This window comes from Crinia signifera, chromosome 6, assembly GCF_055691185.1.
Source record: "Crinia signifera chromosome 6, ASM5569118v1, whole genome shotgun sequence".
In the NCBI taxonomy this organism is placed as follows: Eukaryota; Metazoa; Chordata; class Amphibia; order Anura; family Myobatrachidae; genus Crinia; species Crinia signifera.
Window position 1 is genome coordinate 174,880,170 of NC_139222.1, and position 56,519 is coordinate 174,936,688.

At 44.4% G+C, this 56,519-nt stretch overlaps 1 protein-coding gene across 1 annotated transcript; it reads right to left on the minus strand.

Annotated features, from left to right (window-relative positions):
* Positions 1-6,003: 6,003 nt before the first annotated feature.
* Positions 6,004-36,950, minus strand: NOL11 (nucleolar protein 11). Its single transcript, XM_083148187.1, has 18 exons — positions 36,757-36,950; positions 35,052-35,165; positions 32,971-33,027; positions 32,448-32,596; positions 26,237-26,294; positions 26,007-26,148; positions 25,516-25,695; positions 23,773-23,849; positions 21,583-21,706; positions 20,909-20,991; positions 19,239-19,310; positions 18,968-19,152; positions 17,479-17,604; positions 17,164-17,400; positions 15,304-15,382; positions 13,230-13,322; positions 10,751-10,858; positions 6,004-6,286 (listed from the first exon to the last, which is right to left on the minus strand). The coding sequence occupies exons 1-18, from the start codon at positions 36,904-36,906 to the stop codon at positions 6,170-6,172; spliced, it is 2,151 nt and encodes a 716-aa protein (XP_083004313.1). The 5' UTR covers positions 36,907-36,950; the 3' UTR covers positions 6,004-6,169.
* Between the last annotated feature and the right edge of the window lie 19,569 nt (positions 36,951-56,519).

Here is a 56,519-nt window from a genome sequence, read left to right on the forward strand (position 1 = left end):
GCTCCTGGGTCGGTTAGAAGGTGGTTAGATAAATGCCATGGCCCAGGGGGAGGGCCTATTCTCGGAACATTCCCAGCTAAGTTGAATTGCAGAATGGTCAGACCATGTCAAGGGCAGGATAAAAGCCTTTTTGATCTGTTGGAGAGTCCATTTGTCTGAAAGAGCTAAATCTATGCAAGAATAAGAATGGTGGACCTGTGAGAAAAATGTATAATCTCTCATGGATGGGTGCCTCGCTCTCCAGACATCATAAAGATCATAAGATCATATTCTGAGAGAATACTCTAAAGAGGTGGGATTGGTCACGTGTGTGTGGTGGGGGTGTCGTGTGTTGCAGGGGCCGGTGGATCTGTCCATTGTCGAGTCTACTACGATGTTAGTCGCCCAGAGCCCTGCCCACCGGAGTAAAGCAGTTTCCAAAATTTCCGGATAAATTGGCACTGCTTAGAGTTCGGGGCATAGACAGTAGCTATTGTAACTGGATTGTTCTGCAGTTTCCCTAGTATAATCAAATATCTACCATCGGGATCTGAAATAAAAGTTTATCCAAAACAAAGTCACAGGCATTTGACACCAGAACAGCAACTCCTGCTTTTTTTACTAGGTCCATTCGAGGTATAACAGTGGGGGTATTTAGCATTTGAAAATTGTGGTGGAGCCGTCTTAATAAAATGAGTCTCCTGTATTGTTACCATATGCTCCCCTGATTTGGTAAAGTAGCATAGTGCCAGTTTTCTCTTGTTTGGTGAATTTAAACTTTTAAAATTCATACATAGTACCTGTATCATGGCAATATTTTATATATTGAAGCTATAAACTGTGATTGGAGTGGTATGTTGGAGGTGTCTATAGTACTCACAAGTGTTGGGGTGAGTAGGAATGGGGAGGGGGAATAACAAAAATAACAAACATACAAAATAACACCATGACTGTCACTGGAGGCCACCAAGTAGGGTGGCACATTGGGGTATGCGCGGCAGTCATACCCCTCCATCGCTGCATATGGGAAAGAAGAAGCAGAACACCAGAGGGGAGTAGAGGAAATTGTTAAATACTAAGGTGAGTGTCCCGGCCTAATGAATACAACTCAAACACACTAGTGTTGCACTGGTGGCCGGGTGAAGCAGGGTTGAGTGTAGAGGGGTGAAGGTTACTAATCGGTCAACTCGGTAACTGCAGAGGGAGCCTTTCAACGCTATGAGGCAAGTATGCCATCTTTGGGAGCTAAAAGCAGCTCACATCTTGAAGCCTATGGTGTATCGTGTATAAGCTAGTCTATGAACTGGTGTATACAAATCTCAACATGGTACACACCAAAACATCATATGTTGTTGGTTTAACATTTTAATCAACAGTAGATGTAATATATCTAACGATAATGCAGTAATACTTGCTAATTTCTGGAGGCTTACACAGCCATTGTCCCAGGAAGTGACAGTCAATAGCGGGGGGAGGAGTCAACCGTGGACCACTCAGAGGGTATTCGGAGGCTGCGAGATGTTGTAGGAGGAATGTTCTCTAGATTCCACGCTGCTATTATCTTGACACCTTCATCCGGCGTAGAAATAACTGTAGTGTATCCATTGCGTCGGATGACTAGTTTAGTCGGAAAGCCCCATCTATATTGGATCTCTGCTTCTCAAAGTATTTTCATCACTGGGTGGAAGGACCTTCTCAAGGTAAACGTTGTAACAGAGAGGTTGCCAAACAGTTGCAAATCGCCCAGAATAGTGGTAGCAGTTTTTGAAGGTCTGGCGGCTTGTAAAAATTTTTCTTTAATGTGGTGATAATGTAGTCATGTCAGAGTGTCTCTGGGAGCATCATCCGGCGCATTTTTCGCTTTGGGTAGACTGTGAATCCGGTCCAGCAGGAAGTCTGTTATAATGACCTCTGGTAACAGTTTCATGAATAAGTCCGTAGCATATTGCTCGAGGTCCGCATTGGAGACTGATTCAGGGATACCATGAATTTAGGAACGTATTCTTTTAATTGCTCCATAGAATCTTCTCTTCAATTTGTCTTCTGCTAAACACTTGTCTAGCAGGACACTTAAAGCCGAAAACCGGACTTCATTGTAGCTACTGCCAATCCTAAATTAAAACCTTCATACAAGAATTGTAAGACTTGAGTAGTTGGTATCAACTCAATCTTTTACTCAACCAGTATTTATCATAGGTCTTCACCATACTCTGTAGTATGCGTGTTAAGACCGTTCCTTCTTTGCCTTCAATAACATCTCCACGACTTGCACACCTTGTTGTCTTAGCATTTGCGGCTCAATTTTCAAACCTTGAGGCATAACAATCCCAGGTCTGGATGATAGATCAGGCCTTGATGAAGATCGATTCTGGTCGGTAACGTCCATTGGTCTCTTAACTGCCATTCTCATTACATTTGTGTACCAGGCTCTTCTCGGCCAGAAAGGAAGAACCACCAACGCTATTACTTGATCCTCCCTTATCTTTTTCAACACTTTGGCAATCATTGGAAATGGTGGGAAGACATACCCCAGGGAGAACTGCCACTTTATTGAAAAGGCATCTATTGCCAGAGATTTGTGATAACTTTAGTAGAAGTCTGGCACCTTCTTGTTGGTATTAGTCGCCAGGTTACCACATTTAAGTGGCTAGTAGCCTTGAGAAAGCTGTTTAGTGAAACACGTGTAGGAAGATTGTTTACTGGAATATGTATTAGCATTATTTAACCCTTTGTAGTGATCAGTTAAAATGGCAGTACTGCATACCTATTAAGGGTGCAGGCAGATTTGGGGAGACGGATAGGTAGCAGCATTATAGAAAACAAACTGCACCTATAGAGTCAGGTTATCTGTCTAAAATAGCCTGCTAAGCTAATTATTGTTATATCAGCCTGAATAAGATTTGACTATACTAGTGATGTGAATATTTCCAGCTAGTTAACCACCACTAGGGGGCAGCTGAGTACTGTTGAATCACATCTGATTCATACAAATAAATTCACATTAATAATCACTATATATTCAGGAGCTGAAATCTCCCCATTCTGAATATCACTAGACATTCAAGCCAATTAAAGTTACAAGTGAAACTATCCCTACAAGGGTGTGCTATAATAAATACAATATTTTCCAGTAACATATCGTTGTGGTTTTAAAATACATCCTTTTACTTTTCGAGCACTATATATGTGTGTATGTTATATGTGGTTTTGTGTGTGTCCGTAATTTTAACTTCTTTATTTCACTACTATTTTCCTCAAATTATTAAAAGGGAATTTGAAAGTAAATTTATTAAAAGCTAAGTTTTACCTTAATTGTATCAGTGTGCGTCCCACAAAACAGTCTCTTATCTTTTTCTTTGTATAAAATGGTATTAGTCGCCATCAGGTCTATCTCTGGAACTCCAAATTTGTTCACAATCTGGCTGAAGACATCTGCATTCATTTCCCACTCTCCTGGTAATTCTTTTCGACTTCGATAATCTGCAATCGCGTTCTGTATTAATGGTACATGAACTATTGATGATATTGATTGCAGATTCTTCTCTGCCCATACCATGATCTACTGTGCCACCAGAAACAACTTTCTGCTTTTGGTTCCTCCTTGGTGGTTTATGTGTGCAACCACTGTAGTATTGTCCGACATTACTCGGAGATGCCACCATTGCTCTCCATACTGCTTCCATCTCTCTCATATTGGATGACATCATAATCTCTTTTCACGACCAATTTCCTTGGACTGGTAACTCTGACATGAGCTCCCCAACCGGATAAACTGGCGTCTGTTGTAAGGATCAATAACTTTGGTAGCACCAGACTCGTCACCTTGGTCTGAAGACCTTTGACCACCATTGAAGGTACCTTCTCGTCTTCCAGTCCAACTGAATAGATACCTCGTTGCCATCTCCTTATAAACGGTAGAAGTCGCCATCCTCATATGCCACTGAGCCCAAGGGATTATTCGAATGGTAGATGCCATCATACCTAATAATCAGACCCCGAGGTCTAACAAACTTTTCATCTGTTTGTATTTCTATCACTGTCTTCCGGATATTTAGACATATCTCTGGTGACAGCGCAATTGTGAATTTTTGAGTGTTTATTATTATTATTCCCAGAAATTGAATCTTCTGAGTAGGTATTAACTGGCTCTTTTCTGCATTTATTAACCGACCATGAGCCTGAAGGTAACTCGTGGTCAATTTTATGCTTACTTGAACTTCCTTTGCTGAGTCTCCTGCTATTAATAAATCCTCTAGATATGGCCAAATTTGTACTTTTTCTCGAGCAATCAGAGTAACCAGCACTTTTGTAAATACCCTGGGAGAAGTCTTGAGTCCAAATGGCAGACATCAGAACTGGTAATGTATCCCTAATAGAGAAAACCTCAGGAATCTTCTGTTTTCCTCCTCTATAGGAATGTGATAATATGCAACCTTCAGATCTATAGATGCAAGGAATTCTGCTTTCTTTATTCCCGTCACAATTGGTGTCATTGTCTCCATCCGAAATCTTTTTTTTTTTTTAATCAGCAAATTTAGATCTCTAAAGTCGAGGATCATTCTGTATCCCTGGTACTCTTCTCCATCAAGAAGAGGTTTGAGTAAAATCCTGTTTTGTACTGGTTCCACTGCTCCTGACTAACAACTGTTGGATTTTTAACATCAATAGCTGGTCTCTTTTCTTGTGTCTTCGGAACTCTTGATTCTAAAAATCTGTTCCTGGGGGATTTTTTAAATTCTATTCTGTAGCCTTCTCTTATAATTCTGGTTACCCATATGTCGTTTACCGACCTTTCCCAAACTTCTGCCAAAGCTGTAAGACGAGCTCCAATCATCATTTGCTCAGCATAGTCATTGTTTTGTGCCTCTTCTGTTAGACTGCCGAAATGATTGAAGCGAGACACCTGTATTACCTCTTCTGTAATAATTACGACCTGGCCTATAGGTCTTGGCTTCTCTGTATTGTGCTTTAGAAGAATAGGGTATAGGAAATAGGTTCCTCTTATCTTGTGGTATGCTCACCTATGTTCCACCAGAGATTCTCTGGATCATAGCATCCAATTGTTGACCGAATAGGAATGACCCCTCAAACAGCAAAGTGGTTAATCTATTCTTGGAATGAGCATCTGCACTCCAGACTTTTAGCCATAATGCCCTTCTCGCCGTTACTCCCGCTGCCATAGATCTTGCCAAAAACGTGACAGTATCTAATGAAGCCTCACATATATATATTTTCAATAGCCTTTTGCATAATTTGTATATTTTTTAACAGATACTGCTTAGATATTTTATCTTCCACATTATTTTACAACTCTGAACCCCATAAGATTAGAGCTCTCGCCGCTGAACCTACAGCTACTCCAGACTTCAAAGATACTGCTGAAGATATATGTAACTTTTTTAGAGCACTTTCCAGTTTTCAATCCATCGGATCTTTGAGCGCTGCCCCATCTTCCAGGGATATGGTTGTTTTAGATGTTAATTCTGCCACTGCCGCATCTACTTTAGGGATTTCACACCAACCCAGGAATTGTTCATCCTTAAAAAGGGAACATTTTTTAAATTCTTGGAAGTCTCACTTGTCTTTTATCCATATTTCATTACTTTATGAACCAGGAAACACCTTCCCTTCTTAGCCCTATATTCAAAAAATACATCAGGTTCCTCCGATACCTCTTCTTTCTACTTCATCGCCTGGGTAATAATAAAACTTTGGTAGTGTTCAGTGTCACAACATGGATAAAGAGCGAGCAGGCATGTCTCTCCCAACAAACAGCTTTAACAATAGGCAGCAGAAAGATTATGACCCAGCTTTTTACATGGTATATGCATTATGAGACAAGGTGCACCAATGTGTCAAGATTAACCCTCAGACACCTTTAATAGCAGTCACGTAACCTTTACTAGATACAGTAAGTCTCTCTCCTGGCTTTCTTAATCAAAACCTGTATGTCAGCCATGAGTTTCCTTATGCGAGCACTATTCCCCCCCCCCCCATAAAAAAAGAAAAACAGCGCAAGGCAAATAAATTAAGAAATTAGATTTTTTAACCATTACAAAGATTTGTGGTTACATTGTACATTTCGCTCTTCTGATCACATTACAGGAGGCTAGGAAATGGTGTTAATGTTTTCCATATGTCAAGAATAAGAGCTTCTGAAAAAATACAAAACATAGCAATGTCCATTAAATTAAAATAGTTCCAGAACTTCGATGGAGTATCTGCCAATGTTTTTTGAAGGTCTTTGTAATCTCTGTAATTCTGATAAACTTCCTTCAATCTTGTTGAGCTCAGAGTAAAACTTCATCTAGGCAAAAAACAAAAAAAAAACAATGAGCAGGACCCTGCGACATAAGAACAGGCTAGGCAAGGCTACACAAATTAATTTAACTAGTACCTTGTGTATTGTATTTTAAATATAAACCTACTCTATATAATTTACCATGTTCAGAGTAGCGTCACATAAGTGTTTATGATTTGAAAACACTGCAGATTCCTTACAGAATTATTCATGTGTGACTGGAGACAGGCTGAGCACACACAAACACTGGCCACACAGTCATAAGCATCTCAACTGCTTCTCCACTTGTGGCTTATAGGACGTAACTAGGAACTTACACACAGACTAAGTTTGGAAAGGATGTATCAGTTAAAGCACAGGCTATTCACAGTTGTACATATGCAGAATTATGTCAGTTTTCAGACTGCACCAAAGACAGGGCCACGGGCAGGGAAATGAAGCTTACAGGCATGGATCAGCAGCAGCGATACACTAATGCGGGGTACACACCAGGACGGCCCGCTCATGATGCACACAGTGAGCAGGTCGTCAGTGTTTCTTCCGATCTGCTCACAATGACGCAGGGGGCACAACCCGCTCACGATGTGCATCGTGAGCCGATCCGATGGAGACCTGCACCCAGTAGCATGGTCTTTTCCAGATCCAACCTACCAGGATCTGAATAACGACTTACCGACCCGTGGGAACACACCAGGACAGAAAAGGGCCCAATCACCACACAATCTACATCCAATCAGTCAGAATTGGATCTAGATTGATGGGATCAGACCCTTGTCATCCTGGTGTGTACCCAGCATTAGTTCTATGCAGGTAATACTGGAGCAATTACGTTCAACTCCGCATAGTAAAAAAAAAAAAACTCCTGTTTCCATCTCTCCCACCCCTTCTTCATAGGAGATAATATAACAGTACATATGACAAGTCAGGACAAACGACAGTCAGTTCCATTTGTGATATATTCATTTCATACTTGGTCCAATGCAGTGTTATATTATACCCCTATTAATCTATTTTGTCCACTATGTCACACTGACTTACTATTACATTTTTAGATCTATGCATTTCCATTTTAGGGTGGGAAATCAATTAGCCATGTTAAACTACCATGGCTAATTGATCCCCAGGGAGAAAATTTAAATCAACCCAAAAGCCGGCACTATTGGGGATTTTGTTTCACCTGCCCAGAGGCAAGGATAAACTTAATCTGTGAGAAGTGCCCTTTTCTATGGCTGCAGTATATTAGGTAAAACCAACTTCTTCACAGTCTTGACAAATGTGCAATTATATTTTTTATAGCTTATACATATACATGCATGAGCACAGATGACTTAATAAAGTACCTCAGCTATTCTGACCATCTGTGCTTAAGGCTGGATACCACTGAAACCTGGACTATAAAAGGTGCATAATCACTGGCCGATGAATCAGCCATTCAATGGAACGGCTGATATATTTTGCTGGTCTGTTAGCCAGTGTGTACCAGTGATATTTATTTCATTTATAGTTTCCTATATTGCGCTGCATATTGTTAGACTTCACAATCGGAGTATGACTAAAGGACGTTATCAGACATATTGCAGCGGTGGCGTAGCACAGCTGATATATCCTAAGATACATATTGGCAGGGGCGTGGGTTGGCCGTGAATGGAGTAGACAGCAGATTAATTGTGCTCCCTCCACATATCTTAAAACCCATCTTGTTCTGCTGCCGCTGAGGACCCTGACCTCTTTAACAGGTGTGTGTTATCCTACATACCACCCTGCTTCACCACTGGTGTCCCCCCTGGAACATTTGGCTGCCGGATTGAAGGGATCAACAGCTGCGGCCTGCAGCTACGCTGAGCCCCGGACGCCGCCGACCTCCTGCTGTATTACAGTGGTTTTGCCCTGGCGACTCTTTCACGGGTGTTGCAGCGGGCCAGAGATACAGGCATCATTTGCTTTCTGTAGAATTGAGCGGGAAGTGGTCTCGCCTGAGACGTGCTGCCGCTGTCCACGCAGAGAGTGCCGGCGCCATCTTGGCCGTGCATCCCCTGGGCTGAGGAGTTTGTGCCTGCCTGCTGAATTCCTCCTGGGACTATTGGCTACTGCCCTGTATTGGCGTCTTAGATCCCCTGCAGTTTCGTACCGGGGCTGTCTGGTAACTCCCGACGTGGACGTGATCGATAGCACTGGGCACAGATGCCATACTCCTTGATTAGTAACCTGCCCAGGAGACTGGTGTCTGAGGACTGGAATACCTGACACCTCTTGGCCTTTAACCATTGTATTCCCTGGATTGCTTCTACTGTGGTGAGCACCTCAGAGACACTATACCATCTGTGGCTATTGATCTCCTATATATCTTTGGCGGAGTGCTAGCCTCCCCCATTCTACATTGTGATGCTACTACTGCTAACCGCTCGCCTTTCTATACATCCTCTATATGAACATGGAATACACTGTTCACAGTATACTTGGTGAGATATATGCATCCGCCACCAGACTTATACTGCAGTTGGATGGGATGCTGAGATATGTCCCATCTTTCATGGACAATCCAGAGCGATGTGATGCAGATGATATGTGGGATTTATCTGTGCCCGGTAACCTGATGGCCTCCCCTGTTTATGAGCCGGACTCAACTTTGGACATGTACGCCCCTGTGAACCTGTGTAAATTTTAGGGAAACTTGCTGCACTACACCTGTAAACACTGATAATGTTGGTTTCCCCTCGATCTCCCTTTGTGCTATCAGCTTTGCCGAGTTCCTGGAATTTATTCAAATTCACATAGATATATTCGTGTATTCCGGTTGCTCTCCCGAGTTTACTATGCTCGTCAAGCTCCTTCAGGGAACCGAGAGTTGGCCGGATTAATAATCTCATTATGTAATCCATCTACAATCTCGAATGCTGTTCACACCTTTTATTATTTTCCTTATTACTATATGTTTACAACATATAGCCTGTTTTATCACTATCACATTGTATTCCGAGGTTTTTTTTTTAGACTTTATTTCTACATAAAATGTCCCCCTTATTACTACTTACAAAGATGCGGTTCTCCCTTATATTCGTTATTATTTAATTTAAGTTTTTTCTTCTTTTTGTACAGCCTTACTTTATAGGTCACTATCCTAGCTACCATGAGTGACATGGTGATATATTAAAGCAGAAGAGTTGCCATAACTTTGCCTAGCTTAGGGTCATATACACATAGCCCTCGGCATATCCTGTTCTATACATCCTGTGTTCTATAACTAAAAAGGGGGGGGGGGGGGGGGGGGGGGGGGGGGGTAGGTTAAATAGGTAGGGTATGGGTAGGATTTAGAATTAGGTAGTATAGCTAGTGGGGTAAGGGTAGCAGTTTACGGGATCCAGATATACCTAAAGTTGGGGGTAGTAGGCAATACAGGGTGGGGTCTTTTTAGGGGCTGGTTTGCTTTTGGTAGTTCGGCATATAACAGGTCTAGTTTAGTTTCAGTAAATTCGGCCACTGCAGTAGCCTCGATTACACCACGAGCGCTTTCTACATAAAAGGGAGAAAAAAAAGATTGCTTTACTTTGTAATTGCCAACTTAGCTTTGTAATTGCCAATTTAGCTCTTTGAAACTGCGCTTTTTGAAGAAGGAAGTCAATGATTACAACCAATTTATTAAAAATAAATAAAAAAAAAACACATGTAAAATGAATGAATGTAATACATGATACACCTCAATTGGGCTTTGATTGAGGTGTATCATGTATTACATTCATTTATTTTAAATGTGTTTTATTTATTTTTAATTGGTTGTAATCATTGTGTGACTTCCTTCCTCAAAAAGCGCAGTTTCACATAAATTTTTTCTTGTTTTGTACCCCAGGGGCTGACTACCCCTTTACCAAAACTGCGGCTAGATTTGAATTAAGACCCAAACAGCGCCTGGTTACTACCCTAGTGGTATTACACATCTGTTTTTCTTACTATAAGCTCTAGATAGGCTTTATATGGGGTAGCTCGAATGGCGCCTTCGGGTCTTGATACTATATATCTGCTTTTTGGAGGTATTCTGTGTCCGTCTGATAAAAAACATGCTTAGCTATATCCGACCATATATCAATGTTACACTAACTCCCGACTGATATGCAGTTCATATTCTAGCTTTAACTACATATGTACATGTTTGGGGTATTGTTATTTGTAACTATGCAAAAACTTTCAATAAAAATGATTGCATTAAAAAAAAAAAAAACATATTGGCTGATTGTAATGTATACAAGCGATCCGCCGGCCACCAATACACTCCCCACACAAGCATGCAGAACACACTGACCAATCTGTCTAGAGATAGATCTGCAGATATATCTAAAGGTGTGTACCCATCTTTACTGTGCCTTCAGGGCCGATGCTGGGAATGCCTGATCTTGAGGGGTGTGTAACTGAAAGCTCATCTTGTGCAGGCAACAATAGGACTGCACATGGATCCTGGGATATCTTAGCAATACATACCTGTGATCTGACAAATTTTTGAAGGGTACGAAGCAGTGGTTTTGCTTTCGGCAGCATAACTAAAACAGTGAAATTGGCATCCAGCAGGAGATTCATCCAATCTAATACCTGAAAGAAGAAAAAAATAAAATTTACCTAAAACGGAGAAGAGATGACCTTATGACCACACACCTTGGAGTAGACACCGTTTCACCATCTTTATATTCTCCGACCTTTAATGGAGCCAACCAATAAAGCTGGAGTGATGACACTAAATGCATTACAAGAAATGGAGTACTTACTCATCTTTGCGGCCATCGCTTACGCTACGGAACATAGTGTGAAAGTACCTTTGTCAGACAGGTGGGCCAGACCTCAGCAATTGCTTTCAGGATAGCGGCTAATGTAAATGGCGTAGCGGTGGCCGCACAGATGAAGAAGCATTGAAATGGATTTTATGTTAAGCTAACAAAACCCTCTATTCTCTTCCATTCACTCTGATGGGCATGGCTACTTTGGGACTTCCCAAACAAGTATAAGGTGCATGCGAACATCCCAGACAAGCAGCAGGCAACACTCTACAACCACAATCTTTAGCTAGAAGTGAGAAACCAGTAAAACTTTGTAAACATGTGATCAGGTTGCAGCCCTGCACAGCTGTTTGGCCGAGGCAAGGAGGAATGGAGGTGTGGTAGTTTTGATTGGTAGATCTATACAGTGGCTGGACTCTAGGCCCTGGGTTACAGAGGAGGAGACATCAAGATTTCAGGAACCTAGCTTTAAGGGTTTAATTGAGTAAGGATCGCATATGGTAAACTGCTTGCAGCAGATTAGCATATGCGATCCTTAAGCAACGCAAATGCAGGAGGTGCAAATCACCTCATGTCTGCATTTGAGATTGAATCAAACTGCACCGCAATCGCAGCTTAAAAAGGAACATTGCGAGTATATAAAACTGCACAAGCCCCAAACACAATCAAGCAAAAGACTACCTAAAAAGGTAATGTCACTGAATGATATCAGTCCGTGTGTATGCACTGTCGTTCTCCTGCATCACCACTGATCTAGTTCACTATATTGACGGCCACGGGAAACTCCCAGGCGTGTACCTAGAATGACAAAGTGGGCAGCACATTGCATGCAATTCCATCAAATACATTCCGTGTGCGCTCGCCACGCTATATAAAATCAACTCCACACCGACGTGGATAGTGGGGTAATGAAATGGGGTACTTATGTAATATCTGGGCTCCCGTTTTTCTCATGAGACCGCGTGCGCTCGCCACGCTATATAAAATCAACTCCATGCGTAGTTGGATAGTAGGGGTATGAAAAAATGGGGTGCATTTAACATGGGAGCCCAGATAATACATAAGTACCTGAAATGGATAGTAAATCGTATACGATATCGGATGTCAAATCGCATGCCATATCGTATACGATCTAGTGGCACCGTGAAACTACACAAATACAGAAATTACTTCTGTAAGGCAGAGTTCACTTCTGCCCCAAAAACTTGAAGAGCCAAAATATCTGAAGTTACATTTTGGAGCGGAGACAGGAAAATAAGGAGGAAGAAAACTGGCTGCAGAGAAGCCCATTTAGAGGAGATATGAAATTCCCTGGAAAATGAAGCATCTGACAACCACCCCTCCGAATGACGCTCCTCCTAATGCAGGGTTTAAGCTGTAGCAAACTTACTGAACACCCACCAGTGCAAAACAGACTCCAGCATCAATGGCTCCATGGGGCCCCAGAACAGTCACATTGTGACCCCCTCCAGGAGTCCTCGTTACCCAGCTCTTTTATTACCACTCCATGAGCCATGTACAAAATAAAAAATAAAAGCAAGGCTTCACTGCAAACTAAATAATTCATATCACTCCATATAAACTGAGCTCTGGTGGAAATGGCAGGGTAGAGAGCTCAATTTGCTGCTGTCCAGCTTTTGTGGAATTACACATCCCAGCAGGCACTTCAATATTTTGCTATTAGGGAATGCTAAAAAGTTGGCAGAGTATGCTGGGATGTGTAGTTCCACAGCAGCTGGAATGCCACATGTTGTGGACCTCTGGTATAGGAGGGAGATCATTTTAATTTCAGTAGTTAACTGCTTAAGCCTCTCCTCTAAGTGTCCAGTCTTTATACCCATAGTACTGGTGCCTCAGTGTGGATGTCAGGAATGCATTCCCCTTGTTTTATCTGTCTCCATACTAAGGTGGCTAACATACTTTTGGCTCTCAAATTATAATTTTTTTCCGTTTCATTTTCCTTGCATAAGACAGACTCCTTTTTACCAAAACAAAGAAAAAAAGGCTCAATCTTGAGTAAATTGACAGGAGAGAAAAAACTATGGGGGTAAAACAAAACAAATGAAGTTCCAAACATCTAACACCAGAGCATGAGAAACCATCATCAGATGTGAAAAATATTACAATAAAGGTGACAAAAATGCCATAGACAGAAATATATTCATCTTTAAAAGAATGCCCATAAGTACCTGGGTGATGGACAGATGCTCATCTCCTGGAAGGCTTAATGCAACATTTTCACTGCACTTTTTATACAGGTAGAAAAGATAACTCAGAAACAGCTGCAAAAAGAAAAAATGTATATTATAAAAAAAAAATAAAAGTGCACGCATTGTACAATAAATCACCCCCAACTCTTCCTAATAATCATTAACAAATATAGTTCAATGTATGAATAGAAAATTCCTCTTTTCTCATTCATCTATGGGGAAATCAAGGATCACTATGAGCCCAGGTTCCTCCATGGACTCCGAGAAAGGATTCTTTGTCCCAAAATAAGCCATTAAGCCTGATCACCAAGGCGTGGACTGGGACTTTACCTCAGATCAGCAAGGGGACTTCAGAAACAAGGAAAATCACTAATGCTGCCCATACACTTATGCAGTTGGATGTGATGTCCATCTTATGTCGCATGCCCTCGGCGATGGAACATCGGGCGCTGGAATAGGGCGGGCCACTGGCAGAGGAGTAGCATAGCACTATGAAGTAGTGCTGGCGGGCGGCAGAGCAGCAGCAGAATTTTTTTTTTTTTTTAAAGTGGGCAGCCCTGATTGGCTGAGAGAGCAGCCAGTCAGAAGGCCGCACAGTGTTTGAAACAATTTTTCCAAATTCTAACACCGTCGCTGACCCCTGCTGCCCGCTAGTGCTCCCTTACCAGTGCTTAACTACTCAGATGGATAATGCTGCCAGTGGTTCCTCCAGCCCCCTCTCCCCAAACCCGACGACACTGAAAGAGCTCCCTCCGCCCCCCAGTTTGTTCTTTCAGTGTTGTCAACATTTGTACAGCGCAACAACATTTGCAACTAAATCAACTGCGCAATATAAAAAACTGTAAATAATAATTATTATTATTATTTCTGGCCATAATCTGGATTATGGCAATGCTACTGCAAATGGGAGTGGAGATGCTAATATGAGAGCAGCTTATTGCTAGTTTGTTGGGGGATCAAGGAGATTCAACAGATTAAAAACAAAAAAAACGCTATTTTATATTTGGCTGTTGAGCGTAGGAGAGAGTGAACCATACGCTAATGCTATCAAAGCAAAATTGTACTTAAGATTAAGCTCACTTGCTTATTTTTGCAGTGCACTGTGTATCATATTACACACTTTGCAGTTACCCATATATGCCTTAGCTCATTGTTTGAATAAACTAATACACTAACTTTCGTAATGCACCCAAAATGACTGACCCACCTATTATGTCGATGGATGGGATGAAAAGTACACAGATTTAATGGGTAAGAGCCCATGCACACAGGGCGAATGAGCTTAAAGTCGCTCAAAACAGCATGTTTGAGCAGCTTTCAGCTCAAAGCCACCCAGTGTGTATGCCCCAGCGATCGGTGAGAGCTGCTGCACTCTCCCGCATCATCGCAGAGAAAGCCGTTCATCTGCTGGTATTACCAGCAAATAAGCAGCTTTGAAGACGGCTTTGCATAGCTCTGCGTTATGCAAAGCCGTCCTCCCCCCGCTGTCGGCGCCGGGCAGGGCGAAAGCCCATCAGTGTGTATGCACGGAGCGGCTTTCCCTCCAGCGATGATAGTGATCATCGCTGTCCATACACGCTGGGCATAGTCACCTACTGTGTATGGACCTTAAGGGCTCTGGTGTCTAGCCTTAGTATGCTGCAACTTCCTCATTTTGTGACCTATATGAAGAATTTTCTATTACACCCAGTGTAGCCTAATCAGCGAATCAAACATTCCGGCCTCGCCTGGTACCTTTCTGGTGGTGGAATATATAACCCATGAGAGGTATTACCAGAAATGGCTGAACCAACCATGCATCATGTTTACCAAACCCATTATGTTCATTGTTTATTTCTTTAATACCAAAACTTTGTGGAAAGTCTTTGTGGTTTGTAAAGTGATTCAGTGCTGCTGAATAGTGCTATTCAAATCATCATTATTGTCCTTTGTAAAATGTACTAAATGCGGCACGGTCCACACCTCCAGCTCAGAAACATTACTATAGAGCAAACCAGTGTACAAAGCGGAATGGTTCATTACATGCATTAGAAAAAAAGTTTCAGAGACTTACAATGACTTGGTCAGAGTAGAGATCCTTGAGATGAGGCAAAAGATAAGGCTCGCTGTACAAGGAGGCGATGATTGAATTACTGTGTATATACATTAAGGAAACATGAAAAGCATCAACATATCACTGATTGCGCATCAGGGCTTTCTTACTAGTATCGCAGGCCCCAGGCAAAGCAATCCATTCAGGGCCCATCCACTGAAAAAATAAAATAAAATCATAACACACCCGTTCTGTGGTCCTGTGCCATCCCCCTACTTGCTTGCTTACAGTGATTAGCTGTCAGCACTCTTATTGATGGATAGCCCCAGCCATCTGTCAGCTATTCACTGTCTGGCGGCAGGCTGGAAAGCAGGAAGAACATGCTGCCTGGTCTCTGCTGCCTTCCAAGCAGCTCAGGAGGCAGATGCCCCCAACCCTATCTGCCCCAGCAGAATTGGGTCTTGGCCCCTAGAATTGGGGTATACACTGCAATTGGGGTATACACTGCAAAAATTCCAGTGAATTGCATAGAACTCCACGTGGAAGAGGATCCTGAAATGCCAGGTTTCCACAATGCTAAAAGAGGGTAGAAGGTATGTAAGAGATCTCCCTGTTCATTCAGATGGTGAAAACATTAGTGAGGAGGAAATATGCACACATTTCTTATAGTTTGTTCTACTTAGTGTTCTTCTTTACCTAAAGCCAGGTCAGATTTCAGATCAGTCAAATGTGTCTACAGACCACAGCCAAGTATTACAATCTGCCAAGCCCTCTGCAGTGGGGCTGGTGAGCCTGACTTGGACGTAAACCCATTTTTACGCAGTTGAGCGATAGCAGCCACATGCGCATATACCTAAATCTCAGTGCACCTGTGCCATGATGGTCTTGTGAAAGCACACGCAGAGGATTCCTACACAACATTGTCAGTCAGGGACATTGGGGCAGATGTATTAAGCCTTAACAAGAGATAAATGCAAGGGTGATCAAGAGCGATAAACATCCAGCCAATCAGCTCCTTACTGATTTTTTTAAAACACAGCCTGTAACATGGCAGTTAGGAGGTGATTGGCTGAACGTTTATCTCTCTTGATCACCCTTGCATTTATCTTCTGTTAAGGCTTAATACATCTGCCCCACTGTGCGAGACCACTACAAGTAGTGGCGGCAAAATTGCAGGCACTTGGCAACATCTTCAGGGTGTTTCAGCATGCAACTGCAATTGCATAGGCATCTATAATGTATCTGGCCATCCTGCACACCCAAGCAACTACTTAGAAGTCCTACAAGTAAATAATCTAACTATCTGTACACAGGAGCTGGTACTCCCCAATGCTTTCCCAATAAATCCAAATGGCTGTGGTATTTGCATATTTTTGGACAGTCAATGCACACACATTCACATTTGAGATGGCGTATTCAAACAGCAGATAATGATAATTGAATACCGTCACAAAAAAAATTACAAAGTAAATGGCATACCCGTGGTGCCAGAATGCAAACGGATTCCATAAATGCTATCTGAATATACATACATATTTGATCATTTATTTTTGTACAAAGTGCTTTTATAATGTAAAACAGTAACATGGTTATCCTAAAGCAGGCCTGGCCAACCTCTGGCTCTCCAGCTATTTTAAAAGTACACATCCCAGCATGCATTGCCACAATTGTAGGGAATGCTGAAACTGGGCCAGAGCATGCAGAGATGTGTAGTCTAACAGCTGGAGAGGCAGAAGTTTACACCAAACACTAAAAACGGTAAAATATTCTTAAATTCAGTTAAGAGACAGAAATAAGAGTATTAATGAAGCACAGCACCAAAAAACACTCCTTTCTTTGTAAAGGATGTGCTTATATGTGGGTTTGTTTATGTAAGGATACAGTAGTACTGCTCGCTTAAAGCTGACCGGAGAACCCTGCTCCTCTGGTCTCTGAATTATCTTGTCCAACATCTGAAGGTCACAGCTGTCCTCCTCTGCCAATGTGGGGCTGAACCCATTCTGTACCACAGTGCTTTGCTCTGGTTCCTTTGAGATACTTGAGTTATCACTCATGTGAATATACCACGCAGATGACTCTGTGTCCAGGACCACATCTTGTAAGTTATCTTCATCAACACTAAAATGCCAAACAGTGTGTTACCCTGTGTGCATTTTAATGTAGCAGAAACCTATACAGGCCTGGCAAATCACTCACCTGAGGAATGTTTTTAAACAGGCACAGACAACAGCTTCAGGTATATCTATGAACTGCTGCAAGCAAAGTTGTAGGAGATGGACATCTTGCTTTTCCAGGCAAAGCATCATCAAATCTGGGCATAAGCTGTAATATGGGAAGATTGTTATATGCTAAAAAAAACACCAGCTGGAAATAGGTTTACTAAAAATAAATAATTGGATATTGAAAATAAAATACAAAAAACAAAACACACACACACACACACACACATAAGGCGAAGGCACTGTAAAATAGCATCTTCCAACCGGAAGTCTCAAAATAATGTATAAATGGAGTGGAGCACCTAAACATTAGCCCACCAATATGGTTTAGCAACCGCAAAATAGCTGCCACTATACCATAAGCAAGATACCGGTACATTTTACAGAGCTCCACCATAGTCTCAAAAAGTTTTACCAACATAAGGAGTTGATTAAACCTTGCAGTTACATTCATCAAAGAGTACTTAAAACACCAAAAAATGACAGTGTAGGTGAGCAGCAACCAAAAAGTGTATATATTACTACTAGAGCAAGTGCCCCAAGGAACCTCAGGGTACCATAGCACAGTTAGGAAACCACTGCTATAGGTAAAGCAGTGTTGCAGAAGCCTTTAAAGGTTACACTCCAGTCAGAACATTGTACTGTTATCTACTAACTAGTTTACTTCATAATGTGCTAATCATGCACATAAAGATTATATTGTGTAAAACTGGTGTTATGCTGATAGGTACAAAATCACTGCTTGCTGATGAAAACTGTACACTGAGCAATATGGTCACTGAGCAATATATTGCTGAGAGATATTAAGTCAAAATTGCTCGGCGACCATATTGCACCATGTGTATACACCTAAGAGTAGAAAAGCTTACTACAAAGATACATTGTAGCTTCTACTGGAACCTAGTTGATGGCCACCAGATCCCATGCTTTTCACTGGCGGATCTACTTGAAATAGTCACCAGGGGTCCGGATGTACATCTATGACCTGAACTTAGCTAAGTATTTCATCTTTTCTGCTTAGAATTCCTATACTGTGTGTACTATAAAAAAGGTGTTATTTTGGTACTTGTTTCGTAGCACGGCGCCCATCGCATACCATCGCATGCCTTAATTAGTGGTATGCGATGGGACCCGATTTTCGGGTACTAAGAGCCGCACTGTACAATTTTAAAAATCGCTTGTTTCCATGCGATACTTGTTTCCTAGCACGGCGCCCAGGATTGTAACATTACAATCGTGGGCGCCGTGCTAGGAAACAAGTACCGTTATTTTCACTAATTCTGTACAACCAACGCCCCATTGTTAATAAATGAAAATAGTCAGTATATACTTCTGCAAGGCTTAAGATGGATCATATGATGGTAGAAACTGGCATTTCTTAGGTAATATTTCACCCCCCCCCAGTGCCAATGAGGACCAGCCAAATGCACTATTGCTCAATGTTCAGAGCTCCTCATTATCTGTACCTGTATGACAGCTGTTTAGTCTCAATTAGTTTAATCAGTGAACTCTGGGGGTAGAACTTTGGGTCACTCTTGCAGCGATTTACCAGTCCTTGCAACATTTTACTAGTGGTAACCTGGAATTCTGGCAGCTCCTGGTATGATATAGCATGCTGAACGAGAGAAGGAATCTGATTTTCCGAGCTGGTCTGTAATAGATAGAAGGTTGATGCATAGAACATATTGACGGCGTTCGTTTCACAATTTAAGTAGTCCTGAACATCGTGTCCCATACCTGGATATCAGAGAGGAGATCCTGCAGTGGGCGTCTATTCTCACTGCTGTCTGGCTTTTTTCTCACTCTGGACTGAAAACAAAGAAAATAAAGTCATACAGAATTCATGTAGAACATGTTGTTGTTAACAATTCCAATGCTACTGCTTAAAAAAAACTAAAAAAAAAAAAAACTAATTAAATGAAAAACCCCCTTTGACTCCACTGGGGTACCGAGTGGCATGAGAAGCCTGGCACTTGAACACTTTGGGCCAGATTATCTAAGCTTCAAAAGTGATAAAATTGAGAGTGATAAACAGCCAGCCAATCAGCTCCTGTTTGACATTTTTCAAACACAGTTTTTGACATGGCAGGTAGGAGCTGATTGGCTGGCTGTTTATCACTCTCCATTTTATCACTTTTGAAGCATAGAGGATCTGTCCCTTAATGTTAATGTGGCCCCTCTATATCCTGCCTTCTAACAGCTCAGTTATTTCTTAAACAGCCAGAGTACAGTAAATGAAATGAAAACTAGCAGTAAACCAACCCCCCCAAAAAATAGGTGAATCAGAAATCAGGATTTTACAAACCCCCTTTCTATTTTATCCTGAGCACACTAGAACACTAACATTCCAGAGCTGTCCTTGCAGGAGAGAACATTCTGCAGATATGCGCAGACACCATACCCCAAATTCTCTCATCCATAAACAATCTTTGCATTGACTACAAGGTGGCTGCTCTGCACAGTTCAGAGGAAACGTCGTACCCTGACCAAGAGGTAGTTAATGTGGTTGCGCTGTCATGTGGAAAGGAAACGGCATATGTAGCAATATGTAAGAAACCGGATGATTCTGTACCACCTAGCAATGGTTTTCCCTGCATATTAAGTATCATAGAAGATAAGTAAATGGTCCTTACTGCAAAGTTAATATTAAAGAAAAATACAGATCTTGTGAGTTTAAAAAAGTTGACTTCCTGTCTCAAATGAGCCTGGGCAAAGAGGACTAAATCTGTTGGCTCTTTAAAACTGTCAGCTAATTCTAAAACAAGAACTACTTATCAACCTAAGGCTATGACAGTTTAACTATTGCCTTTGAAGGCTGGCATGGAGCGAGAGTGTCAATGCTGCATTGGGCATCCTGGCCCTCATTCCAAGATAGTAGATATAGAGGGCCTAATTCTGGTTTACTTGCAAAAGCAAGATAGACAAAACTATGTGCAGTGCGGGGGGGGGGGGGGGGTCAAATGTAAAATTTGGGTGGCGTTTATACTTCAAACTGATATCTATATTGCAGTGTAAAAATAAAGCAGCCAGTATTTACCCTGCACGGAAACTAACATCCAAATCTAACTCTATCTGCACTTGTTACATCTGCCCCCACGCGCAGTGTGCTGCGGAACAGGACTTGTATTGGAGAAAAAAAAAAAAAAAAAAAAACACACGTTGAATAAAATAAAGGGAAAAAAGAAAATCCCAGTGCCATTATTTACAGCCTAAGAGCACTTGGCTCCACCAGGCACACAGAATAAATAGCGCTGTTGAGCAACTGGGGGATGAGCAGAGTTCAAATATTCTTTAATGAATAAGTAACAGGGTCCCTTATGCCACATTTGGAAAAGTTTGTCGAGTCTGTGTTCTAGTCCCCTAAACATATACAACACATAAAAAGTAGTAGTACTATGAAAACTTACTAGTTTCTTTGATGATAATTGTCTGGGTTGTGGGGCATTTCCAGTCAATATTTCCCAATTTAGAACAGGAACAGATTCTAGAACTAAAACAATAATCCACAAAAAATGATTACATATGGCTTTTAATGTGAATACCTAGGAAATATGAACAGAATTAGCATCAGAACCCCCCCCCCCCTAAAAAAAACAAAACCTCATCCGACAGCAGCTTAATGGGTAAATATCAGCTATGTGAATAAAAATAAAGCAAAAATACATATATACCGGTAAAGTATATGGAATACATTGGGATTGAGCAATTTAAGCATACCATGCACCATTCATGCCTTTATTTAGTTGTGGTTATATTATACAGCTATGCCTGTCCCCACCAACATATATGGGCTGAAGTCATTGTGTATGAATTTGAGTAAATGTAAGCAAAGAATAATGCCCAATAACATACAGAGTTACTCCTTATTTAATGTAGAATACAAAACCCAAAATAAGGTTTTTTTTCAACTTTCTTATAAAACACACAAAATAAAAACATTGCATTACTGGTGGGTATCAGCCAAAGAAAAACACCACTTTGTACATTTCGTACTTTGCTCCCCTTTTATGTAAGTTCTATTAAGTTTGATTTGATACTGTTAATAGGGTCACTTGTTTCAGGCAATATCAAACAATCTTACCTGGTTTCCCGAAAATGCTGCCTTTTCCCAATGCAGATGCCAGACACGATGGCTCACAGATGTAGCGTATAACTAGAAGTGAGTTTCCATGTGGTATGTACAGTCTACTATTGTAACTCCAGAGCTGAAGATGACCAAAATAGGAAAATTCAGGTTAATAAATTATTGGGAGGAGCACAATTACTACAACTAAATACCAAACGTAGTATCTGAAAAACTGTCTGTGTTCTAGCTGAAAGACAAACGGACTGACTCAGAGGTGGCACTGAATGCAAGTAGCCGGTGTTTTACATTTGCGCATGATTCCCGATGGTTCCATCAGGAAAGACAGCAGACACTGAACAAATTTGGACACAAAGGTAATTTTGGTGGGTGTTCCTTGGATGTGAGATGGGGGTGGCGAGCCAGGTGTGGACATGTGGTAGCCAGTAACTGAGGCCATCTCCATAGTAGCACTTATTTTAGCGGCAACGTTTTGACTGAGGTTTCGTGCCTACATAGGGCTGGTGCAATATTAGATGACACAATCAATGGGCATCTGATGGCACTTAATACACAAAGCAGCGGATTAGCTCCACAGCTCAGGGGTGTGTCTGCACAAATGCCATTAGCTGCAGCATTAGCATAAAGGCACAGTCGCAATAGAGAAAAAGACAGTCACTTGAAAAGCTGTCATTGATGTTAAAGGGGGCAATACACGGTATTAATAACTGGGGTATGTAAACTTTTTATCAGGGTCATTTGGGTAGTTTCTGTTGTGATTATAATTTCAAAAGAGTAAAACACAGTTGTTTGACAATAAATGGATTCACCCAACCACTAACCACGAGTGAAAGAAAAGTTTGTGAGTTATCATTCATATTCTCTGACAAATGGCCAGATAATCTTAAATTCTGCTAGGGTATGTACATATCCCTGTTGTAAAAGGTCTGGTAGTATATAAAGGATGATATTGTCGGAGATAATTTGTTACTATCTTGAGAATTCCCTAATATCATGGCATAGTCTCTTAAAACAATATCGGAAGTGACTTCTGCCCTTTAGAGACATATGCAATAAAAGTTATTTTACCATCTACTACGGATGCAGTTACAATCCCGGCGGTCGGAATTCCAACACTTTTGGCCTCAATGGGTGTCCATTTAACAATGTTCCCGATTTTTTGGTCGCATGTGATGCGACCGACGCGATTTTTTACCTTGCGATGCCCAAGTTTAAAATCTTGGGCGCCGTTCTAGGTAAAGAGTACCGAAAAATTATTGCCGAACGCAGCGAGCCCGCAAGGGGGGGGGGGTGATCCACGTCCCCCCATGTCGGGATTTTGAACGCCGGGATTTAGTACCAATCCTCTATTAGGGCATGAAGGGAGAGTAGAATAGTGTGCCAAGTGCAGCAATGCACTGTGCCCGAAGCATGGCGAGCGCAGCCACTAGGTTGACATTCGTGACCAAAAAAAAAAAAAAAAAGACAAAGAAGTGAAAAACTCATGTCGACCTTTTGACCTTGCCATTGTCATTCTTCCAATCCTGTCTACCATAGCCATTTCGACCAAAGGCCTGTCGACCTTCATACCCTGGATGTCATACACCTATGCAATCTTTCTTGTCATAGAACTGCTTTGTTTTAGAAAGTTGTGCTACGGTCTATTCCGGTTTTCCCCATATAACAATAATTTGTATTCATAAATTCATATGCGTTACACATTGTCAACATCGTTCTTTGGACCCTGTGCCCATGTGAACCTATTTGTTTATCAGTATCTTGGTGTTTCTCTTGTTTTGGTGCACTACCGCAATACCCAAAACACACCAGTTTGTTTCCAACCATGCAGGTTTGCCATGGCAGTACTACTTGCATGTGTAACTCCAATCAAACTGGCATAATGTAGTAAAGCTAGCTTCCAAGTATAAGCGGACTAAAATCAATTTCCTGTAAAAGTATAATAAGACAATGGTAGCTTCACACCACACACAAGGCATTAAAATACTATAATTTACATTGCATATCTACTCTGCCATCTAAAGAACGGTCATTAGTTTTCCCAATTGTAATTACAAATAAAAATATATATTTCCAATTACACACACTTCCAGAAAAGACCAATATCAGCAAATTTGCCAGCTGAGGTCTGACAAATACAATTGTTGCTAAACAGAACCTCGTTGGCTGCTACATTTTAGGATCAGTTACCTGAGCACATGTTTTCGGCATGAACTCCTTAGAATCCTGCAAAGTCTGTAAAGATGTGTTCCATATACAAAGGCAATCTGCAAACAAGAGACCAGAGTAGACTATCAATAATCAACATGACAATTGGAGTGCAGACAAGCACTTTTTACAGCATCCAGAAGGTCTAAAGGCCATAATCTCTTTCTGCAAGTGTTGCATTTCTATCCTTTTCTAAATGGGCCTACGCACATAGCGACGAGCGATGCTAGACCGCCCAGCACACAGCTCTATGCCGTAGAGCGGATCTGTCAAGGCCAATATTCTCCATGAACTGGCTGAGAACACCGTCTGTGACACTGATGATTAAACTAGATTATGCAGCATGCTAAATATTATGTAGGGGCATCTATTGAGATCACTTAGAAAATACCCCTTAATCCAGTGGTTCCCAAACTTTTTGAATCACGGCACCCCTAGGCCAAAGTTGGTTATGAATTTCTGGAAAAATATTTAAAAAGTTGCGATTTAAATGTTTTCCATAGGTCCACTTATGTGGTGAGAAACATGATTCAATTCTGTTTACCCACATATTCTTAATTGGAAGCCACACGCACTGATTTTGATTATTTCATTGGCCATAAATAACTTGAATTGATTCTGGACCACCAACCTGTGGCACCCCTGCAAGTGTTACAAGGCACCCCAGGGAGCCTAGGCGCACAGTTTGGGAACCTCTGCCTTAATCATTTTATGTGCAGGCCCCAGATTCTGCATTCTGGTAGGGATGGCCATCGTCCATCGATGATTCACAATCATCGTTGGTTTATGGCTGATGTCGAATACTTTTGGCATCGATGGGGAAGAACCAGATGGTTTCCCGCCATCGATGGCACAGCAAAACAATGTTTTGCTGTTTTTTTCTTTCAAAGTGCAGGGGCACGGAGCAACAAGTAACATGTAACTCCACTGGCAACGAGCATGAAACCCATAGCAACGAGCATTTAGGTAAGCTGTAATGTGTAATGGACATTATGGCATGTGCTATATGTAATGGGTATTATGGCATGTGTACATTTGGTGCACGCTTTTGGCACGCACTGTCCCTATTATTTGTTTGTCTGGCTCCTAGATTTTAAAGAAATTTCTCGAGCCCTGCCATCAGCATTTAAATGATTTACCGAAAATGTACCAAGTACAGTTCTAAACATAGCTTTTGCTACAAGACATTAGAAGACACAAATGGGAGAAAACACTTAATGTAAATAAATGTTTATGGGGGAATAATCTGATTCGTTCTGTTCCTTATCACAAGTAAATTCTATAATGGGGTTGAAAATATAGCTAGTAAGCTCCACGGGGGCAGGGTCATATGTAAATGTTGAAATATTCGCTGTAAAGCGCTGCAGAATATGTGTGCACTACATAAATACCTGGTAATAATTATAGTAGAAGCTGATTGGTTGCCATTGGCAACTTAATCTACCTTCTTCAATGTTCAATTTGTTTGCATATATTGTATTCAATTAAAGCAACAAGTAAGAAAGTCCTTAACTTATTGCTTGCTATATGGTAGCATCTGCGAACAAATAATAAAAGTTACGCCAAGCACGAACATATAAAATATCATTAGAGTACACAAATGTAAAGAAACATTTAGATAGGAGTTACATGCCTTCAAAGACAAAAATATACACTAGTCACTCAGCAGAAATAAATAAAGACTAGACATAGTGAAAGCAACAAAGCCAGCACACACACAGTTACCTTTCTGCTTGGCTGGGGAGAGTGTGAGTGTGGCAATGTATGACTCATCTAGAACTACCAAAGCTCCGATTTCTATTGGTTCTGGAAGCTGCAGCAGAGACGACATCAACAGGACTGCCTCTGCCATCTGCTCGGACTGACCGAGAGAGACCTCAGAACGGCACAAATGTCCTGTGGAGCCTGGAGGAAAGAAAGTAGCTATTAACACCATGGACTGAGAAATTAAATCACATCGCTTTTAGGTTAAGGGTTGGTTGTAAAACACTAATAGCAATCACACTTAAACATCTTAAGCTTTAAAAGACCGGTCATGGGGCCTAACTCAGACTTGATCGCAAAGCCCATTTGTTCTCAAATGGACAAAACCATGTGCACTGCAGGTGGGGTAAATAAAAACATGTGCTCTATCACTTACCTGGCACAACATTAAATACTGAATTGTTGGTAAAATAAACAAAAATCTGAGAAAGGGCGTGCGCACATTTACTTACACAAAGTCATTAAAGACACCATTTTGTTTGTCAGAGATGCTGTAAAATCTAACACCCGGGAGTCCTCTGTAAATGGCTGTAGTCTGTACCTCTGGCAGGCATTAGGACCAGTTCTCCAGGTATGCACAAAGCAATCCTGATGCTGCAGAGATAATACAGCGGTAAGCTTACTGTCAAAAAGGCTCCTGGAAAGGGGTTGGACATGCTGGACAATCTGGTTACACACATACCTTTTCTGTAATGTAGATTAATATAGGCTGCCCTTCCTCCACAAACATTTTTGACCACCTAGTGAATAAATACAAAATGATTCCCATGCAGTTGTGACTACCAGTAGATAAAGTAACAATAAGACTGGCAGCACCTAACAGCAGACAGTAATCAGTAGTGACTAAAGAACATCTAAGCAAAAAAGGGGATTTTTGGTTCTTACCTGTAAAATCCTTTTTTCAGAGGCCAAGGTGGATGCTGGGGTATGGGTATTCCGGGCTGGAGGTCCGGGCACCAAGGAGTACAAACTTCTTGTGGCTAGTGCAGCCCCAGGCTCCGCCCCCCTAATACCCCTTCCTGTCCTCAGAGACCAGTTTTTTAACTTTAACAAGCCGAGGAACAGGTATAGGAGAGGGGAACCATTCAACTTTTGAACATTCAAAAACCAGAACACTAAAATGTGAACTATAACTATAACTGCAAGATTTGGAGCGGTAGGGCGGGCGCCCAGCATCCACCTTGGCCTCTGAAAAAAGGATTTTACAGGTAAGAACCAAAAATCCCCTTTTTTCTTACGGCCAGTGGTGGATGCTGGGGTATGGGACGTCCTAAAGCTGTGTCCCTAAGGGTGGGACCGCTCCTGAGCTGCACTGAGGGCACCCCTGCCAAAGGCCGCATCGGCCGAGGCAAAGGTGTCGAATCGATAGAATTTAATGAACGTATGAGCCGAAGACCACGTGGCTGCCCTGCAGATGCTCTCCGCCGAGACCCCTGCCCTCAGGGCCCACGATGCCCCCACAGACCGGGTGGAGTGCGCCCTTATCGAATGCGGTACTGGTCGTCCCGCCAACAAGTACGCTTGCCTTATGGTCGACCTTAGCCACCTAGCCAATGTGCATTTTGAAGCAGGCCAACCCAGCTTCCGGGCATCAAAGAGGACAAAGAGAGAATCAGATTTTCTTATCTGTTCAGTTCTGGTCACATAAATCTTTAGGGCTCGAACAACATCCAAAGAGACATCGTTATCCCGCGATTCTGTGGTTGTTTTATACACTGGTACTACTATTTCCTGATTTATATGAAATCGGGATACAACCTTTGGGAGGTAGTCCAGTCTAGTTCTAAGAACTGCTCTATCTTCATGAAAGATGAGCAATGGGACCTTACAAGAGAGGGCCCCTAAATCCGACACTCTGCGCGCTGACGCAATGGCTAGTAAGAAAACAGTCTTCAGAGTGAGCCATGAAAGAGAAACCGATTCCAAGGGTTCGAATGGGGCCTTCATCAAACTCTTCAGCACCAAGGTAAGGTCCCATGGGTTTGCCGGTGGACGTATGGGAGGTTGTAGGTGAAGAGCTCCCTGTAGAAAGGTATGGATCGTAGATGACGTAGCGATCTTCCTCTGGAAAAGGACAGAGAGAGCCGACACTTGAACTTTCAAGGATGAATGGCTCAATCCCATGTCCAAGCCTGCTTGTAGAAATCCTAAGACCCTATCCAACCTGTATATCCTTGGGTTGAACCTCCTGGGCTCACACCAGAGAAAATACCTTTGCCAGACTCTGTGGTACACCCTAGCTGACGATGGTTTTCTTGCCGCCAGCAGGGTCTTGACCACTGTAGGGGGAAATCCTCTTCTGCTTAGGATCGACTCTTCAATAGCCACCCCGTCAAAGCCAGCCTGGCTAAGTCGGGGTGTAGACACGGTCCTTGTGACAGGAGGTCTGGCCGGAGGGGCAATGGAACCGGTGGTGCCATGGCCATCTGTAACAGGTCTGGGTACCATGATCGTCTCGGCCAATTCGGGGCCACTAGGATCATGGTCACCCTCTCTCTCTTGAGGCGTCGAAGTAGCCGGGAGATTAAAGGGATTGGTGGAAATGCAAATACCTTTTGAAAAGGCCAGGGGGCCGATAGTGCGTCTACCAGACACGCCTGTGGGTCCCTTGTCCTGGCTCCGTACCGGGGGAGTTTTTTGTTGTGTTTTGAGGCCATAAGGTCGACCTGTGGCATTCCCCACTGACCTGTCAGGATTGTGAACACTTCTGGATGGAGGGACCATTCCCCTGAGTGGATCGTCTGCCGACTCAGGAAGTCCGCCTCCCAGTTCAACACTCCTGGAATGTATACTGCCGACAGGGTGAGTAGGAATTTCTCTGCCCATATGAGGATCTGGGTCACTTCCCGCATGGCCGCTCGGCTCCGGGTCCCCCCCTGATGGTTCACATATGCGACTGCCGTCGCGTTGTCTGATTGTATTCTGACTGGTTTTCCGTGAAGAAGGGTTCCTGACTGCTCGAACGTCCGGGAGATGGCCCTTAGTTCCAGCACATTTATTTGTAGCTTTGTTTCCTTTTGAGACCAGAGGCCCTGGAATGACTGATCTAGGGTTACAGCCCCCCAGCCTACCAGACTGGCATCCGTTGTCACAATGATGTAATTGTGGTTTGCAAAGGACTTTCCCTTTTTCAGATTGTCTGACAGCAGCCACCACTGTAGGGACTGTCTGACCATGTTTGATATGATGAGGAACTGTCTTTTCAAATCCGCGTGTGATCGGTTCCAGCGAGACAACAAGGCCAGCTGGAGTGTTCGGGAGTGGAACTGGCCGAATTCCAGCATTGGAAACGTGGATACCAGTTTCCCCATTAGTGTCATACAGAGATGAACTGACACCCTGCTTTGCGACAGAAAAACCTGGACTTGTGAGTGAATGTCCTGTATCTTCTTCTTGGGAAGAAACACTCTCTGGGTCTCTGTATCTATTAGTGCCCCCAGATGAACCATGGTGGATGAGGGAGTCAAGCTGGACTTCTTCCAGTTGATTATCCACCCGTGAGATTGGAGCATGTCCAGCGTCATCTGGAGGTGGGCCTGAATCTCCTCCTGTGACTGCGCTACTATCAGTAAATCGTCCAGGTACGGAAGAATTCGAATGCCTAGGAGGTGCAGGCGAGCCGCCATCACCGCCATGACTTTCGTAAACACCCGGGGGGCTGTTGAGAGTCCGAACGGGAGCGCACGAAATTGAAAATGGCGATCCAGTATCGCGAATCTGAGGAATCTCTGATGCTCCTGCTTGATTGGAATATGCAGATAAGCATCTTGTATGTCCAGAGAGGTCATCAGGTCTCCTGGTTCTAGAGTGCTTAGAATGGAGCTTAAAGATTCCATCCTGAATTTTGGGACCCTCAGGAACGTGTTGAGTTTCTTGAGATTCAAAATCGGGCGGAAGGACCCGTCTGGTTTGCTGACCAGGAACAGGTTTGAATAGAAACCCGTCCCCCTTTGGGAGTGTGGAACCGGTATAATCACCTTCTGTTCCAACAGAGTTGAGACTGCAGTCTCGAGGGCTCTTGCCTTGAGCGGGTCCTGTGGCAGGCCCGTTGTAAAGAATTGTGTTGGGGGTCTGGAGCAAAAGGTCAGAGCATACCCTTGCAATACTAGATCCAACACCCAGGAGTCCGATGTGGAACCTGACCAGGTCTCCGCAAACTCCAGAAGGCGACCCCCCACCCATGGCACTTTCTTGGTGTGCCCGGCGTCAGGCCGCTGGCTTTTCCGCCTGTTTTGGGGCCTGGCGACGAGCTGCCCAACCCTGCTTGGGCTTGGACTTCTGCGTCTTTTGTGAGGGCTGTTGAGCCCTAGTTGGCCAGGATCCTGTATACTGTGATCTGCCCCTGGAGGGACGAAAAAACCGAAAAGCCTGTTGCCTAGGTTTTGCAGTTCCTGTGGGCAGAAAAGCCGACTTTGAGGCTGCAATGGAAGTGACAATCTTGTCCAATTCCGATCCAAAGAGGATGCCCCCCGTAAAAGGTAGTGCCTCCAAGGCCTTCTTTGAATCATTATCGGCCTTCCAAGATCTGAGCCAGAGGGCTCTGCGTGCGGCCACCGATACTGCCGAAATTTTTGATGCAAAAATTCCTGCATCCAACACTCCCTCACTTAGGTAGGAACTAGCCTCTCTAATATTGTCCACAAAAGACATCAACTCAGATCTTTTAGTCCCTGACTGCAGGCCCTCCAAGAGCGCATCTGCCCAGTGTGCTATAGCTCTGGTTGTCCAGGCTGCCGAATAGCTAGGCCTAACTGCAGCCCCTGCGTTAACATATATGGACTTGAGGAACTGATCCAGCTTTTTATCTACTGGATCTTTTAAGGATGTTACATCAGGTATGGGCAGGGCCGTTGCCTTAATTAGCCTGGTAACGTGGGCGTCCACCTGAGGGGGTTCGTCCCATTTCTTGTGGCTGTCTGGGAGAGGATAAAAGGAAGAAATCCGCTTGGACACCAGGAATTTCCTGTTAGGATGTTTCCAGGCCTCTTCAAACAGGTCATCCAACTGCTTTGATTTAGGGAAAAAGGCACTATCCTTCTTTTTGCGTTTGAACACTGGTTCAGTATCTATCCCCTCTGCAGCGGCCTGAGTATCCGGCTCCTTAATGTTAAAGGTGAGCCGTATCAATTTAATTAGACTATCCACTCTGGATTGAGACATGTGATCCTCAGTATCAGCGTCCACATCATCCACTAAATCAATGGCGCCCCCATCTTGGTCGTCCCCAGTTCCATCGGCATCATCATCTGTGTCCTGTGGGAGAGGCTGAGTTGCCTCACGTCTGGACGGTCTATTTGAACTAGACCCTGTCAGGACATTTTGTAGTGAGGATGAAACCTGCACCAAACCCTGGACTGACTGAGATAGACCTGCTACCCATGCTGGTTCTTGCTGGGGCTGGGCTTGGGGTGCCGGTACGGCAGCGGGGTTACGTGACGCTGCCAGCTGGGAAGCTAATTCCCTCATCGCAGAGGACAGGTCTGCCGCCCAGTCCGGTCTGCAGGGAACATCCGCATTGGGTTGCGAACTAGGCCCCGGCTGAGAGCAACGGTCACAGAGGCCTGCGTGGTTCTGCTCTGCACTAGCAAAATTTTCTTTGCACACTGTGCAAGTATATGCATGCAACGCTGGAGCGGGACCAGGCCTACGGGATTTCCCCTTTGCTGACATGATATGTGTATGTATCGCAGTAAATTAGTAACCTGAGTTAACTAAACACCAGCGCTATTGTATGTGGAATTGTCAGTCACTATATAAACGAATAAGTGACCTAATACTGCACTCTCTGGCACTTCTACAGAGAGAGATGTGGTATATGAATACTCACATTAACATAACAAACTGTGAAAAATAACAAAGACAGAAAAAAACACTGCAGTATACAACTCCTCACACAACCCATACACACAGGATTCGGCACTTTGTTTCCTGCACCTACACCATAAAAGTGAGGTGAGGATAATACAACCTGTCACTGATAACAGTGGAGGCAAAGGGGGGCGATTTCTTTAGCTCCTCTCCGTTTAGCAGGCAGGTAGCAAGTAAGCTAAAATGGCCCCCGCTGTGACACAGGTGGGAGGAGAGGAGCGCTCGCGGCGGGAACCCAGGACAGGCTATTGCCGCGAGCAGGGGGGCGGAGTTTTCTTATACTCCGTCCCCTCCTGGAACCACCAGCGTAACTCTCTAAACGGCGCCTCCTGAGAGAGATATGCTTACGCAAAAAACCATGGTGGTCTAGCGGTTACTCAGCATGAGCTGAGTACTGCTGCCAGGCCTCCGGCGGCGCCCCTCCGCCGGCGGTGTGAGCCGCGACTCCGGCTCCCTCACAAGTGAGAAGCCGCTTACCTGCGCTTCTCCCGGCTGCAGCTCCCTCCAGTGCCTGAGGTGTCTGGTGTGAGCGGCCGACAGGTCCGTCCACCAGACGCCGGGAGAAGCTCTGCCGTCAGCCGCAGCAGCGCTGCGCTGCCGGCTGTGTAAAAATAAAACACACAGCAATAAAAAAAAAAAAAAAAAACTGAAGTAAATTAGGGCTAAAAATGCCCTCTCCTTAGCGAGGTGCCTGTTCCTCAGAGCACCAAGGAAAAAAACTGGTCTCTGAGGACAGGAAGGGGTATTAGGGGGGCGGAGCCTGGGGCTGCACTAGCCACAAGAAGTTTGTACTCCTTGGTGCCCGGACCTCCAGCCCGGAATACCCATACCCCAGCATCCACCACTGGCCGTAAGAAAAAGCCTGATTCTGACAAACATGCTAATTTAATATTAGAAATCCAGCTGCTTTTAGGCTTTACATTGGTCCCACTGTACCACTATCTTCACCCTACAACTGAACATATTCCTTTTAGCCCAAATCCAAAGTAATGTTTAGCATAGACCCCAGTCAGCCATAAACATACATGATTGTCTCTCCTTCTGTAAGAAAGGTTTCAATCTCTTGTTGCGGATCTGCAAGTAAAGCATCCAAGAAGTGTACAGCTCCTCCACGAAACAACACGAGAGGCTCTGTATCTGGGAGACTGTGGATTCGACACACGGCAGCCAAGAGCTGTGGACAAACAAAGAACACGATTGGCATTTTTGCTTCTGCCTGCATTGTGCCACATAAACCTTTGGGAGTACAATGCTATAAAAACAACAAGTTGTTAAGTGCAATATTCTGTTAAGGGGATAAGTGAAAAAGGCTCCTGGGAAAAAGAAAATTCTACTTCATTTTTCTGTACTAAACAAGGGCATTCCTGTTAGCGATATGTCTGGTAAGGAATAAGAACAATTTTAGCTAGCAGTACAGATTTACTGGACAACGAGCACTAGTGTGTAAGAACCATATATAATTTCAGATAACTAATAAACCAGGGGGCTCTCTAAAATAAACTATAGCCATGCTTATGAACCTTCCGGAAAATAGATCACACAACGTACCGTTGCCTTAAACACTTTATCAAAGTTGACATCATCATTCTTCCAAACCCTGAGCACCTGCGGAGAAGACAGAATCAATTAATAAAAAGGTAGCAAATGCAGATTGCATCTAATACAAGATGAGAAACAGCTACTATACACACACTTGTCAATCCAGGTTTCCAGACTGAGCTCTGAGCCAAAGGATTGTGCATTTCATTCACACGTGGTTAGCTTGGAAAAGAGTTGTCAGATAGTCTTTGAAACCCACCAATAAATTGAAAGCTTTCAGCTTCCAAACAGGGGTGACTAAATAGTTAAATAAACTAATGACAACTGGTCATGTTATATATAAAAGTGCTACACAGCATTGGTCAGGTATAACTATAGTTTTACCAGCACAGTCTACTTTTTTTATTCAATTCGATGCTGTGCATCGGGATCGAATCAGCATCAAAAGCAGCTGAAAACTGTTCTTTGTCTATTCGATTTTGCTTTTATAAGCAAAATCGAATAGAATAGACCAAATAAAACCGTGTGTATGTGGCTAAGATACATTAAACACGTACTCCACTATCATAGCTATGTGTGTATTAAATCCAAAGCAAAACTGACCCAATGTTGTAGATCAACTCAGTGCAAATTGTAATCTGAGGGGAACACCAAAGAGTAGGACAGCATAGTGACACACCACTCAAAAGTGCAGTATATGAAATACATTACTAAGAAGTTAAGAAAACATTACAAGGAATCACCCTCAGCCATGTGTTTGGCAAAATAACTAGTTCACAAATCGATTTAGCCTAATGCTTCTACATCCAGGAATGTTTAACGATATCGGGCTGCATTATTTTGTTTATTGTTTGGTTGCATAGATTCTCCTAGAACAGTGGTAACCAACTCCAGTCCTCAAGAGCCAACAACAGTGCACATTTCCAAGCTCACCACACAGGTGCACTCATTACTCACTAACACATTTTAAAAGATTTAGCCAGCAAATGCCAGGGTCTCAACCCAAACCTGGCAGAAAGCAGAGTTGGGGATACAGTGTCCTTTCACACTTACCAAAATTCTGTGTATCCAGGTCACGATGCAACCGTTGCTACCACAAACAAGGCTGGTCTGCACCTGGCTTCACAGCTAGGCTGCGCTGCTAGGGAGCTGCTGGTCATGTGCGATCACTTCACTGTGTAGCAAAACGCTCCTACAATAGCGCTGAACTCGTAGAGTGGGTGGCTCCCACTTAGCCTACCACCAGAGGTCGCAGTTTTGAGAAGTTTCACAAAACTGCAGTAAACTCTGAATCAGGCCCTAAGTACCGATGAATCAGCTCCTGCTATTTAACATTTAAAGCAAAGCTAATTGGCTGGTATTCTGTCACAAATTTATCTCTCTATGAGCCAGATGCACCAAACACCCAAAAAGTGATAAAGTGGAGAGTGATAAACAACCAGTTCCTAATTGCCAGGTTACAGACCGGGATTGACAAAATGAGCTGAAAGGAGAGTGATAGACAACCTGGCAATTAGGAACTGGTCGTTTATCACGGACCATTTTATCACTTTCTGAAGCTTGCTGCCTCTGGCCCAATGAGCTTTAACCCCTTCACTGGTAATCCCGAGAATTTTCCAGGCTATGCCTACATGCCCAGGCTGGCAAGCCCGGAAAATTCTCGGGATTGCCAGTGATTAGCGCCGGGCAGCTCTGCAGAGTTCATCGTTCAACTAAGGCAGCTTCAGCGTTGCCCGGCTCCCTCCCCTCCGCCGCGCCCCCCGGCTCACCCCGCCCCCACGACAGTTGACAAGCCGGGTCACAGCATGTAGGGACGGGGAGCCGGGGTGCAGGGCCGGGCATCGGCTGATTGACATAAAAACTCACCCAGTGGGGAGTGCTCCCAAACACCACCACCCCCCCCTCCCCCCACCACCACCACCGAAGGGGTTAAAATACATCCCATAGACTTGATAGAATTGTTTTGGAAGAACAAAGCTACAGAAACATGTTGGATGAACAAAATCAGGATATTCATTTATCCCAACATCATGTGAGTCAGACATAACAATGAGAATTAAATAATATAAGGAAGAACATGAGATAATTACCTTTTCATCATGTACGACAACATATTCACCAGTTATGTGATTAAACACAGCAGGACAAGTGACACGCTGACCTTGTTTTACTGCCCAGCTACCCAGGGGCCTCTGATCAGATACCTTTAAACAAAAAAACAGATATAATTGTTCTACTTGTAATAAGATACTTAGAATGGAATACATACAGATGACTGGCGGATGGGATGCCGGTTGTCAGAATAATGACACCAGCATTCTGATACCCCGTGCAGCCTAACCTTGTCCCCCCCCCCCCCAACCTGCCGCCTTACCCTATCCTTCCCCACCACATCTGCCTCCACCGCCTTACCCTATCCCCCCCACACACCTGCCTCCACCGCCTTACCCTATCCCCCCCCACACACACACCTGCCTCCACCGCCTTACCCTATCCCCCCCCCACACACACACCTGCCTCCACCGCCTTACCCTATCCCCCCCCCCACACACACACCTGCCTCCACCGCCTTACCCTATCCCCCCCCCACACACACACCTGCCTCCACCGCCTTACCCTATCCCCCCCACACACACACACCTGCCTCCACCGCCTTACCCTATCCCCCCCCCACACACACACCTGCCTCCACCGCCTTACCCTATCCCCCCCCCCACACACACACACCTGCCTCCACCGCCTTACCCTATCCCCCCCCCCCACACACACACACCTGCCTCCACCGCCTTACCCTATCCCCCCCCCACACACACACCTGCCTCCACCGCCTTACCCTATCCCCCCCCCACACACACACCTGCCTCCACCGCCTTACCCTATCCCCCCCCCACACACACCTGCCTCCACCGCCTTACCCTATCCCCCCCCCCACCGCCTTACCCTATCCCCCCCCCCCACCGCCTTACCCTATCCCCCCCCCCACCTTACCCTATCCCCCCCCCCACCACCTTACCCTATCCCCCCCCCCACCACCTTACCCTATCCCCCCCCCCCCCACCACCTTACCCTATCCCCCCCCCCACCACCACCTTACCCTATCCCCCCCCCCACCACCTTACCCTATCCCCCCCCCCACCACCTTACCCTATCCCCCCACCACCTTACCCTATCCCCCCCCCCCCACCACCTTACCCTATCCCCCCCCCCACCTTACCCTATCCCCCCCCCCCCACCACCTTACCCTATCCCCCCCCCCCACCACCTTACCCTATCCCCCCCCCCCCACCACCTTACCCTATCCTCCCCCCACACCTGCCCCTCCCTCTAAACATTAGTCCCCCACTAATGCCTAAGCGGCACACATACTTTTATTTGCGCTGCCAGCAGTTACGATTCCAACGCTGGTCTTATAGCTGTAACTTATAGCGTTCATCGGTATTCTGACAGCCTGCATTCCATTCACCCGGATGCTAACTGCATCCCCTTAGTATCTATCCTACCTTTACACAGTCACACTCCGAAAGCAGAATGCCCCACTAGTCATCCAGCAACATGCTGGCAATCCTCATTCTTCCATACCAGTAAAAAGAAAGCCAGTAACACTCAAGTCTTGTACGTCACACACAAAAGCCAGCATCTACCACAGTGCAGCCTCTTACATACAGACAATGTAGAAGCAAGTAAACAGCAATGTGCCTATACACACACACACACACAGTCCCCTGCAGAAGAATCCAGAATCCGGTGTCGCATCCAACAACACGCACACACGTGGGTAATAAACTAGATCTCCACCTTATACAAAGTGACTGTCCTTCCACAGTCCGTCAACAGCACCGTATCCCGCTCGCCGGTTTCCTCTACCCCGGGCAATCCGCACCGCTGTCTGCTTTGACCACCGGACAACAGCCCACACAACGTGAACTCCTCACAGAACGCCGCCATCTTGGCAGCCCAGATGGTCGTGACGCCACCAGGTGTAGAGACGCTGATGAGATGGTCAGAACTTATGACAGCGCCAGCTGGAGGCCGGAGGATACATTACAATAACATCATTTAAGATGGTGTGTGTCGAGTAATATTATTGCTCTTTTTATGTGTCACTCACACCTTAAAAAAGAGACGCCAAAACTCGAAACATCGTGCACATATTTGTGATCAATACACTTTATTTTATTCACTAAACCCGCTGTTCATTGCTCCTAATTGTCCAGACTGCACGGAGGGCATCTCTATTGCAGCCCTATTTTGGTGAGTGCCGGCCACCAGACCAGCATGTATATCACATACCCCTCGAGGGCGACCCCCGAGCCGCAAGGCGGAGGGAAGCCTAATGCGGGTCTCTCCAAACCTTCGGGTGCGGAGGACCCACCGTCCTGACCCTTCCGGGGGTTGAGGAAAGAGGGTCTCTCTGAGCTTCGGCGAAGAGGACCCACCGATCCCTTTTTTCCCCTCTTCGGCCTTATGGCTGAGAGGGGTTAGGGGAAAAACGGGGCCCTTCTCCTTTGGGAGAGGGTCCATTCGATCGCACGACCCCCATGCACGTGTTTAGGCACAGCACTGGTGGTGAGAGCACACCTCGGGTTCCCTGAGTTTCTTCAAACTCAAACCACCTCTAATACTATTCCAATAACAATAACTTGATCCAGTGCCCCCACATCCAGGCATAAAGGATTGACAAAATAAGTTACAGTAAGTATGGCACTCGAAGACCAATAAAAAAAACGCTCCTGGTGTGTTCATTTTTTATTGGTTTCTGAATGGCGCACTTACTGTACAGTATGTAGTCATAAAAATCAGATCCCACTGACTTTTTATTTGCGAACACGAGAACTCATTTGATGGTCGGTGACCATCGAATGGTTTCTCCTGCTGCGGCGGGGGCATGGCAGATTTTAGGTGGGGCAGCACAGTGAGCTCTCTGGCACACAGTAAGCTGTGATCTTCGCAGCTTACTGAGTCAACCACAATCAGGCCCATAGTGTCTATCTTGTGGGAAGCTGCTGGGGAAATTGTTAGACTCGGAACTGGTCATCCTGATGTATGGCCGTCTTAAGGTGCCCACACACTGCAGCGATTTTCCGGACACAAATCGTTCGCAATTGCTATGATCCTGATGTGTACACCAACAGATCTCTAGCTCCATATTTTGATCTTCCCTGCTGCAGGGAAGATCAGAAGTTGCAGTTCAAGATCTGTGGGAATTGGGTATCCGAGTCTTTGTGCATTCGGTATCTGGGAGTTGGGCACTCAGTGTTCAGGTGCATTCAGGCTTGTCCGGCTGCGCTCAGGAGCTCGGCTGACAATGGAGTAATTCAGACCCGATCGCACGACTGAGAATTCGCAGCAGCCAGGGATCAGTTAAGCCACTGCCCTTCTCCAGTGAAATTCCACCTTGCAAATGAATGTGCTTACTGTGGGAACATCCGTTTGTACCCGTGCGGATATGTCCAAAATAAATCGTAGCAGGCTCACCATCAAATTATTTTTACGTAGGGCACAAGTCATTGCAGGCATCCCGTAACCTGAGACAGTGCTGCATAGAAATATGGGCACATCCGGGGTGAAGCTGATGTCACAAACCCTCCTCTAACCCAGCTTGGCACACCTGCATTTTCTCTGACACTCCAAGCATTTTTCTGGGCACACCTAGTGTTTTTCTTACCACTCAAAAAAAGAAAAAAAAAAAACAGTTGGTTTCCATCCCCACTCCCTCTCAATCACATTGGGAATGGCCAGCGAACAGAACTAGTTGCAGGAGTTCATAGCACGACGGCCTTGCGAATGTATACTGTGAACTGTACACATGTTCAGTGTATCGATAAGGGTGTATGCGCATGCCCACCTAAGGGTGGGCCTGCATCTGAGCTGCACTAAGAACCCTTTGCCCAAAGGCTGAGTCCACGGAAGCAAAAGTATCAAATGCATAAAAGCAAAGAAAAGGGCAGCCTCCACAGTGGCACTACCACGGACTGCCCAAAAAGCATTAACGTATGAAGCACTAACCAATCTGGTGAAATGTGTTCACACCACATGGAAAAAATCAAAAAAGATTTTTGAGGCTTTCACACAGCGCCAGACCCTTGGGATCAGTATAAACTGGATGGTCCTTGTTTCCAAAGATTAGTGCAGTCCATTCTTCTTTAAGAATTTGCAAAAATTTATTTATTCAAAAAAAACATGAAATAATAAATTTTTGCAAATTCTTAAAGAAGAGTGGACTGCACTAATCTTTGAAAACAAGGACCATCCAGTTTATACTGATCCCAAGGGTCTGGCGCTGTGTGAAAGCCTCAAAATTCTTTTTTGATTTTTTTTCATTTTTTGTCTAGTATACAGTTGTACTATTGCTTGAGGACAAGCAGCTGCAGGACTTTTTGTTTTAGTGCTTGAGAAGTGACTTTGTCAGTTTTTGTGGCGTGTTCACATCACAGTCGTGACCTAAAGATCAGAAGCCACATAAATATAGCAAATGGTCAAACGGAGCCATTCGGCCGGAGCCTGGATGCTGGCCAACCCCGCTTGTCAAAGCCCTAGAACTCAAAAAAGGGTGTCAGATTTGCAGTAATCCTGAGAGCAATGTACATGTATATACGGAAGGTCTGCACCCCGACCAAAGAGGCCTCGCCAGGAGATTACATATGATCCCGAAAGGCCGAATCTACAATCTCCTGGTTAATATGAAAACGATAGACCACCTTGGGAAGGTGATCCATCCGCGTCCAAAGGACTGACCAATCAGGATTGAAAAGTAAAAAGGGATCAAGGCATGATAGTGCCCAGAGCCAGAAATTCACCAGGCTGATGCAATAGAGAGAAGAGAACCAGGGTGAAATGTAATAGGGCAAGAGAATAAAAAATAACAAAAAGTGAGAGATTTGGTAAGAAATCTGCAGTTTTTTTAAAGCAGCAATAGTTTACACTGCAAAATCAAACTGGTTTTGCAGTGTAAATGATTGCCGCTTTGAAAAACTGGAGATTTTTTACCAAGTCTCTCACTTTCTGATGAAAAATCCACTGAAGTCCATGGCCCAAAAGGTGGAATTTGAAAAGTCCAAAGGACCAAGAACAAGTCCCATGGAACCACCAGAATAACAAATGGGGCTGTATGTGAAAGAGGATTGAAAGAGCCAATACCTGTATTTTCGGAGACCTACCTGCAGAAAAGAAAGGAGTTAGGAGAGCTTAAACATCTTCGGGTTATAGCTCCAAACAGAAAAAAAGTAAGACCGCCAATTCCGGTAATTAGATATGGCTTGCACAGTTGTCAATGACCCTGGACAAAAATCCTTTCACTCTCAACAGGAATGTCTCTAGGGCAAACAGTCAGAAGTCTTCTGGGTATAGACACAGGCCATGGGTTAGAAGATCAAGGCACAGAGGAAGGCGGATTGGAGCATCTATGAAGAGGCCGAGAAGGTCTCCATACCAACCGCGTCTCGGCCAATCCATAGCAAACAGAGTGATTGATTCTGCCCTACCCCTTTAACTTGTGGAGGAACTCTGAAATCAGAAAAATCAGTGGCAAAATTGATGTGAGGTCTAATTACCAATGTGCTGACATCGCATCCACCAGAAGAGCTTCCGGATCCTTGGCTCAAAAACTGAAGGTCTGAAGCCTGTAGTTGAGGCAAGACACCATCAGGACTCCTTCTGGCATGTACATAGCTGGAACACATCCTAATGCAGACCCCATTCACCAGAATTAAGGGATTGGCGACAGAGGAAGTCTGCTTTCCAGTTCCAAACCCCTACCCATTGACAGAGCAGGAATCATCCACCTGACCATGCATCTGACTGCATACATGGTGCATCGCTGTGAGTGCTGCCCTAATGGTTTATGTAGACAACTGCTGTTACAGGCTCCACCTGAACTGGGTGGTACTGGAGTAACAGTTGTGCCAGACAAAGAGCCCAGGACATTGCCCTGAACTCAGGGAGGTTGATGGAGAGACGACTCACCTGCGTTGACCAGAGACACTAGAAGGACCGCTGGCAAGTGATTGCTCTCCAGCCGCACAAACTTACATTTGTGGTAAGGAGCACTCTCTCTGGAATCCAGAAGAGATGACCCTTTTGTAGATTTGGCACTTGAAGCCATCACGATAGGGAGAGCCAAACTTCCAGAGACAGGGCAATCATTTGGGTCTGTATATGGAAATAAGACCACCTGGAAAGAATCTCCTACTGAAGCAGACAGGAGTGACATTGAGCTATACCACCTTGTCAAAGGTGGAAACTATTGACCCCAAAATCCGCATGCATGACTGGATGGACACTCTCTTCCAGGTCAAGAATCCTTGGATCATCAGAATCAGAATCAGTTTATTGCCAGGTGTATCAATACAAGATGCATAATACACAGGAATTTGTTTCCTATAACTACCGATCGCTGTGACAATACGTTACATTACATTACTTACATTACATTAGAATCTACAATAAGACAATATGCAGCATATCAACATGACATAGGGAGGGGGCATGACAGATTAGTTGACTATTTGGTTGGGGATGTGTGAGGGCTTCGCTAGTGAGAAATTGACTAGGATGGCCGCTTGGGGAAAAAAAAGTTTCTGTGTCTAGTAGTCCTTGTAGGCCTTAAGCTATACCGTCTGCCAGAAGGTAGCTTCCGGAACAGGTCATGTGCAGGGTGGGACTTTTCCTCGATGATCCTACCAGCTCGTTTCAGGACCCTTGCATGATAGATGTTCTCAACTGCCGGGAGATTTGTACCTATGATTTTCTCTGCTGTATTCAGGATGCGTTGTAGTCTATGTCTGTCATGAGCTGAGGCCGAACCGAACCAGACTATGATTAAGGAACAGTGAACGGATTGGATGATCGCTGTGTAGAAGAGTATCAGAAGCTCCTGTGGCAGTTTAAGCTTCCTGTGGCGAAGAAAGTAAAGTCTCTGCTGGGCCTACTAGGGGCTTTGGAGAGAACAAAAGGAAGCACCTGAAACTGATAGGGATCTCCCCAGACAGCAAGCGAAGAAAATACTGATGCTCCGTCCAAATGGTTACATGCAGTTAGGTGTCCCGGATGTCCAGAGATGCCCTAGATCCAGCAATACAATTATAGAACGAAGAGATGCCATTTAGAACTTTGGGACTCGAAGATACCTGTACAGGGACCTGTGGTTGTGGATTAAATGAAACGGTACTCTTTACCTAGAAGGGCGCCCATCGGGGGCATCGCATGTACCAAAAAATCGCATGCGATGCGACCGACGCGATTACCGCGATTTCCCATAGGGAGCAATGTTAAATGTCCCAATTGACCCGATTTTCCATAGGGAACAATGTTAAAAGGCCCACAGAGGCCAAATAGCCACCCTGACGTGTGAAATGGCCCCCACAATTGTTAACGCCACCCCACGATCAACGTCAACCCGAAGCGTGGCGAGCGGCGGCGGTACGCGTCCTACGACCTTTTCATACCCCCACTATCCACGTCGGCGTGGAGTTGAGAATAGAAAGTTTGGCGAGCGCAGCGAGCCACCGAGCCCGAATCGTGGCGAGGGGACGCAGACACCTGTGAACCCGCGAGGGGACGCGGATCCCTGTGAAGGTATCCGCGTCCTCTCGCCATGCTTCGGGCTTGGTGGCTCGCCACACTTTCTATTCTCAACTCCACGCCGACGTGGATAGTGGGGGTATGAAAAGGTCGGAGGACGCGTACCGCCGCCCCTCGCGGGCTCGCTGCGCTCGCCACGCTTCGGGTTGACGTTGATCGTGGGGTGGCGTTAACAATTGGGGGGGCCATTTCACACTTCAGGGTGCCTATTTGGCCTTTGTGGGCCATTTAACATTGTTCCCTATGGAAAATCGGGTCAATTGGGACATTTAACATTGTTCCCTATGGGAAATCGCGGTAATCGCGTTGGTCGCATCGCATGCAATTTTTTGGTCGCATGCGATGCGACTGCCGCAATTTTTTTCCCTTACGATGCCCAAGATCAAAATCGTGGGCGCCCTTCTAGGTAAAGAGTACCAATGAAACTATGCCGATAATAGGTTGGTATAGAAACCTCTGCCTCCTGGGGACGGGAAGGATGACTCCAGAACCCAGGAGAAACTGAATGGCATCTTGTAGAGCTTGTACTTTTGTTGGATCTGTAGATAAACCGGTAGTTGAAACTGGAAGGTGAGGGTGTAGCCTCTGGAAATCACTTCATGCACCCAGGTATCCTTCGTTTTCTCTGCCATATGGCTTAAAAAAAAAAAACAATAGAAGAGAAGACCTCCGACTGCGATGTCCCAGGTGTAGGCCTGTCTCATCAGGCAGAGGATGTGGCTCAGAAAGCATCTTGTAAGCCGGGTTGAAACTGGGTTAGAGCTCTCTACAATCCAGGGTGCGACCCAGCTTGTTCATGTAACAGTGGAAGTTTGGGGCTGGCTGGCTGGGGGGAGCCATGAAGTTATTTTATTTCTGGACTGGAAAGAACATTTTCTATTTTTCTTTAGGGCTGGGCTATGATTATGTATCATATTTTATTCCTGTGGTGCGGTGGGCTGGCTGGGAAGGCCATGAAAGTTATTGTATTACTAGGGAGGCTGATTTTTCATTGATCAAATCAACTGTATATGACTCCATAGTAATGGGAAGCTTTACAGTGGAACAAAACTGGCAATGAGAGATGGATCTGTGCGCTGTGACTAATAGCTAATAACTCAGGTTATTAGTTATTAGTCAGCTAATAACTCAGGGCAAGATGGCAGTGCCCATATGCGAGTGTTGAAAGCTACTGGAAAACATGTCATGCGGGACAGGTGAGTGATGTACCACTTTGAAGCGGCAGTTTAGTAAATATATGAGTTCTCTTAGTCTGATTTGTGGCAAAAAGTAAGTAAGTATAGATTACAAACTTGAATAATCATGGCAGTCATTATGGCATTATAGGGATTGTACTGCCATAACAGTCCATGTAAATTTTATATTTGCATTGACAGAGAAGCAGTATCCATTGAAAAGGTTAGCGCAACAAGCATAACTCCCAACAGTCCCACTATTCGGACACTGTCCCACCCACAGGCTGCAATGGCGCAGGCAGGTGAAGGTTGAGAAAGCTTTTCTTCATTGCATGTATCAGGGGTGCAATTGTTTCTAGAGGATAGTGAAGGAGATTGCTTATGCTACTGTTGAAAAGGAGTGCCTTCTCATAATATGGGCTCCAGTCTAATCTGTAAACGCGGTAATTCTCAGTGGTGACCAACCATTATCTGACATACTAGCAACACCAGACCTCAGGAGACAGTTTTTTCAATGAAGCTTGGTACTGTAGGCAAATAACTTCGTGATCTCACATAAAAAGGAGTGCAGTCAATCTGTTCTGATAAAATGAGACTTTTCACTCTTAGTATTGTCATTACCCTTGTCCAGTAGCAGGACAACAGAAATATGTAATAGGGGAAAGGAATGTCGTTAAGTGCATGGTGCCAGGCATTTCCTAGCATGTCCTCAAAAGTAATGGCTGTCACCAAAGGGCATGGAGACACCAACCTGACTGACAGGACTCCATGAATGTTCACTGGCAGCAGACTCACTTCATAATATTCAGATTCAACATAGCTGTTTTAAAATGTGAGGAAAGTTAAGACATAACGGCTTATCTCCTCTATAACATATTGTAGAATTGTAGTATTATAAGTTCAACTTCAAAAAGTACTGTTTATGTCTTCAACGTGGGCTGAATGAACCTGGCCTTCTCACACTAAAGATTTCATGTCAAATTTATCCTAACCCTCACATTGTTGGCTTTGTTGAGTCACATATAGGATTCCACAGATTGTTACCTATAGAGTAGCCACAGTGAAGAAACCATAAAAATAAAAATATTTGTCATCCAGAAAATGTTACAATAACACAAATTATAAATTTAGATAAAAGATAAAAAAAATACAAAATGTGATCTCAAAATCATTATGAAATAGGTTTTATCTATATACATGTGACCCCTCTGTACTTTCTATGTGTGGGAGGACATTGGCATAGGACAGGTGATATACATGAACTGAAAGCCGGAATGCATTCTAACTTCCGTGTTTGTATGAGGAACGCAAAGTATAAAGTTTGCTTATTTTTATCCAGCATACAAGGAAGTGTCTTGTGTTTCGGGAGTGTGGAATGCATGCCAACTTCCAATTAAATGGACACCCGGAAGGAAGTTTGACGGATATTATCCACAGGGACCCCACAGCAATAGGAAGAAACATGCATGCATGGAGCAGACCCTCACTTCCAGTGCCAATAATTTAATTTGTATGTTTAAGTATCTACATATTTATTTCTTTATTTGGACATCAGAGTATGAGCAATGTGTAAAGTATTAAGGCAATGGAGCCTACTGCACAGTGTTTAGAGCTTTATGTGTGTTTTTATATAATTTATGTAATTTTCCAGCACCCTTTGGAAGTGGGTGGGGATAATCACACATATTATAAATATCTGCCACTATGGATAACACCACAAACCCTGTGAAAGACTTTCTGTCATTTTAAACGCATTGGTGGAGGTGGACAAGTGAAGTATCCGTAGGACTTGTGGATCAGAAACACCTGACATCAAGGAAAGGTGTTTTTTGAGAACCCGGGATCTTCACTAACCCTACCCTGTTGACCAATAGCCTTGATTATAAGGCCAGACATGGTAGAAAGTGACATGTTTTTAACTATTATTGTATGTACATGTTTAATGAATGAAGATTATGCACTATGCAGACTCACCTTGTAGGGCTTTGAGGTAAATTGAAGACCTACATGCCTTTACCTAACACAGGAGACACTACAGAGGAATTTGAGAGCATACGCTGTTTCTTTAGGCCTAAGGGAAGGCTAAAAAAGGGTACCAGTACTTACACAATCAGTGTGATTGAACAGTGTGTTCATTCATTTTGTCGCCTATTACAAGTTTTATCGGTCTGTACTATGAGAAGTGTTTTCTTTTCCCATTTTATGTCTTTGAGGTATTGAGCTGAAAGATTTGAAAGTGCAAACAACAGTAGTGAAAAAAGGAAAACTAAAACTGAACTTTGGGACTGTTTGCATACATTGTACGATATATTACAAACAATTATCCCATCTGGAAGCGCAAGGTCTACTACCTTTTTTTCCTTTTATCTATTTTGTTGCTGAATTAGCCGGTGACTAGGATATGAAGTGCAGGGCTCTTTTTCTTTCCCTCTTTATATTATACATTTTGGACAGAGGACTGAAAACATAACACTGTACCTATTTAATAAGTGGACATTGTCAGAGATCAGCGTTATATATGGGAATGCAGGAAGTGTGTAATTAAGCCTGGCAAGGATTTGTGAGTACCTGAGTACCCTTATTTTACAATGAGCAACCTATACTGTTATCATACAAATAACATTTTATACTTGATTCTTGAAAATAACACAAAAAAACCTCATACCCTTGAAAAGATGGCTTGGAAGTTTATTTGCAATAAATAATACCGGAGAGATTACTCAACTAAAAATAAACAATACAGAAATCTGTAGGAAAGAAACAAGAAAACAGTATGGATTATCATGCAGTAGATTCACAGTCAGCCTATAAACTCATCTTCACACACCAAATGTACTTTTACTTGGTCCTTTTCTTGTCCACATGGCAAAACAGATAAATCTATAATTCCTGGAATTAAATTGTTTTCTTTGAGGTGGATACTTCATAACGGTCAAAAACAAAAACAGTTTCCATGCCTGATAATAATCTAGTTGTTTGTAATTGGAAGATGACATTTATTAACCAGGGCGTTCCACATCATCACCTGAACACATTAACAGACCACACAAATGCCATAAGTAATTTGACCCTAGGTGCTGATCTTGCCCAATTTGAAAACCTCTAAAGGTGCCCATACACGTTGCGATTATCGCTTGCGTTTTGAACTGTTAAGTTCAAAACGCATCGCATGTGCTTATAATCGCACCGTGTTTCTGCAGGAATGCGATGCAATGCGCGTACCCGCCAGTGCAATATTGTATAGTACAAAAAGTATGTGCAGGCAGTACTTTTTGTACTACATCGCATCGCATCACTTTTGTAGTACATTGCGTATACCTAAAACATTAGGTGACTATATACTAAGAATTTTTTTTGTAAAAAACATCGCAAACATTATACCTAAAACATTAGTGCTGCTTTCAGACCGCAAAACTGGCTTTGACCAGGTATTTTGAAAGGTAAAACCCCTTTCACACCGCATCTCTTAAATGGGATATTACCGTTTAAGTGCGGTTTTTTGACACCGGCAGACCCGTTTTTGGAAACTTTCCAAATACAGGATCAAAGCCAGTGCGGTCTTCAGCAACCCCCCCCCCCCTGTAACACGCTGTGTGGCAGCGTGTTACAGTTTTAACAACCCCCCCGCAACCAATAGGGCTAACACTCCCCCACCCCCCAATGGGTTTAAGAAAGACCCCCGTGCAGCCGGTACCTCATGCCTTGCGGATCCCGGCTGTGCAGACTCCTGCTGCTTATAAAAAAAGTGACTTTCGGAAAATGGCTGCCCCCATACCAAAGACAGTTTTTCCAAACAGTCTTTCCTATGGGGCAGCCATTTTCTGAAAGTCACTTTTTTTTATAAGCAGCAGGAGCCGACAGCCGGGATCGTAAGGCACGAGGTACCGGCGCATGGGTTTTTTCTTAAACACATTGGGGGGGTCGCCTCTGAGCCTGGTCCCCTCTGCGCTGGTCCCTCTGAGCCAGCGCAGTGCATATTTAATGAGCCGGCTAATTACATATGTGCATATGTAATTAGCGGCCGGCTCATTAAATATGCAGGCACTGGGGACCAATAGTGCTCACTGCTGCCTGGGTACCGTTTCAGACCCGTTCAGACCGCAAAAAAAAACCCAGGTCTGAAACGGGTAGGACCCTGCTTTTTTACCGTTTTAAAATACTGGTTATTTTAAAACGGTAAATTCACTCTGGACCTTTCAGACCGCACTTATTAACGTTTTGAAACGGTAAAGAAACGGCAATATACCGTTTAATTTGTGCGGTCTGAAAGGGGCATAAGTGACTATATACTAAGATTTTTTTTTTATGTAAAATCGCATCACACCACATCGCACAGTACAAATTACACATCGCATCACATCGCATACAGTGGCAAAATCGCACAGCACCATAGTAAAGTACATAACACATCGCACTCGACTATTGCAACGTGAATGGGCACCTTCAGTCTGACCAAATTGGACCAAATTGTGATATACAGATGGAGCCCCCTCTCGCCAGCCCCTGCCATCCGTTGGAAGGGGGCGCATGCATGAGACTCTCACGTGCTCCGTTCCGACGGAGCTCCCCGCTGCCATCTGCTGCCTCCCGTCGCCGTTCGCCACCACCTCCCCGCACCCCCCTCCCAACCCTGCTTGTCTCCCTGAAGCAGAGACGGGCATGGATTCCGCTCGCACGTCCCAGTCTGATGGAGTCCCTCTCAGCCAGGGCTCACCAGTGGGGACATTCTGGCGGGCACTGGAGCTGAATGAGAGGGGCTCCATCTGTATACGCCCAACATTAATGCATACCTCCCAACTTTTCATGTTAAGAAATAGGGACACTCGCACGGCGAAGCCGCGCGAGTGTCCGAAAAGGGGGCGTGGCGTATGCAAATGAGGGCGCGGCTTATGCTAATTAGCCGCGACCTCATTTTCATACGAGAATAGACGCTGTGCGCATGCGCACAGCGTCTATTCTACTACATTGGGGGGTCTCCCAACTGCCACCCCCCCGCAGCGGGACAATGCCTGCCGCGGGTGGGACGTCGGGACAGGACCCGAAAATCGGGACTGTCCCGACGGAATCGTGACAGTTGGGAGGTATGTTAATGACGTTTGTTTGTTTTTCTTCAGAGCCCTGACTATGCATAATTCTAGCTTAATTTATCTGTTGTTTTGGTTTTCTTTCTTTTTATTTAGAAATTTAGGTATTTTATTTGACTAGTTAATTGGCATTCAGAAGGCATTTTCTTTCTATATTACTTCAAGCAAGTAAATTGCTTGGTACTCTTTACCCGGAAGGGCGCCCATCGCGGGCATCGCATGTATATCGCATGCCATTATAATGGCATGCGATGCGACAGATGCGATGCCCGCGATTTTCCATAGAAACACATGTTAAAATGTAAATCGCGTCGGTCGCATCGCATGCGACCAAAAAATCGCATGCGATGCGACCAACGCGATTTTCCATAGGGAACAATGTTAAATGGCCCACAGAGGCCAAATAGGCACCCTGAAGTGTGAAATGGCCCCCAAAATTGTTAACGCCACCCCACAATCAACGTCAACCCGAAGCGTGGCGAGCGGCAGCGGTACGCGTCCTACGACCTTTTCATACCCCCACTATCCACGTCGCCGTGGAGTTGAGAATAGAAAGTGTGGCGAGCGCAGCGAGCCACCGAGCCCGAAGCGTGGTGAGCGCAGCGAGCCCCGCGAGGGGACGCGGATACCTTCACAGGTATCCGCGTCTCCTCACGGGCTTCACAGGTGTCCGCGTCCCCTCGCCACGCTTCGGGCTCGGTGGCTCGCTGCGCTCGCCACACTTTCTATTCTCAACTCCACGCCGATGTGGATAGTGGGGTTATGAAAAGGTCGTAGGACGCATACCGCCGCCCCTCGCGGGTTCGCTGCGCTCGCCACGCTTCGGGTTCACGTTGATCGTGGGGTGGCGTTAACAATTGGGGGGGCCATTTCACACTTCAGGGTGCCTATTTGGCCTCTGTGGGTCATTTAACATTGTTCCCTATGGAAAACCGGGTCAATTGGGACATTTAACATTGTTCCCTATGGGAAATCGCGGTAATCGCGTTGATCGCATCGCATGCAATTTTTTGGTCGCATGCGATCGACGCAATTTTTTACCTTACGATGCCCAAGATCAAAATCGTGGGCGCCCTTCTAGGTAAAGAGTACCAATTGCTTTGAATATGTTCTACAAGCCCACAAAAGACTGAGGTCAAGGTTGTGTAACCTGTAGCAATCAGATATTACAGTCATCCCTCTGGTGCAAGTTACAATAGTACAAGTTGTGATCAGATTATGGCCTGATTCAGAGATGGGCATTATAGCTCAGCTGCTGTGTACAAAAGCAAACATACAAAATTAGCAGGAGACGTCTTGAGCAAAAATATTAACACTGCATGCTTTTTTGATTTGCTTTTGCATCTGAAGATGCAGCCATCGGATCAACTTTGCGATCACCGGACTTCTGAATATAACCTTACGGTTACTCAGAATGTCCAGTGAAATCATGCTGCTGGAGCCAGTGAAACTGCATAGAAGGACACAGCCACTGGTTTCGGCACACACAGAAAATGTAGCTGACACATATTCTAGAACACTCTGTGGGGCAGATGTATCATAGCTGCGCGATAAGCGCAGCTATGATACTTCCTGCTTCGCCTCAATAGCGAGGCGAAGCAGGAAGGGACATCGACAAGATGTATTAACATCTTGTCTGCCGAAGCGGGGGAGCGTTAACTCCCCCCTCCGGCGATGTCCCTTTCTGGAGATAGCGCATCAGTTAATACTGATGCGCTATCTCCTGTCCCCCGGCCGGCCGCACTGGGCATGCGCGGGATCTCGCTGTTCACGCGAGATCCCCAGCGCAGCCCACAGCTGACAGCAGGGACAGCGCTGTCCCTGCTGTTTAGATAGGGCTTCGCCAGCCTGATGCTGGCGAAGCCAAACCCGGCTTCGTGCGGAACGGTCAGCGATGCTGACCGTTCATACATTCGGCCTGCTATCATTTTGATAGCAGCGCCGATATGGACAGGGGCGCATCCTGGCGCCGTCATACATGGGGGAGAAGCGGTATCAGTGCACATAACGTGCGCTGATACCCCTTCTCCCCCATAATGACGGATCATACATCTGCCCCTGTGTCACCACCTTGTCATCGCACCCAAAAGCTATCAGCATGTCAATCATGCTGCAGCTTTGGGGCCTCGCAACTGACATTGCAGAAACAGATCGGTATATGTGAAGTATGGGTGCTGCATAGGTCCAGATCTGCAAACTTCAGAGATATACGGAAATGTTTTACGTACATCTCTGATTTATCATTAAAAATAGCACATTTGAAATATTATTTTTGGGCTACTGAATCAGCCTGTGCATTTTTTATTTCTACTTGTGATTGTGATACATTTGAAAAGGAAATAATTGCTCCTACACATCTTAGAGATTGTTCAGGGACGAAACTAGGGTTTCTGGTGCCCGGGGCAAGACATTCATTTAGTGCCCCCCCCCCCCCCCCCAAAATTTTTTTTTTTATTTTATATATATATATATATATATATATATTTATGTGCTTACAGACAACAGAAGGGTTATATTAAACCAACAAACAAGACAATATATCATATATTATTATATATACACTGTATTCTGAAATGAAATATATATTTATAAATTATCCCTCAACTGGTCCACTTGCATCAAGATACATATATACTAGAAACTATATGAACCTGAAAACAGGGACAGTGCGCGCCGGACAGTGCGCGCCGTGCTCGCTAAAAACTTAGGGCTTGTTTTTTTTTTCTTTTTGGGGGGGGGGGGGGAGAAGTGGTGTGGTTACATAGTAGTATCAATTCACATTATAACACACACTGTAATGCCCAGTACACATTACAGCACACACCGTTATGCCCAGTACACATTCCAGCACACACCGTAATGCCCAGAGCACATTACACTACAAACCGTAATGCCCAGTACATATTATAGCACACACCGTTATGCCCCCCAGTACACATTATAAGCAATGGTTAACTGCTGCTGCCACTGGATAGAACACTGTTCCTGAATGATACACAATATGCCACACACTGCAATGTCCAATATGTCACAAACATACATCCCAACACTGGAGGCAGAGGAGAGGAGGCACGCACCCAAAATTATAGGGTTCACCTACTACCGTGGAACTCCTGAGAGGATACATCCCCCATTTTTTCCGCTATGAGGGCATGGTCAGCTCTCTAAGAGCTGTAGCCACATGGGGTGCGGCCATGGAAAATGGAGGTGTGATACACATATGCCCCCAATAGTGCAGTGCCAGATACACATGACCCCAAAAGTGCAGTCCGTGATGCCCAATATACCTATGCCGCATACTGTGATGCCCATTATAAATATGATCCGCACCGTGATGCTCCATTATACATATGCCCCACACCTGGATGCTCATTATACATATGCCACACACATGATGTCCATTATACATATGCCCCACAACGTGATGCTCCATTATACATATGCCGCACACCGTGATGCCATTATACATATGCCACACACCGTGATGCCCATTATACATATGCCGCACACCGTGATGCCCATTATACATATGCCTCACACCGTGATGCCCATTATACATATGCCGCACACCGTGATGCCCATTATACATATGCCGCACACTGTGATGCCCATTATACATGACACACAACGTGATGCTCCATTATACATATGCCGCACACCGTGATGCCCATTATACATATGACGCACACTGTGATGCCCATTATACATATGACACACACCGTGATGCTCCATTAAACTTATGCCACACACATGATGCCCATTATACAGATGCCCCACAGCGTGATGCTCCATTAAACATATATGTCACACACATGATGCCCATTATACATATGCCCCACACCTTGATGCTCCTTATTAATGAGCATCAAGGTGTGGGGCATATGTATAATGGGCATCATGTGTGTGGCATATGTTTAATGACTCATTAAACTTTAATGAGTCATTAAACATATGCCACACACATGATGTCCATTATACATCAGTAGGTATGCAGGCTGGAGTCAGACACAGTTTTAAAATGAAACATCGATTACCAGATGCAGGGAGATGATTGGGAGGAGCAGCGGCGTTGACGGCATGTCATGAGGCATGAGGGAAGGAGGGAGGAATAAAGCGCGATTTCTAGCGCTGGGGATGGGAAGGCAAGTGCTGCTGTGTGCTGTTCCTCACTTGGCGGCAGGAGGTCAGATAATGACCTCCTGCCTCTCTGCCGTCGGGAAGCGCTTCATCGCCTGGCGGCAGGAGGTCACTATTTGAGGACAAGCGAGGAACCGCTACACAGCGGCAGCCCGGCAGGAGGTAAACTTTACCGTAAAGTAAGTGCCGAGCCACTGAGCACCCGGCGAGCGACCCGTCGCTCGCAAGAGACCGGTTAGCGAACAGAAGAACACTGCTACAATACGGCGGCCCAGCAGCGGGACTCGGGCTACATCAGTCCCCGAAACCCCGCTGGCTGTCTCCCGGACCTGACAGCGCCCCTTCCCCCCCTCCAGCGCCCGGTGCGCGTGACCCCCCAGCCCCCCCCTAGTTACGGCCCTGGTTTGTTACAAATATAATGATAAATGTGTACTGAAAGACTACGGGGGAAATTTACTAAGAAAATGATATATCGTATTCGAATGCTTAATACGAACGAATACGACTGCATACGGCTGTTTCAGCCGTATGCAAATTTGTATTTCGGAAGGTTATTTACAAAGCAGTCAAATACGACTGCTTTGTAAACCTCCGATGTCGTATTGATTTGTATTAGCGGTCATATATACGGCCGCTAATAAATAAATAATAAAAAATCAGGAAACCCAGCAAATAGGGGTTCCTCTATTCATTCAAACCAGCCCCAGGCTCAAGGGCCGGTTCCCAAAATACGGGGGACAAAATGGGTTGGGGTCCCCCGTATTTTAAGAACCAGCCCCAGGCCCAACCAGCCAGCAGGGTAATGTCACAGCCGGGGGACACTTATTATATAAGGTCCCGCGCCCAAAACATTAACCCTACCGACCAGTCAGTCTGGCCAGGGGTCCTGGGGAAGTTTGGACCCCCCAATAAAGGCCCCCCCCCCCACTCCAGGACTTACTTGACCAGGCTGAAGCCTGGTGCTGTCACAAGTGACCCTGGGCTGTGGTCACCGGGCTGATTAACTGGTGTAAAAATATAGAATAAACTATTGTCTTATACTGTGGAACTATGAGTACCAGCAAGCTTCCCCCGCATTCTGGGACTTGGAGAACCACAAGTCCCAGCATGCAGGGCATTAAAGGGCCCCCTGGCACTTGTAGGTCCACAGTAAAATAAATAGTTAAATAAACACACTGACAACCAAGAACAATAAAAGTTTAATACATACATTACACACACATACTGGCACTTACCTATCTTGAGCCCGTAGGTAGGTCCCTGGGTCCAGGGCTCCATGGTCCAGGGCCTTGGTTCCTGGGTCCAGGGCTGCAGAGTCTGAGGCCTTGGTTCCTGGGTCCGGGGCTGCAGAGTCAAGGGCCTTGGTTCCTGGGTCCGGGGATGCAGAATCCGGGGCTCCATGGTCCGAAGATATCCATAGGGGTACCTGTGGAAGAAAATCCTACTCAAGGTCCTCCGGCGAAGATCATGTCCTAAAAGGTTTCTTGGAGAATGGGAAATCCACACCTATTTCTCTTCTAGGTGGGGATTGGCAGCTATTAAAAGTCTTTTATTTCCCAAAAACAATTATATCACGCAGATTTTACCAATACGTCTTTTATCCAAAGATATAAAAGTTTTGGATACTTTTTTTTCCCGTTTATTTTTTATTTTTTTTGTGCGTGGCAGGGGAAACGACCACACATTGCTTTTGCTAAGTTAAAAATGCTCCGGAAGAAAGGAGGTCTAGGTTTTCCTGATTTAACTTTATATTCTAATGCAATATTTTTTAGATATGTCAGTGATTTGTTGCTCAACACCAGCTCATATACAGATAACCACCTAGACTGCATTATTTGCATTTTTCTCAGCACGTGGATTGTTATACTCTAAGTTATCAGATATATTAATTATATTAGGGAGAACCTCATGTTTGCAGACACTTACCATGCCTGGGTCACTATTAATGAAAAATTGCACACTAATTTCCTCTACTCCCCATACATCTCATTGTGGGTAAATCCAGCCTCCCCCCCCCATCATATCTAATATTACATTCACTCATTGGAAAGGAAAAGGACAGAAGGTGCCCATACACGTTGCGATTTTAACATGCGTTTTGAACTTGTAAAGTTCAAGATGCATCGCATCGGTTAAAATCACCTGTGTACCTGCGGGGATGCAATGCGCGTCCTTGCGGGTACAATATTGTATAGAACAAAAAGTATCTGCAGGCAGTACTTTTGTGCTACATCGCATCACATCGCATCAGTTTTGTAGTACATGCGATGCAATGTCCATTAGGTAACTATAAACTCAAAAAAAGAGGCTAAAATCGCATCGCACCCGCACAGTACAGTAGATGGCATCGCATCCCCCTACAAGTGCCAAAATTGCACGGCACAAATGAAGTACAAAACGCACAGCACACATATCGGCACATGTATGGGCACATTCATTTCAATTACCAACGTTTTTGATCCTGGTGGCTGTTTACTTTCATTTGCTGATCTCCAGGCTAATTTCCATCTTCCCGCTCCTAATTTCTATATTTACTGTACCTTCAAGTTAGACACTATAGGGGGATTTAATAGGGGAGATTTCATACCAAATCTCTCACTTTCTGAATCTCTCATCCTTTTAAACTATTCACCCTAGATACTCTCTACCCACCCGTCACAACTGACAACATAGCAACACTATTTCTTTCATACCTTAAAATTATCTCTTCTAACCCTAATAATATAAGTTTACTGTATATACGTACCATTGTCTAATTTGTCTGCCTCATCGTATTGGGAACCTACATTGCAGAAGTGGACTGTGGATCCCTAGTATCCAATTCTTACCCCATCTTGTGTCACGGTATGAATCAACACTTTAAAGACTTGCAGTCATGTTATTTACAGGAAGTCCATACTAGGAGGATTCATAGGACATATGTCTCTCCTGCACAAAGGAGATATATGACAGCCCTTGAGTTGGGTGATTTTGTTAAGTGCAAAATGTCTCATGCTACGTTTGTTCATTGTATGAGGGGATGTGGCAAAATTAGAAGATTCTGGCACAAAGCAGTTCAATTTATTAACTCTATGTTTTCAACACATCTACTTCCTGACCCTGACCTTCCTGGTTTGTATATGTGGGAACATTAAGAATTGGGATTTAGACCCTGGAAAGAACTTTAAACTCTGATTATTAGTGGTAGTTATTACTGTTGCAAAAAAAAAAACATTCTTATACATTGGACTCATCTCACAGCTCCCACTTTGTCGGAGGTTAAACAAAAACTGATTCCGATTTTATCATTCAATATAAGGGCTACTATTCTATAAAGGTATGGAAAACTTTTACAAAAAATGGGAATTCTTTATTAACACCCTAGATGAGCGCTCCCAAAATCATATTCTTAAATTATTTGAAAATACTACCTGGAAATTACTTAGGGGGTTATTCTAGTCCATTCTTTCTGACAAAATCCTTCTTAGATGGACAAAACCATGTGCACTGCGGGTGGGGCAGATGTAACTTGTGCAGAGAGAATTAGATTTGGGTGGGGTTTTTCTTCAAAGTGAGATCTATATTGAAGTGTAAAATCGTGCAG

Bases quoted from the DNA above. Each gene is read 5' to 3' on its own strand.
- NOL11 (XM_083148187.1), bottom strand. From the start codon at position 36,906: ATGGCGGCGTTCTGTGAGGAGTTCACGTTGTGTGGGCTGTTGTCCGGT. The intron at 17,605-18,967 runs GTACAGATAATG...CCCATATTACAG, and splicing joins ACTAAACAGCTGTCATACAG to CTTATGCCCAGATTTGATGA. The intron at 17,401-17,478 runs GTGAGTGATTTG...TTGGCATTTTAG, and splicing joins TGTTTAAAAACATTCCTCAG to TGTTGATGAAGATAACTTAC.